The following is a 71445-nucleotide window of genomic DNA, read 5'->3' on the forward strand; positions in this document are numbered from 1 at the left end:
CCACAACCTATACGGAATATCTTGTCCATTTCCCATAGCTGTGTAGCTTGAAGCATCAAGTAAAATGGGACAACCCAAGTCCCAGCAATAGTGAGAGGAGGCCAGCATGACTTCATATGCCAGCATAACCAGCATGGAGCTCTTGGTAGGGGAGAGAGAGCACCCACAGCTTTCCAGTGTAGCAACCCTCTCTGGCCCTGACTGCCCTCAACAGGGCTGCAAACACCATGGTTGATTTTGCTGCTGAGAGCTGCTTGCTTGGTATGGCCCCCTGGTGCACTAGAGGGACTGAGTAAGACTCTGTCTCTCTTGCCAAAGACAACCAACCAAGTAATCTAGTTCTTAAGGTCTTACTTCATTGTCCTAATGGCTGTACACTCCTGGGGTCAAACATGCATCTTCAGCCTCCGGCTCAGTGGATTACAGATGTGTTAACCACACGGTTTTACAAGCTAGTGGTACAGAGGGCTTTTACTTGATGAAGGTTAGGAATGGACCTGAAAAATAATTCAGATAGAATACACTCTAGTGTTCAAACTCAATCTTCCCTGGTCACTTATCCTGAATTGGGGACATCTCTGAAATGGTGAACCTGGTTTTAGTTTTTTCTTCTTTGAGTTGATGCTTCACAGAGATACCATTTCATGTAAGTAAAAGGACCCAAGCTCGAAGTCAACAGTGACCTTGGTATACAATTCTGTGTGTTTGGGCGTCCTACACAGGTTCACCAGAGAACACTGGGACTCAGGTTCAAACCAACAGAAAGTCTACTTACTCGCCAGCTTGTGACTACACTTTATTTGGGATCCCAGTATAGCCCTGAGGCTTTCTCAAGGTGACCCTTTAAGCGCAATAGCCATATCCTGGACTGACATACTTGAGTTAGTAAGAGCAGTTAGCCAGAAGCAGAACTGTAGAAGCCAAAAAGCAAGGTCTGTACATTTAGAGACTTTCCCAGAACTATGGATTTGATGGATTAAGTTTTTGTTTCCATTTTGACAGATGTGCTGTCTGTGTGCTACATTTTATGGCCTGAATAGCATCATGGAGTCTGTTGAACTAGGGTCTGGGAGCCTGTGGCAGTTTTCATGCATTCTTTAGTAACATTTCTTCTATTTCCCATCAGCACGTCAGGTGAAGTGGCAGTGTGCATGCTGCTAAGTAAAGACGATTCTGTTCGTCATAGAGTACCAAGCACCAACGTGATGATGTCACTATTAAGTTACACAGAGCGGAGGACAGGCCACGATGACACACTCCTTGCTACAGCCATCCCACGACTACTCAAACACAGTCTCCCTTGAGGGAAGAGGAGAGAGATGAAACAAGAATTTTCATCTGGAGCTTGCTGCTCCCTCTCCAGAGAACTGCATCATCCCTTAGACGTGCCCTCACAACTCATTTTCCCTCAACATTGCTTGGGCATTTGCCCTTTTTCTTTGGAATCTCAAGATGCATACACTTAATGTGGTGGTATACAAGGTCCCAGTGAGGTTGTTCCCTGCTGAGCCAGGCCAGCTTCAGAATGCAGAGCCCTGTGAGCTAGAGACTAAGCTTGCTGTCCTCTGGACCTGCCACTGGTAAATGCTTTTTCTTTTCTTTCCGTTTTTCTTATTTATTTGCATTCCTTTTGTTGCTCCCCGCCTCTTGGTCTCCTCCCACAGTTCCTCATCCCATTACTCCTCCACCTTGCCTCTGAGAGGGTGCTCTCCCCCACACCACCAGGCCTCCCCCCTTTCCTGGGGTCTCAAGTCTCTTGAGGATTAAGCACATCTTCTCCCACTAAGACCTGGCCAGGCAGACTTCTGCTATATTTGTGCCAGGGGCCTCAGACTGGCCCATGTATGCTCCTGGTTGTTGGCTCAGTCTCTGGGAGCTCCCTGGGGTCTGGGTAAGTTGAGACTGCTGGTCTTCCTATGGGGTAGCTCTCTCCTTCAGCTTCTTCAATCCTTCCCCTAATTGAACCATAGGGATCCCCGACTTCAGTTCAATGGTTGGGTATAAGTATCTGCTTCTGTCTCAGTCAGCTGCTGGTAGGGCCTCTCAAGGGGACAGCTATGCCAGGCTCCTGTCTGTAAGCACTTCATAGCATCTGTAATAGTGTCAGGCTTTGGTGCCCTCCCATGAGATGGATCCCAAGTTGGGCCTGTCATTGGACTGTCTTTCCTTCAGTCTCTTATCCGTTTTTGTCCCAGCAGTTCTTTTAGACAGGAACAGTTCTGGGTCAGAAAATGTGACTATGCGTTAGTAGCCCTGTCCCTCCACTTGAGGCCCTCTCTATCTACTGGAGGGACTCTTTGAGTTCCCTCTCCCTAATTGGGCATTTTGGCTAAGGTCACCCCCCTGATTGAGTCCTTAGAGTCTCTCACCTCCTGGGTCTCTGGTACATTCTAGAGGGTCCTCCCACCCCTGAGGCTGCTTATCCCCGTTCATTCTCTTGGTTTCTCTCCTGCCCCCCTCCATACCTGATCCTGTTCCCAATTTTCCCCTCCTCCCCTCTCCCACCCAGGTTCCTCTGTCCCTCTGCCTCCTGTGAATATTTCCTTCCCCCCTTCTAAGTGGAATTAAAACATCTTCACTTGGGCCTTTCTACTTATTGTACTTCTTATGGTCTGCAGGTTGTGTCCTAGGTCTTCTGTGCTTTTTGGCTAATAGCCACGTATCAGTGAGTACATACCATGCATGTCCTTTTGGGTCTGAATTACCTCACTCTGGGTGATATTTTCTAGTTTCATCCATTTTACCTGCAAAATTCATGATGTCCTCATTTTAAGTAGCTGAATAATATTCCATTGTATAAATGTACCACATTTTCTGTATCCATTCTTTGGTTGAGGGACATCTGGGTTGTTTCCAACTTCTGGCTATTACAAATAAGACTGCTATGAACATGGTGGAGGATGTGTCCTTGTGGTATGGTGGGGCATCTTTTGGGTATATGCCCAAGAGTGGTATAGCTGGGTCTTCAGGTAGAACTGTTTCCAATTTTCTGAGGAACCGCCAGATTCATTTCCAGAATGGTTGTATCAGCTTGCAATCCCACCAGCAATGGAGCAGTGTTCCTCTTTCTCTGTCCCGCGCTAATTTTCCCGCCAGCAAGAAACAACGCGGCACACAAACAGGATCCTTCTGTAGCAAGCTTTAATGCGTCTTGAGAGGGAGAGCATCAGCTTCTCAAGGCGGAGACCCCAAGCCCGAAAACCGCCTCCCTTAAATAGATTTCTCTCGCCTCGGACGTGGCGATTCCCTATAGGCCAAATTCTTGTCACCCGAGGTGACGTTGTCAGGCGGGCACCTGGCACCATGAACGGTTAATGCCAGCACATGCGCGGATCACTTGTTCATCTCCAGAGGCAGGCGATGTCGGCGCCATCTTATAATGGCGACGATGTGGGGTGGCGCCCCACATCTCCCCCTTTTCTATACAAAGGCAAGCCAGCCACCCATTCAAGGAGGGCGGAAGTAGAGGCCGAATCCCCAAAGATAATTTAAAAACAAAAGATATGTGCAGGGGTCTTGTCTAGGCTCTAGGTGGGACCCGACATACTCCTGACCGATCTCTCTGTCGTTTTTCTTGAGGAAGGGACACTAGGACAGGCAACCCTTTTCAAGACGGCATGCTTCCCAGAGAGAGCGGGGGTATCTCTCTGTGCGATGCTTAGCTCAACAACCCTCATGGGCTGCTCAAACCGGGCACTCATCCTCGTGCGACGCATAGAGATGCTGAGGGTGCAAGAGCTGCCTGGCCGGCGACCGGCTGCTAACATCTACTGCCGTTTTAGTGCCGCAAGCCAGACTTCCGCTGACCTTCCATGCTCTAAGGCCATGAGTGCCTGAGTTATCATAATTTTTTCTCTCTTGTTTTTACTATAAATTTTGCAAATTAGCCAAAGCATAAGCCCAGTCCGAGGCAGAAAAATGCTCCAAACATTCCCACCCCCACCCACTCTTTAAAATAAGAAAATGCTGAAGAAATCCAGGAGGCGAGGCCTTTGGTGAGGGACAGGTCTAGGCGGGTGGAGTTGATTTGTAATATCGCTGTTCGGAGTTCCCGCAGGGTCTGGTCAAATTCAACTGTCCAATTCTGTAACAAATGCTGGGATAAAGCTTTAGAAAGATTAGCAGCCCGTGTGAAATTGTCATACTGTACAGAGGTCACACAAAGACCTGGCAATCTTCTTTCGCACCCTAATTGGGCAACTTGCCACAAAACATCTAATTGCTCTTGGACTAAATCTATGCGTTGATTCACTAGCAATAACCTGCCTTGAATCTGGGTATAAGCTAGATGTCCAGCCTCCATGGCCGTGGTCACCGTAGAGGACAATTTATTTATGGTGGCAGCCGACTGCACCGTGCCCGAAAGGGTCAGGGCCGAAGCAGTAACCGATGCTGTTACAGCGGTGGCTGCGATGATGCCCACAATTACGGCAGAAATTCCAAAATCTCTCCTTTCTCTGAATAATGCCATTGAACTTGGGGCCTCCACAGGAACAGGCACAAATCGGGGCAGGCGTGCTACCAGGGCCAAGGGGAACTCAGAAGCATTCCAGCACAGAACATAATAACATGGTTGCATCATACAATCAAGCTTATCGGAATTACTTGGCAAGGAAGCATTACTAACAATCTAAAGAAAAGGGGGCCATACGCATATTGGATTTATTTAAGGGGAAGCTCAGACTTCCCTTCTCTACCTTCCCTCCCAGAAGCATGGATACAGGAGACAAGTCTGTGCAACTACCATTAATGCCACACAAGATCCAAAGGTCAAAAGGGCTCCCCGAAGAACCCAAGTTTTCTTCTTCATTGATGCTTACAACATTTCCTGTGTTATCTAATAAGGGTGGGGAAATGGAAAAATAATCTCTAATTTTTCCCACCATACGAGATTGGCATCCTGACCAAGGCAAAGGGGAATGCGAGTCCTCCTTTGCATGGCAGAACGGGGCCAACTTTGGTTGTCTGAGACCTTCAGAATAATTAGCCCGGGGCCAGGTTCCAAATAATTCTGTAAAATTCCCGCCCCAATGTGTAGCATTTGTCCATCCATTAATAATATTTGACATAGATTGAGTATGTAACCCAGTATAACTGGGCACCGTCCCATTGATGCTAAAGCATAGGCTACCCAGAAGGTAGTGAGTTCTATTATCCACTACTCGTTCTATTTGAGAATCCCAGGGCAAAAACGGAAGGCCTAATTCTTTATCAGTAGTAAACAAGCGAGGGAAAACTTGGGCGTTATACATCACCGGCATTGGAAGTGGGAAGGTTGACATGATTCCCCATCGAAGCTCATGTGTCCTTATCGTTGGCGCTAGGGTTATCCACAGAAAGGTCAGGAGAATGATCATCTTCTTGGTTTATACTTCGTGTTAGCCGCTCCGGGATCCAAAAAGGATTTTGTTCACTCTGTGGAAAGACACAAACAGCTCCCCTGGATCTTATTAAGATAGGATCCGGGCCTTTCCATTGATTTGTCAACACATCCTTCCATTTTACCAATTCTTTTGGTCTCTTTGGTTCCGAGCAGTGGCGCTCTGCAGCGCTCCTTCCTGCATCGTCCAGGTTTAAGAAATTTAGAGTAAAGAGTGCCATGGATAGTGCCACTCTTGGGCCAGGGGGCAACTCTGTTATCGCTCCCCCTTTCTGTTTAAATAAATAGGATTTGAGCGTTCGATGAGCTCTTTCAATGATGCCTTGTCCTTGAGGGTTATAAGGAAGTCCAGTGATATGGGTCACCTGCATTTGTGCACAGAATTGTTTGAATTTATTTGAGGTATAAGCAGGTCCATTGTCTGTCTTAAGACATTTTGGTCTACCCCAGGCACTCCAGGCCTCGAGGCAATGTTGAATTACATGAGATGTCCTTTCTCCTGAAAGTGGAGTTGCAAATAACACACCAGAACAAGTGTCAATAGACACATGAACGTATTGCGTCTTACCAAAAGATGCAATATGAGTGACATCCATCTGCCAAACTTGTAGGGGGGAGAGTCCCCTCGGATTGACACCATAATGAGGTGTGGGCAGAAACTGACAACAGTTTTGGCACTGTGTGACTATCTCGCGGGCTTCTTTCCTTGTTAAAGAGAAGCGCCGGCGAAGTGTTTCAGAGGTAACATGAAACTTACTATGAAAATTTTTGGCGGCCTCTAGTGGTGAGGATAGTGCTGTGGCCACAAGTCGCGTAGCCTGATCTGCCAGCTCATTTCCCTCTGTCATGGGGCCAGGGAGTCCAGAATGGGCTCTCATATGTACGATATAAAAGGGATGTTTTCTTTGTAATAGAAGGTTTCTAATCTGTTCAAAGGTTTGTGCTACCCTACTAGAAGGTTTTATTAGGCCCGCAGTTTCTAGCAGGCGAACTGCATTAACCACATACAAGGAATCAGAAATAATATTGAGCGGGCAATCAAATTGCTGTAAAACTTCTAATACTATCAAACACTCAACAATTTGAGGGGAAACCTCCGAATATTGTCTGATATGGGTAATGTTATTAACTACATAGGCCCCTTGCCCGGTTTTGGAGCCATCTGTATAAATTACAAGACCATTTTTAAGTGGGGAATGACTTGTTACTTTGGGAAAAACTAATGGATGGGTCAGGGCAAAGTGTAACAATGGGTGCTTTGGATAATGATTATCAAATTTTCCACTAAATGTGACACATAGAATGGACCAATCATTAGAAGCAGCAGCTAACACCTGTATTTGATTAGGGGTATAGGGAATGACAATGATATTAGGTTCAAGGCCGAAGTATTTGATTGTCATTTTTAATCCCTTTAATGCTAATTGTGCTACTGCGGCCGGATACCAATCGATAATCTTTGCAGGGGAGGCTTGTGGATGAACCCAGCATAGGGGCCCCTCTTGCCAAATGACAGCAGTTGGTAAGCCTCGAGTGTCCAAGATACATAACAAAACCGGCTTGGAATAATCTATTCTAACAAGCTGCGCTTGACTTATTGCTTTTTCTACTTTATTAAGTGCCTCCACTGCCAAAGGATTCAATTTTCTAGGAGAGGTGATATGAGAATCCCCTTCCAAGATATCAAACAGGGGTTTCAATTCTGTTGAAGGGATTTTTAAAAAAGGTCTAAGCCAATTGATATCTCCCAACAATTTTTGAAAGTCATTTAAAGTATGTAAATTATCCATCCTGATTTCTATTTTTTGTGGCTTAATAATGTTGGGCTGTATAAAAGAACCTAGAAACTGTCCAGAGTCTGCCAATTGCACCTTTTCAGTGGCTATATGTAGCCCCCATTGCTCTAATGTTTTCTGTAACACAGGAAAAACCTGTTGCAGTACAGATGGATTCTTATGGCAAAGCAGGACGTCATCCATGTAATGGATAGACACTATTTGTGGAAATTGTCTCTTTATCGGGGCGAGTGCTTGGTCTACATACAGTTGGCAGATAGTAGGGCTATTGGCCATCCCTTGGGGCAAGACTCTCCATTGATACCTCTTATCTGGCTCTGTATGATTGATAGAGGGGACACTAAAGGCAAAGCGAGGTCTATCCGCAGGGTGTAACGGTATGGAAAAAAAGCAATCTCTGATGTCTATAATGAGGATGTTCCAGCCCTTAGGAAGGGCGGACAGCATAGGTAATCCTCTCTGTACAGGCCCTAACAGGGACATCTGTCCATTTATAGCTCTTAAATCATGTAACAGACGCCATTTGCCAGACTTTTTCTTTATTACAAATATGGGGGTGTTCCAGGGGGAAGTAGAGGGTTCAATATGGCCGAGTTTTAGTTGTTCTGCAATAATTTGTGTTACAACGCTCAATTTCTCGGAGGTTAGCGGCCACTGAGGAACCCACACAGGATCCTCCGTTTTCCATGGTACAGGTCATACTGCCTCAGTGGCGCCTAGGAAAAACCCAGGCCTGCTCTGTCCTTATTGGCCTTGTGTGAGATTGGGCGCGGTTCGCCTTGTTCATGGCGTCCCAAACCCTGGCCTTCTTGATAACCCATTTTCTCCATCATTTCTCTAAGACGTAATGAATAATCATTGGTCAGAGTCAGTCCTAAATCTGTCATGACATCTCTCCCCCAGAGATTTACAGGTAGGGGTAGAACGTAGGGGGAAAAGCATCCTTTTAAACCCTCTGGTGACGTCCAGACCAGCCGGTTGGTACTAATGTCTGGACTGGATTGATACCCCAGGCCTTGTAAAGAATGAGAAGATTTTGTCACTGGCCAAGCTTTAGGCCACCAATGTGTGGAAATAATACTCTTATCAGCTCCGGTGTCAAGAATGCCCTCAAAATTTTTACCATTTATGTTAAGGATTAATTTCGGGCGCGAATCAAGTGACAATGTCAAATAGGCCGAATCCATTTCTGAAGATCCCATAAGTTTTTTATCTTGATTGGGTAATTCTCCCAGCAGCGGGAGGAGGAGGAGCTGAGCAATCCTGTCCCCTTTTTTAATAGAAAATACACCATGAGGGCTGGAGCATAGAATCTGCATATTTGGGATGTGTTGATTATCTGTTATGCCTGGATGGACTATTAGTCCGCATGCGGTAAGGGCACCACGGCCAATGATAAGTCCCACCGCGTTGTCCGGTATGGGAGGCCCTAAGGGCATGGCAGGGACAGGTTGAACCCCCATCTGAGGTGTTAATAAGATTGAGGTGGTGGCGCACAAGTCCATTCTTGTGCCTTGGCTTGATCTGCCTCCTCGCTCAGGGGACTGGTCCCAGCGAATTGGGTCCCGTATTTTTGAGGGCCCCGGGGCCGGGGGCCCGCAGGCCCGTTTTTTGGCTCCTGTCTAACAGGGATAGCAGGCGGGAGGAGGTTGCCTTTAATGTCTCTAGTTGATCTGCATTGACTGACTGGATGGTAACCCTTTCCACATCGGGAACATAGGGTAAGAGTTCTCTGGTTTTGCTTAGGTGCCCGGCAATCTTTTGCGAGATGCCCTGATTTCCCACAGTTGAAGCAGGTGCGACTGCTGCCACCCGTAGGGGGAGGTCGCCTTTGTGCCTGTAAAATGGCTGCGGCGAGCCCAGAGTTACTCAACGGTCCACCAATCTCTCTACATATTCTAAGCCATTCTGACAATCCCTTGTTTTTCCTCGGCGCTATTGCACTTTTGCACTCCTGAGTGGCTTGTTCAAAGATTAATTGCTCTATAAAGGGTCCGGCACAATCAGGATCCCCGAAAATCTTTCCTGCTACCTCCATCATCCTGGCCACATAGTCTGAGAATGGTTCCTGAGGTCCCTGTATAATCTTGGTGAGCTGATTACTAGTTTCTCCTTTACGGTTGAGTGATTTCCATGCTCGTATAGCAGTACTGGATATTTGGGCATAAGCTCCCCAATGATAATTGACCTGATCTGCTGCATAAGGACCCTGTCCTGTAAGGAGTTCAAAGGTCCAGTCTCTTTGCTCTGGGGTCAGGGCTGCGGCATTAGTCCTAGCCTGGGCCTGTGCCGCCTCATGCCATAGGGCCTTCCATTCCATGTATTGTCCCATGCTTGGTAGCACAGCTTTCGCCACTGTTTGCCAGTCACTGGGCGTCAGGGCGGTTAATGCCAGTCGATCTAACTGCATTAGAGTAAAACTGGCATTTGCTCCAAACTTTCTAACTGATTCTGCAAGCTCCTTTATTTGGTTATAATCAACAGGAGCATATACTCTCCCACCATCTTGCTCATAGACAGGGTAAGCGAGCCTGAGCTTGCGATGCACCTTTTCAGGTAACAATGAGAAAGCTTTAGGGCGTATCTCATAAGGTGGTGGGGCAGAGGGAACTGTCTGTACGGGATTCCTGGGTAAAGCATTAGGTTTTGTTGAAATGGCAGGTTTAGAGGTCCGTTTATTTAACGGCCTCTCATCAGGATAATACCTCTCTCTCTCATATCTGGTTGCTTCCTCATCAAGTTCTTCCTCTTCCTCTGTATCTAGTCTCCCACTCTCTGCTCCGGATGACTCTTCAGAGCTTTGAATATTGAGTGCTTCAAGCTCTTGGGTTGGGTACAACCCAGGCTTAGATATAGGTTGAAAAATCGGTACTCCCTCGGAGTCCGATTCCTCATGTGGGGAGGCAGGTATACTGCTTGTTCCCCTCTCTCCCGCCCTCTTAGGCTTCCTGGGAGGTCCTTTTTCACTTTTATTCTTTGGGATCCTCTTCCTAGTTTGTGCACGTGCACCCATCCTCTCACTACGCTCAGATTCTGACATGCCATCCTGAACGGTCTCCAACGCTATTTGTCCCTTTTTTCTGACTTCCTCACATGTTTCATCCTCAAGGCAGTTTTTGATCATCTTCCAAACTGCTTTGGTGCCCATACGTAAGTCGGGGCACAAATCAAGATCCTTCCCCAATTTTTTCCATGAGGCCAAGGTCAAGGAGCCAGAAACGGCATACCAAGGGGCAACTCTATCTACCTCCTCAACAAAGTGCTTAAGAACCTTGTCCCCTAGCTTTAGGTCTCTTTTCTTAAGGAGATTTTCAAGTGATGTTTGGATTGACTGTGACGACCCCATAACGGGTCAAAAGTAACCGCAGCTTATCTACGTCCGCCTTAAGTCACTTTTAGAATCAAAAAGATGTCTTGGCGCGGCCCACGGCTTATCTACGTCCGACTTACGGCAACAGCGAGAAACCGAAAGTACGGCTTGCCTTTCTGCTCTTTTATTTACAAGAGACTAATTTGGCGCCACGATGGAGTGCAACGCCGCTTATCTACAACGGACTGATATGCTGTTGGAAACTTGTTAACACCACCGCCTATGTTCACAGATATAACTGGCCAGGAGGAAGAGTAGAAGAGCTAAAATAACGATGATAATGGCCTCTGGAAATCCAAACCACAATCCGGACAAACCCAATGCCTGGGAAAGAGTTAAAGAAAAGAGTTCATGTTCAGGCATACCTTTCCGATGCGTAGTCTAGCCACAGTTCTGAACCCTCCCCGTCGCTGAGGGGTCTCCGAAGGTGCTGACGATGGTCTGGTCACAATTCCCGGGTTTTTCGGCACCAAATGTCCCGCGCTAATTTTCCCGCCAGCAAGAAACAACGCGGCACACAAACAGGATCCTTCTGTAGCAAGCTTTAATGCGTCTTGAGAGGGAGAGCATCAGCTTCTCAAGGCGGAGACCCCAAGCCCGAAAACCGCCTCCCTTAAATAGGAGATTTCTCTCGCCTCGGACGTGGCGATTCCCTATAGGCCAAATTCTTGTCACCCGAGGTGACGTTGTCAGGCGGGCACCTGGCACCATGAACGGTTAATGCCAGCACATGCGCGGATCACTTGTTCATCTCCAGAGGCAGGCGATGTCGGCGCCATCTTATAATGGCGACGATGTGGGGTGGCGCCCCACATTTCTCCACATCCTTGCCAGCATCTGCTGTCACTTGAGTTTTTGATCTTAGCCATTCTGACTGGTGTGAAGTGGAATCTCAGGGTCCTTTTGAGTTGTATTTCCCTGATGATTAAGGATGTTGAACATTTCTTTAAGTGCTTCTCAGCCATTAGAGATTCCTCTGTTGAGAATTCTCTGTTTAGTTCTGTACCCCATTTTTAATTGGGTTATTTGGGGTTTTTTTGTTTTTGTTTTTTTTTTGTTGTTGTTTTTGTTTTTGTTTTTTTTGGAGTCTAACTTCTTGAGTTCTTCGTACATATTGGATATAAGCCCTCTATCATATGTACAGTTGATAAGGATCTTTTCCCAGTCTGTAGGTTGCTGTTTTGCCCTATTGACAGTGTCCTATTGACAGTGTCCTTTGCTTTACAGAAGCTTTTCAGCTTCATGGGGTCCCATTTTTTGATTGTTAGTCTTAAAGCCTGAGCCATTGGAGTTCTGTTTAGAAAATTACCCCCTGTGCCAATGAGTTCAAGGCTCTTTCCCACTGTCTCTTCTGTTAGTTTCAGTGTATCTGGTTTTATGTTGAGGTCCTTGATCCACTTAGACTTGAGCTTTGTGCAAGGAGATAAATGTGGATCTATTTTCATTTTCCTAGCCAGTTATACCAGCGCCATTTATTAAAGATGCTTTCTTTTTCCCACTGTATGTTTTTGGCTTGTTAAAGATCAAGTGTCCATAGGTGTGTGGGTTTACTTCTGGTTCTTTGATTCTAGTCCATTGATCAACTTGTCTGTTTCTCTACCAATACCATGCAGTTGTTTGTTTGTTTGTTTATTTGTTTGTTTGAATCACTAGTACAGCTTGAGTCAGGGATGATGATTCCCCTGGAAGTTCTTTTATTGTTGAGTCCACAGAAGTGGCAAGAAACTGCAGCACACCACCAGAAGTTTTCTGGCATGTTCCTCTCTAAGGAGTCCTGACAAATGCAGCTCAACTGCACAATGTAAGGCTGATCAATGCACACATGCCATTAGCAAAGAATCTTTCATTACGTGTCTTTTCACATGCTTGTTTTAGCAGAACATCCTCTCTCTTGTGTCTGCTTCAGTGAAAAGTTCCTTCATGAGTCTGCCTTAGCCTTTCACCTGTGTTGACTTCAGCTAAAAGTTCTTTCATGTGCTTGCCCCAGCCAAACACTATCCAACTGGCATTCCAAAGAACCCATAAGTTTCCACTTCAAATAGGATATGGGGGATGTGGACCTGTTTAGAAGTAGTTCTTTGGGGTGATTCCATTCTTCATTGTCAGCAGTCCAGTCCACTAGCCAAACACATGAATCAGCAGTGGCAGCTCAAAACCAATCAATCAATCAAACAAACAAACAAACAAACAAAAAACTCTTGAGGCTTGTACTGGCTAGTTTTGTGTCAACTTGACACAGCTGGAGTTATCACAGAGAAAGGAGCTTCAGTTGAGGAAATGCCTCCATGAGATCCAACTGTAAGGCATTTTCTCAATTAGTGATCAAGGGGGAAAGGCCACTTGTGGGTGGTGCCATCTCTGGGCTGGTAGTCTTAGGTTCTATAAGAGAGCAGGCTGAGCAAGCCAGGGGAGGCAAGCCAATAAAGAACATCCCTCCATGGCCTCTGCATCAGCTCCTGCTTTCTGACCTGCTTGAGTTCCAGTCCTGACTTCTTTGGTGATGAACAGCAGTATGGAAGTGTAAGACAAATAAACCCTTTCCTCCCCAACTTGCTTCTTGGTCATGATGTTTGTGCAGGAATAGAAACCCTGACTAAGACAAGGCTCTTCTGTCCTTGAAAGCAGCAAAAACCAACTGGAATACCACCAGAAGTTCTTTGGTACATTTGTCTCTATGAAATCAAGACAAGAGAAGATCAGTGAAGAAAGCAAGGTGAACTAATGCAATCTCATTTTTGTCATTAGCAAAGACTAGCATCAGTGAAGCCCAATGAAGCCCAGCAAAAAGTTGCAAGATGAACCAATGCAAGAGTGACATCAGTGAAGACCAGCCTCAGCGAAATCTAACAAAGACCAGCAAAGAATTGCCAGGCGAACCAATGCAAGAGCATTGCCCACTGTCTGTTGAGTTATACTTACTCTCTTTCCAAGTATCACATGTTCTCTCAAGGATCTGCTCCAGCAAAACATCACATGGCCTTTCACCAGGCAACTTCCAGAAAACACTGTGTATCTGCTTCAGCAAAACATCCTCTCATGTGTCTTCATGAACATAAGATCCTCTCATAAGACAGTTTCCAGAAGAATATCATGTCACACAACTGAGACTCCAGTGAAACCAGAAATTTCCACTTAATAATATCTTATTAAACAAGCATTGTTTTGAAATCTTATCTTTCATAAAACTTGTTCTCTGGACAGCAATTATCATACAAAAATCCTTCCTAGTCCAAAATATGTTGGAAACATGTTGTTGTCTCCTTGGTTGGTTTATACCATGTGGTCACCTTTAATCAAGATGGTAGTGGGGCTGGTGAGATGGCTCAGTGGGTAAGAGTACCCAACTGCTCGTCCGAAGGTCCAGAGTTCAAATCCCAGCAACCACATGGTGGCTCACAACCATCCGTAACGAGATCTGGCGCCCTCTTCTGGAGTGTCTGAAGACAGCTACAGTGTACTTAAATCTTAAAAAAAAAAAAAAAAAATCAAGATGGTAGTGAAGTCACATGACAGTCACCATCTCCATCCTTAGCAAAGATGGCTGCCAGCCACATTGCTGCCTCCATTCTGAAGGGGAACAGAAGATGGCAGCAAGCCACATCTTACTTAACCCCAAGATAGCATCACATCACATGGTTCCTTTGAGATTAGCTAAGCATAGATTTTTAATTATCAACCCCTGTGCTACAAGATTTAACTTTGTCAGGAGCCATCATAGGACAAGCAGGTATCTTCCTAGCAGGAATAAATAGCAGGTGATTTTCCTTAGATGGTCCACCTTGGATTACAAAAGAAAATCCATGATGATTTACTCTGATAGGCAAGACCCAAGAGAAAATCATTTTAGGAAAGATTCCTGCTACTAATACACTATCATTATTATTAAATATATAACAATCACGAGGCATTAGCCCATGCTTTTGAGCAGACCTGATAGCACACCCTAAGCATTTGAAGATGACTGGAAGAAGAAACAGAAGCAGAATAATTAATCCTATAATAATTCCCAAACTTATAAGAAAATTCCTCATTATATATAGATTTTTGTTTGTTTTCAAGACAGGGTTTCTCTGTAGCCCTGGCTATCCTGGAACTCACTCTGTAGACCAGGCTGGCCTTGGACTCAGAAATCTGCCTGCCTCTGCCTCCCAAGTGCTGGGATTAAAGGCGTGTGCAACCACTGCCTGGCTCCTCATTATCTTTAACAAAATTTATGGTTGAATTTGAAAAATAATCAGCCAGTTCTGCTGCTGAAGAACTCTTCAGTCTGGAGTGACTGATGGCACTGATCTGGGAATGTAATGGATCCAAATCAATGGTGAGTTGTGAATTGTTCCACACACCATACAGATGTGCTTCTATTTGTTTCCAGGACATTTCTGACCCATTGTAGGGCAGAGGGTGATACAAATCCATTTATAATTGGCATGACATGAGATAGTTAAACATGTTTTAATATTTTGAAATTTAGTTCCTATGGCTTCCTCTAAAGCATCAATCCTATCCTGAGTAATTGGTGCTAAGGAAATATTTTTTGTCAAGGAATTTAAATGGTTAGAAGTTGGACTAGGCTGCAGAAGCTGCAACTGACCCTAAGATAGCAATTAAGGCTGTAATGCCTAAGATGAGTTCCGCTATAAATCCTTTAGGCCACAACAGAGAATTAACAGTCTGTGTCAATGCAAACAGCAGGAGCAGTACACCAAAGCTGTGAGAAAGTAATTGGTAACAAAATATAAGGTAGCTAGTAGACAATGAGAAAAGGCAGTATGACAGCTGGTGAGAATATACAATTAGTCAAAAAGTATCCTGGTAGGAAATTATACATATAGATTTATATCTAACAATTTTATATCCCCTGAATTCCCTGGATATAGGATTAAAAGTCCAGTCAGATGCAGTCAGAAACCACATCTTCACTATCTTCTTTTGCTGGGGTCTCTGGGATGGGTGGAGAGTCTGTAGACGACGATGGCTGAAGTGAGCTTGAAGGAAGTGGCAGGTATGGAAGTCTCTGTCCATGGAGAAGGCCTCGCACAATCACCTGGTCTGGCATCTACAGGGTCCTGTAAATATATAAACAGAGCTTCTCCTGGAGAAAATCCAGTCCTTTTCTTTTATCCGGTTAGTAGGTCTTTGTTTTATTAGAGGCTTGAGATGTTTAATTGTATGATAAGGAGATGAATAATTGTGATCTTATTTTGTAATTTAGATGTCTATGTCTTTTAAGGTCTGATGAGCTCATACCACAATAACATGTCCCTGTGAACCATAGGGAATGTCAGTGGAGTTTGAACAATTAAGAGTCAAACACCAATTTTAAAAGGCTTTTTAATTTTAAACAAGGGCATTGTCTGATTTTAAGCACTTGGTATTATAAAATAATGAAAAAAAATACTGTATCATATCTTTGAAAGTTTTCCCAGATTAGGCAGAGGCATAAATAACAATGAGAATTAAGTGTCCACACATACAGGAACTTTTCAAAGGACAGGACATATGTAACATTTGTCTGTTTTAAGTCACAAGGACACAGGCTCATCAGGGTTAATTCCCAAGCTGAGCTGACAGCTTTGCAGGAATGCAGGAGCAGTTTCTCTGAGTGCAGGGGTGATTTCATGATGATGTAAGATTTCGCTAAGTTGCCTTCGTAGGAAAAGCAACACATTTTTGTAAGGAATTAAATTAATCTTTACCTTATGAACTTAAACATCTCCAAAAGAGAAAAGGCAATTTCTAAATTGAAGCAAGATTCGTAATTCTGAAAGTTGGAGCTAAAATTGTGAAATAGCTGTAAAACAGTGAAGCAGGTTTTTTAAAAGGTCTTGTCCTTTGTTTTTAAAAGACAACCACTAATGCCATTAGCTCCATTTGTCAAAGGTTTCTTTTTTATTGGTTATTTTATTTCTTTTCAATTCAAATGTTATCCCCCTTCCCAGTTTCCCCTCCACAAACTCCCTATTCCCTCCCCTTCCCCGCCTCTATGAAGGTGCTCCCCCACCCACCTACCCACCCACCCACTCACTCCAGCCTCAGTACCCTAGCATTCCCCTACCCTGAATCACAGAGCCTCCACAGGACCAAGGGGCTCCCCTCCCAGTGATGCAAAGGTTTCTTGTGTGAGGAAAATTTCTATAAGATCTTTAGTAGTTGAGGTAACCTGTTTGAGGAGATGTCATGAGTAAATATCTTTTGTGGCGGCTCAGTCCTGAGTTGCCTGGGGTTGCCTGCTACAGCTCTTGGACAGTCCTTCTCTGACAAATGGATTGGTTGCCTGAGGCTGTTGAATCACCTTTATTTGAGGGGCTGAGATAGGTCCCTCACGAAGCTTCCCCGGTTTGATAAGATTCCTGTATCCCTAGGGGTTACAGTAGCACCAGAGAAGGCAGTGCCATTTTTATGAAAGGTAGTTTGGCACTCCTTATTCCAGCGGTGCCCTTTCGGACAAGGAAGATACCTGGTTAGATTTCTGCTCTAAGTGAGGCCAGGAGCATTAGCATTTATGGTGCCTCCTGCCTTCTGTACATCGCTTGCTGATATGTCCAGGCTTGTTACTTAAATAACGTTTGTGAGCCACGCCTGCTTCATTAAATTTTTTTCTTTCCTTGCTTAGTAAGATTTTGGATAGTGTTCTGGCTTTGTGAGGTTGTTGTAACGGGTACACCGTGAAGATATGAAGAAGCAATGTCAGCGCACGCTTTATGTATTTCCAGATTTTTGAATTGTCTTTCGGGGAGATTGGCAAGCAAGTGCAGCATTCTCACAGGCCAGTTGTTTTAAAACAGCATCTTCTGCCTCAGAGCTAAGAGCCATTCTGTCAATGGCCTCTGTCAGCTGAGCAAAAGATTCCTCAAAACGGTTTTCTGGTTTCTGTATTATATTAGTGAGCCTTTTGGTGTTTGCATCTCTTATTAGACAAGCACCTCCATGTTTTTAGGGCTGTAGCTGAGAAATCTGCCTGCCTCTGCCTCCCAAATGCTGGGATTAAAGGCGTGCGCCACCACTGCCCGGCCATGACAGAGACTTCTTTACAGATGCTATTAAGCATTAAGCTTACTCTGAAAGAAAAAGGCACGAAGGTTAGCACTAGCCAGCTGACTGACTTTCTTCAGTTTATACAGTCAGTCCTTGGTTTCCAGGAAGGAGGACTTTAGATGTGGATATGTGTAAGAAAGTAGGGCCAGATATTAAAAACTGGTTACAGGGAATGGAGGAAAAGGCATGCCCCTTACAGCATCTGCTATTTGACATGTGCTTCAGCAAACATTGGCAGATGACAAAAAAAGCTCAGAGACAGCTCCACAGGTTCATGGAGAGTTGAAAAAACCATAACTAACTTGTTAGTGAAGTTTTGTACAGATAAACCCAGTCAATATTTTATCTTTTGCCTTAACACCTATAATAAATCACAGTTCCCTTTTAATGACCTTTGGTTAATGGTTTTACAACATTTTGGAATGTGCTCTGAATAGTAGAATGTCTCCTTACTATCAGAAGCAATTAACTGGTGACACTTGGATACTGGCAGAGTACTCATTGTAGTTTTGATCATCAGAGAAAACCCAATAGCAGTTCCACTATAAAAGAGCTTAATAAATACTGATATAATTTTGGGAATTCTAATAGGATCATCATTAAGAATTGAGAAGTCATCTATTTGTCTATATAGCATCACTACAAGACAGTACATCTTTGTTGTTCTGCAGAGGTCTGTCTGCTCAAAAGGGTGGGCTAGTGTCTAGTGATTGTCATATATGTTTAATAATAACAGGAAAAGCATATTAATAGCAGGAATCTTTCCTAAAATGAATTTCTCCTGGGCCTTGCCTATAGGAGCAAATCTAGCATGGATTATTAATCTAAGGCAGTCTCATTACAAGGAGATCACCTGTCCTATGATGGCTCCTGACATAACTTAGATTTATGTTACAGATATAACATTTTTAACCATACCCAAGAAACTTATAAATCTTGAGGTATAGAAAGTTCATGTAATAGTCTTACAAATCTAGATATAAGGTTTATAGCTTTACAAAAGTCTTTGGCAATTAAATGTAACCAATAATTTTATAGCTGTTTTACTTTGGTCTTTTTGCCTTGCCACAGTTAGGTGGCTTACCTGACACAGGACACAGAGGAAACTTAACTAAACATGCGGAGTCTAGAGGAGGGAGAGCTATAACTCAACTCTATAGCCTCTCCTCAATAAAGTAGAACACTACAAAACAACCCGAATGCTATCCATACACAAGGACATTAGGATTCTTCTGAAACTGAATCCAGTACCCAGAAAGCTCGGAGGGAAATTCTGAGCCCTGGCCATCCAAGTAGCAACGGCAAGTAGCATTAGCAGTGGTGGATCATAACTGGCAGCAACTGAGAAAGCAAAAGCAAAACCAAAGAACACAGAACACAGAAAGCTCACATGCTCCAAGGAGATCAGTCAGGAACAAAACATGCAGAAGCCATGATCATTCATAGTCATACATTCAACCGAGCCTGCTCCATACCAGTCTGGGCTCCCATGCTTGCAACAAAACTTCTGTAAGTTTTAGACACAACAGAAAACACAAATCTACCCCCCCACACACAAAGCAGGCAAAAATTTTAAACAACTTGACAAATGATGTCTTGCTTCTTGCTCTGGATAGAAGAATATTTTGAGTCCCCATTGAGCCCCCTCCACATGCCAGATCAGGAGTACATAGACCAGAACCAAATGGCCGCTCACCAGGAGGCCTCTGTGGATGCTTGCTGCTTTTCTCAGCACAGCAGTACTCTTAGATGGTCTGTGAAACTATAGGCCTGCTCAGAGCCTTGGAAAGTCTCAAGGCACATGCCTCCTGAGGTGGCCTCTCAGCCCTGGAGCTGGAGTGGAGGTTCAGCTTTAGGCTCTGGATGAGTCTGAATCTCACTGGGGGTCTCCAGAAAAATGTTAAATATAAAAATTGTGAGGAGAAAGATTGAACGCATGAATGCCTGATTGAAGCAAGCTTTATTAAATACTGGTGTAGTCTTAGATTTTTTTTTAAAGATTTATTTATTTATTATATGTAAGTACACTGTAGCTGTCCTCAGATACTCCAGAAGAGGGCATCAGATTTCGTTACGAATGGTTGTGAGCCACCATGTGGTTGCTGGGATTTGAATTTGGGACCTTCGGAAGAGCAGTCGGCGCTCTTAACCACTTAGCCATCTCGCCAGCCCTAGTTTTAAATTTTTAAAAACCTACTTTAATAAAGATTCTCAAATGCTTCAACTGCCCCCCTTCTAGCCCACCATCCAAAGGTAAAGGGGGAAAGATGGTAAATAGGACAAGGGGATGTGGACCTGTTTAGAAGTAGTTCTCTGGGGGTGGGGGGTGACTTTAATCTCTATTTGTCAGGATACCAGCAGTCCAGTTCAGTAGTGTCAGTATACCAACAGTCCATTTTAAAGGTGTAACCGAATTTGCATTGGTGGCACAATCCAGCAGAAACCCCCAGGCCTCTGCCAAACTGGCATGAGTCAGTGGGAGCAAGTCAGCTGGAATGCCAGGAGTGACTCTCTGCTGTGCCTCTCTCAACAAAGTGAAGATGTGAGACCAAAGAAACTTTGCAAGGCTAGCTATGCAAGTGCCCCATCACTGTCTATTGAGTCCCATGTATACTCTCTCCAGACACATGCCACAACCATAAACTTACACTTCCCAATGGCCAGGAGATGGATTTCGGCCAGGTCCATACCCAGGATTCCCAGAGAAATGGTGTGGAATTAGGTCTGTCAGGGTTCTATAAAGGCCAGGTTCACAAGGCTATGTATTTTCTGCCTTCAACCAATCTAGGACAAGCATACATCCTGACATACTTCCTACCTACGTATCCACCACCTACTTGTGATCATCCTAGGCAGCCAAGGCAACCAACCTTATTTATTAAAGTGAAAACACATAACCTGTTGACATGAAAAATAGCCTCATTGAGATGCCAAATCTTTAAATTCAGACTCCATTTTAGAGAACCTGACTTAAGTTTGAATTCAGATAAACTAACAGGCTGCTACTTAGCACTAGTTTCCAAGTTGCCCCCCAACAAGACCCGAGCCTAGCTCCAGTCTCTAGGCTAATCCCCATCAAGACCAGCATCTCCAGGTCATTCCCTCAACAAACCTGCACCCCAGGTCACAAGCCCAACCCCTTCCCAATGACCACCAATGCAGAGGGAAGCAGAAGTTAAGTTTATGATATGAGTCACAGCACCAGCCAATTATGTTAAAGGCCACATTAGCTTTCCAATTAGATGCTTGCACACTTAGCCTCTGCTTGCTGCTTACTATAAAGCCTTGCCCCAATAGAAATTCAGGGCTCCCCCACCACCAAAACTGTCCTGCATGACAGTGGTACATTGGAGGGGCCCAAGGTAGCTCAAATAGAATAAAGACCCTGCTGTGAGTTGCATCGGATCTATTCCTGTCTGTTTTTGGGGATCACTAACATTTCCCTGGTACCACATCATCAGTCCAGGAAGTTCTCTGACCTTGGGCAGGTAGGGCTTACAGGTTAACTTCAGCCCTTACAAGTGATTCCCCTTATAATATGCTCATGTTCTTCTCCTCCAACTAACTTGTACAGAGGATGGAACCCAAAGCCTTGTTCATTCCACACCTCCAGCTCCACCTTAGGAAAGGTGCTCTAGCACTGAGCCATATCCCGTCTTCCCCTGTGGAATTCTAGGCAGTTATACCATCACAGAGCCACACTGCCGGAAACGGAGAGCACACCTGTGGGCTATCTCAGGGCAGGAAGAGTCCATGCCTTTGATCCGGATCTTTAGGCTGGAAGACACATGCTTTTGATCCAGATCAACACATGCCTTTAACTAGATCTTGAGGTATAACGGCCATGCATATTTATGTAATGAAAAGGAGAAAGAAAGACTAAGGTCCAGGGGTGGTGGTACATGCCTTTAATCCCAGCACTTAGGAGACAGAGGCATGCAGATCTCCGAGTTCAAGGTCAGCTTGGTCTACAAAGCACATTCCAGAACAGCCAAACTGAGGCAGTGAAGGAAGTCATTGAAAAGAGAAAGCTGGTAAAGAGGTAATTGAACAAGGGAGCCATGTTCCAACCCCAGCAAGCAGCAGAACTTGGCAGCTTTGGCCACGTGGTTCTGTCTTGAGAATCAGGGATGGAATTTCCCTTTGTGACTAAGGAAACCCTCTGACCCCATGAATGAGTTGGGTGTCCTTGCATGGAGGCCCAGAAAGGCAGCTTGTGATGCAGCCAAGGTTGCCTCTTGTGCTGGCGGCTGGATTTGGGAATGTGTAGGACTCACCCAGGTGGTACTGATTTTGAAGACATGATGAAAAGGTCATGAAGAATAGCTGAGGCTTGGCACTATGAGAGGATAGGAGAGGTCATAGGCGCAGTCTCAGTGGCATTTGAAGGTCTAGGATGAAGGGGTCATGCAAAGAAGTTGAAGGTTGGCATCATTAAGAAAGCCTATGGGATACCCAAGGAGCTAAAAGGGTCTGCAATCCTATAGATGAAACAACAATATGAACTAACCAGTACCCCCCAGAGCTCGTGTCTCTAGCTGCATATGTAGAAGAGGATGGCCTAGTTGGCCATCAATGGGAGGAGAGGCCCTTGGTCTTGTGAAGATCATATGCCCCAGTACAGGGGAGTGGGTGGGTTGGGGAGCAGGGTGGGGGGAGGATATAGGGGACTTTTGAGATAGCATTTGAAATGTAAATGAAGAAAATATCTAATAAAAAAAAAGAAAAGAAGATGCCCCACTAACATGGCCACAGCTACTCTGTTGGAGATAATCCTCCAATTGTGACATCTCTCAAGTAACTCTGGACCATAATATGTTGACAACTGATCTTTGCCACTCTGAATGAGGTAATGTAAAATCGCAAAATTGTTTTAATTGGACCATCTTATAGGGATAATAAAGACTTTCTGACATTAAAAAAATTAAAAAAAGAAAGCCTATGAGAAGCTATTGGTGAAAGTGGAGCTGAATTGCAGGAGAAGATCCCATTAATTTGGAGCTTCCAGTACCATGGGATGACCACTAAGTACAGCAGCAACAGAAGCTGTGCTCTGGTGAGATGGCTCAGTGGGTAAGAGCAGTGACTGCTCTTCCGAAGGTCCTGAGTTCAAATCCCAGCAACCACACGGTGGCTCACAACCACCCGTAATGAGATCTGATGCCCTCTTCTGGTATGTCTGAAGACAGCTACAGTGTACTTAAGCATAATAATAAATAAATCTTTGGGCCTGAGCAAGCAGGGCTGACTGGAGCAAGCAGAGGTCCTAAAAATTCAGTTCCCAGCAACCACATGAAGGCTCACAACTATCTGTACAGCTACAGTGTACTCACATACATAAAATAAATAAATAAATCTCTAAAAAATTAAAGAAGCTGTGCTCTAGAAGCTGTGAAGGTGAGGCCTGGATTGCCTTGAAGACCCCAAGGGTTTAGAGATGCCAGAGCTATGGGGTAGATGCTGAGGAAAGCTAGTAACAGTGTGTTGCAGCCAACAAAAATGAAAGGAGTTGGAGATCTGATGTCAAAGAGGATTTTGGGGGTGGGCGCTGGTGAGATGGCTCAGCAGTTAAGACTGCTCTTCCAAAGGTCCTGAGTTCAAATCCCAGCAACCACATGGTGGCTCACAACCATCTGTAACAAAATCTGATGCCCTCTTCTGGAGTGTCTGAAGACAGCTACAGTGTACTTACATATAATAAATAAATAAATATTAAAAAAAATAATGATTAAAAAAAAGAGGACTTGGACATCAGACATGGAGATGCAGAGTTTGGAGTCTGCTGAGCTCGTTTTCAGTCCTGTTTTGGTCAAGTATTTCCTCACTGTGCTCCCGTTCTTTCCTGTGCCATAATATGTTAGGAATATTTGATCTACATTTTGATTTTATAGGGGATTACAGTTAAGAGATTGCATGAATCTCAGAATAGGTTTTAAACTTTAAAACATTGTTGAAACTGTGATAGACTGTGGGGACTCTTGAAGTTGGACTAAATGCATTTTTCATTATGATATTACTACAAGTCTATCTATCAAACTCAGAGATCTGCTTGCTTCTTCCTTGAGTGCTGGGATTAAAATTGTGTGCCACTGGAGAGGTGGTGGTGGCTCATGTCTCTAATCCTATCACTGTGGGAGGCAGATCTCTGAGTTCTGTGTCAGCCTGGTCTACAGAGTGAGTTTCAGAACAGCTTTTAGGGCTACACAGTAAAAAACATATGTCTAAGAAGAAAAAAGAAAAAAAGTTGCATTGTAACACCCTGAACTGTGAACGAGTGTTCTTTCTTATACCTGTTACAGGGAGATGTTCTGTACCGTGTGACTGACAGGTAGTCTACAACCTGTGCTTGCAGTCAGGCTGTCCAATTCCTGGACACCAGGTGAGAGGGAAGGACTCTGTTAACTGGGAGCCCATATGGAGAGTGAGCTAGGAGTTTTATGGAAGGAGTCTAGGAAAAGAAGCTACTGGAGGAGGGTCACATGGAATGAGAGACTCCATTTGGATTTGGTCTGGTGAGCCTTCTGCACTGCTCATCTCAAGCTCAGCAGCTCCTGTGGGTTTAATGGGACGAAGGCCCTGAACAGACTCCTCCAAGATGCTTACTTAATGCAGCATCCGGTGCAACGGCGGCACAGCACTGTCTGTGTAGTGGTTGTGGGTGCATGGTCTCCCCAGAGACGGGGCTCTGTAGCTGCCCTGCTGATCCAGCCAAGGCTGTGAAATCCGAGTGCTACACAGAGGGTCCTTCATCCATTGTTAGAGCAGACCAGGGAACACCCACAATGCCGCTGTTGTAACCAGATACTTGGGAGGCAGAGGCAGGCAGATCTCTGTGTTCAAGTCCAGCTTGGTCTACAGAGAGAGTTCTGGGACAACCAAGGAGAAACAGAGAAATCTTGTCTCAAAAAAAACCTGAACCCAACCAACCGAAACCTAAACCAGGCAACCACAGCCACAAAACAAACAAACAAACAAACAAACAAACAAACCAACCAACCAAACAAAAAACATGTAAGAACATGGCAGAAGTATGGAAACCAATGTTCATTGTGGGGAGGGGAGGCTCACTCACAGGATAGATGTGGAAGAGGATGGGTGTGAAGTGAGGATCCATCGGGAAGGGGGAAGGGATGCAGGGATTTCTCAACACATGCCTATGGTCACCTTTAAGGAATACCTTAAAATAGATGGAGTCTTTCATTTTTAAAAGTGCAGTATAAAATATTCAAGATATTGGCTTCCCCCTCCCTCTGCAAAAAGCATAAAAAGGGAAGCTTTAAACAGAAGCATCTCCAGGTAACGGGCATTTCTGCCAGGAGTGTGTATACAACAACACCCTCCCTTCAAGGCCCCCTGATTCCATTAAAGTTTAATTGTCTTGATTTTTATTCTGTCCGCATTCATAGCTGATGATGCTGTCTAAATCATCTATGCCCTGTTGCTTTGCTGGATTTCTTCTATCAGTTATTGAGACTGAAAACTTTTGTATGCAATGCTGGATTTGGCTGTTACTCCTTATTTCTCTATTGGACGTTTCCCCTCATGTTTTGAAGGTGTGGTATTACACGCATACTGTTTATTTTAGTTTTTTAGACAGGTCTTCATTAAATAGTCCTTGGTGGCCTCATCTCATAGACATTCACTGGCTGTGTCTCCCCATTGCTGGGGTCACATGCATGTGCTACCACGCCCAGCCAAGGATATTTTCACTTGATGACTTGCTGTCTCTGTTATCGATGTTAGTACTGGCGATGCTCTTTGTCCCCCAGAACTGCCTCCATTTTAAAGTTGACTTAAGTCTTTTTTTTTTTTTTTTTTTTTTTTTTTTACTATTGTGAGGATGGTCATTTTGAATCGGCTAGAATATTTAACACATTTTCTGTAGTTAACACTTATCTGCAAATCTAATGTGACACCTATACTTTAGCATTTACATAATTTACAGTACATTTAATGCAATTAGTTTTATTACTAGGATTGTTTAGTCTTTTCACAATTTCTTTCTATCATGTTTGGAAAAAGTTCTCTGTATAACAAGAGAAAAAACAAAAGTGGTTTCGAAAGTATCATAGTGTCATGTTACAATAAATGTGTCTATCCTATAAAAAAGAGGCATATGTTTTGGGTTTGTGTTTTGTTTTGTTTTTTAGTTTTTTGTTTTTTTAGGATACTTACGCGTGCTAGTCATTCATCCTCCAACAGGAGGTAAATGACTGCCTATTGAACACAGTTCTGGTGATACATACAGATGTAGTCGTCACTCAAATTTTTCTATCTAGTCAACAGGGACACCGAACCCTGGAAGGGTCCAGAATATCTGGCTCTTCGAAATCGTTAATGTAAACTACCCAACGTTAAAAACCAACCAATTCTTTAGTTCAGTCTTTTCAAATTTGCCATAGTCCCTAGCAGAGCACAGCGTGGTGGAATCCCACTCAGTGGGACTCAGGCAAAGCGTCCGTCCCGATCTGATCTTACTTCCTATTCTAAATTTTAAAATTTCCGCTCGTCCGTCCACGCCACAGGAGAGAAAATCAGCTAAACACAGAACAACACGGGATTCCGTTTTGATCCCAGGAGGCCGCCTCCCCTCGAAGCACGGGGAGCCCCCTGCCCCCCACCGTGGGAACTCCCACAAGCCTCTGGGCCCAGTTCCCGGATGGGCTGGGCTAAGTTGCATGCTGGGACCTTTTGGAAACGCCGGGCTTCTTGAAGGCTCCTCTTAGCTCCGGACGCCGCGAAGGGTCTTTGGCATCCCGGTGCCACCAATACGGAAGGTCTGATCTTTCTGGTCCGAAGAAACTGCTGGTTGGCTTCGGTCTCCACAGAGTAAGGCGGGCTGGGTGTCGGTGTGGGCGCTGGTGTAGGGTGAATGGAGCTGTTGACGCGTACGGGCGTGTGTGAGCGTGTGTGAGCGTGTGTTTGTGTGGGTGGGTGGGCGCGCGCTCGCGTGCGTCTCTCTGTGCATGCACACCTTGAGCTCTCTGCGTCATCTGTGCCACTGTGCTTATCATTTTCTTTCAAGGCCACAGGGGTTGGAGCAGAGGGCTAAGCATCACTAAGGAGAAGTCAGGTGCGGTGTCTGAAGGGAAGCTTTCCCTGAGGTACGCACGAGTTTGGGAGGTGCTTTTAAGGCCGGAAGTGCCTCCGAGGGTCGCCTAGGAGGGCAGCTCTCTGTTGAATTCCCTAAGTTTCTCAGAGCTGTATCCATGAGAGTGTTGAGGGACGTGAAGAAAAATGCTCGGTGAGGATGCTCCCGGATATAGTCTGAGATCTGGTGGAATTATCAGTAAATGAAGGAGGAACGTGAAAATTGATACCTTCACCTCTGGGGCCCATACGTTGTCCCTTCCCTTTCCACTTAGTACTCACCTTATCATTTCAATGAACCCCGCCTTTTCTTCTCTACAATCACCCCTTTCCTAAGATGTTCAAGGTAGGAACCTCCAGAGGTTAACGTTAGGTCTCTCAAACTCTGATTTTATAAATCGATTTCTATTTGGATGGCATCGCATATCAGATGCGCTCCTTTGATCCTTACAGGCCTTGTTTTCAAAGCAGGCCAGGAATGTCCGGAATAGATGATGTGTTCACTGTGAGGATTATGGCAGTGGGAAAGTGATAGCACTGAATTTGGCATCTTTGAAAGCTAGTGATTTTCTGAGTGTGTGTGTGTGTGTGTGTGTGTGTGTGTGTGTGTGTGCATGTGTGTAATGGGTAACGTTGGCCAGATCCAGATGAGCAATGCCATGATTGATCGCGGGGTGTGGATCTGTGGTATCGGGTTGGAGTCTTGGTTCTGTCCCCTCAGGCTCTCCAGGCCTGTCATGAACCTTAGGATGCCTGTGGTGAAGCCTGTTAGTGCAGTGCTACCATATCCTAAGGGCCTGGTGTGCTTTAGTTCTCTGTGAGGCCATCTTGGGTTCATTCCCCTCAGGGTTCTGCAGGACAAGGGAGTGTGAGAAACAATGCGATTGCTGGTGGATGTTTAAGAAAGCGACTCAAAAGAAAAGCTAGGCTTTGTGGGGTACATTTAATCTCAGAGGTAGAAGCAGGAGGATCACTGTGAGTTCAGGGTCAGCTTGGTCCACATAGCAAGGCTAGCTGGGCCATACAGTGAGATGCTGTTTTACAAACAAGGACAGGAAAATGAATGTGCTAATGCAGAACATATTTTTTTTTACTTTTCAGATAAAAATGTTCATATTGTGCATAGCATAATATTTTGAAGTTTTTCTATACTTTGGGATGACTAAATCTGTCACTTTAGTAGAGAATATGCTTAGTGTCTACTCAAACCCATTAATTGTCACCGTTTTACATGATATATCAGGTAAACTTTTGTTATGTAGGTGAGATTTTGTAATGTTTAATCAACATCTTCTGAACTCGCTTAGGACCTACGCCTCCCACTGTCAACCACGATGCTGCACATCTGGCCTCAGCCACTCAAACCCCGGTACCCAGCATCCTACTTGGTTCTATGAGAAAACAGCTTCAGATTCTACACAAGTAAGATTGTAGGTGTTTTGTCTCAAGATTAATTATTTCAATTTTAAATTATGGGTGTGCGGTTATGTGTGCATGAGCACAGCTCAGAGACCAGAGGTATAGGACCTAATGGTGCGCATACAGATGGAAAATACTCAGAAGTATAAAATAAATAATTTTTTTAAAAAAAGTTTTCATTCACAGAAAGAAAAAAAATTAAAAGTGGAGAATGTAGAGAGAGCACACAATGTGGAGGGAGTGTAAACTAACGCTATCATTGTAGAAAACAATATGGCGGATTCTCGATTACAACTAGAACTGCTATGTGATACAGGAATCCCACTACAGAGTAGTCACACAACGGAAATAAAACCGGTACCCTCCAGAGACATTTACACTCCTGCTTTCAATTCAGCATCATTTATGTAGCTGTGATATGCAGCCCCACCAAGAAATGAGCAGACACATCTGGATTGAGGTTCATGGACACAGTGGAGTGATACCCAGCCATTTGTTCCTCTCCTTGTGATTTCAATGGCTATCACTGAGATGCTAATTTCTCATGTCCTATTTTCTTAAAAAGATTTATTTATGTATTTATTTTACATATATGAGTATACTGTAGTTGGACTGATGGTTGTGAGCTATCCTGTGGTTGCTGGGAATTTGACTTCAGGATCTCTGCTCGCTCTGGCCTAAAGATTTATTTATTATTATATCAAGTACACTGTAGCTGTCTTAAGTTGCACCAGAAGAGGGTGTCAGATCTCATTACAGATGGTTGTGAGCCACCACGTGGTTGCTGGTATTTGAACTCAGGACCTTCGAAGAACAGTCAGTGCTTTTAAGCACTGAGCCATCTCTCTATCCCTCATGTCCTATTAATAGGCCATATTGATGTTCCATTTGGGGAAATAGCTTTTTCTGGTTTTCCTTTTTTTAAATAGGAAGTTTCCTTGCCACTGACTTGTCTGCATTCCTTATAAAGTCGCTGTGCAGTTTAGATGTTAACACCTTGTCGGATGTACAGTTTGCAATTATTCTCTCTTATAGTCTAGACTATTTGCTGTGTGTAGTATTTTTTATGTAATTGGCCTCCATAAACCCACAGGGAATGGCACTATTATGAGTTGTGTGACCTTGTTGGAATAGGTGTCACCTTTCTGGAGGAAATGTGTCACTATGGGGGTGGACTTTGAGGTCTCCTATGCTCAAGTTATGCCTTCTCCAGCACCAGGTCTGCCTGCACGCTGCCATGCTTTTTGCATGATGATAATGGACTGAACTTCTGAAACTGGAAGCCAGCTCTGATTAAATGCTTTCCTTTATAAGAGTTGCTGTAGTCATGGTGTCTCTTCACAGCACTAGAAACCCTAACTAACACAGTGTAAAAGTTTTTAGTTTGGTGTAATTCCCATTTGCCCATTTGGTTTTGTTACTTATGTTTTTAGAGTAATACCAAAAATATCCAGTGTCATGGAGACTATATTTTTCTAGTAGCTTCAGTTTGTAAATTGTAATCTGTTTTGAGTGGTGCCTCTGAAGGTCCAATGTCATTGTACTGAATGTTAAAACTGAGTCTGACTAGCACCAGTGATTGCAGCACCACATAGGCCAGGCTGGTCCGAGACTCTGAGCAAGCCTCCTACATCAACCTCCCAGGGCTGGAATTATAGACCCATGCTGCCACATCCAGCAGACCCTCCTGGGCTTTTATCTCTGGCCAACTTTGTCAGTCATCAACTTTAGGAAGCATAAACAGTTATAAATGTCATGACACTAAAACTATTAGAGAAATATAAAGATAGGGGCTGTGGCGATGGCTCAGTGGGTACAGTGCATGCAAGCATGGAACTGTGCAGTGCAGGATGCAGCAGTGCATGTCTGCAGTGCCAGCCCTCCTATGGCAAGACGTGGGGTGGAGACAAGAGAATCCCTGGCAGACTGGCTAGCTTGGTGTACGCAGAGGGAAGGATGGATAAGGAAAGAAGGAAAAATTGTTTATGAATCTTGTAGGGCGACAAAAAGTATGATTTCATAAGATTATCAGATGTTGTCTTAGGGTTTTACTGCTGTGAACAGACACCATGACCAAGGCAACTCTTATAAAGAACAACATTTAGTAGGGGCTGGCTTACAGGTTCAGCGATTCAGTCGAGTATGATTAAGATGGGAGTATGACCGAGTCCAGGCAGGCATGGTGCAGGAGGAGCTGAGAGTTCTGCATCTTCATCTGAAGGCTGCTAGGAGAAGACTGACTTCCAGACAGCTAGGATGAGGGTCTTAAAGCCCACACTCACAGTGATATACCTTCTCCTACAAGACTACACTTCCTAATAGTGCCACTCCTCGGGCTGAGCATATACTAACCATCACAGATGTTTTACTTGAAAGTTGGGTGTGGAGATCCATGGCTGTAATCGCAGCATGGGACATGGAGGAAGGAGCTTTAGGAGTTCAGGGCCAGCCTAAGATATAGAAGAGGCCGTCTCAAAAACAAACGATAACAAAGTGTACTAAGGTTTAGACCTGTTGGCCAGAGCACTAGGTCCCCATTTGGTGATGGCTGCTCCCTAGGGCAAAGATAGGGAGATCTGAGGGTTGTGTGTGACGAGTTATTTCTCTGCCAGTGAAATGAGCCAATTCAAGCCAGATTTTTATCTATATCTACATCTACATCTACACCTGTGTCTGTATATGTATGTATATATGTACACACACACATATGCAGGTTTATTGGGAAGCTGCCCTCCAGTGAATTCACTGCCCAGAGAAATTGCCACGCTAAGGGAGAGGGGATGGAGAAGAGAGGAAGGGAGAGAGAGTGGAGCAGAAAGGGGAGAGGGCGAGAAGGAAAGGGAGCCGGAGAGACCCAAAATATCTGTATTACATAAGGGAAGACCCTGTGGGGGAAGGTCAGCCCAGCCCCTGGCCTGGAAAGTTCAGGGTTGGGGCAGGACCTGCCAGGTAGAGACTGAGGGATACTGCGAGAACCTGGAGACCTAATCTGTTTTGGTGTGTAAAATACGCACCTCAGCCCCTTGTCCCTGGGTCTGAAAACTAACTGTGTGCTGCTCAGAGCTTGAGAGTAGAGGGTCAGTGCTGCTGAGTGTAGTACAGAGGACAAGGTGGTCCTCACACAGCCCAAGACAGTAGTCGATGACATCACAGTGACAGAAGTCAGCCTGGGAACATCAAGTCACAATGCAGTGATGGCTTTCTTTTTGTCCCCCAGGGGAGGAAGCCTGAAGAAGAATGGCCAGCTCTAATTCTCAAGACATGGTTTGTGTAAGTTGACATTTTTCTCTTTGACATAGGGCGACTTTCAGGCTAGGTGACACCTGCCCTCTTTCCCTCTTGAAGCTTCCCAAGGATCCGGAATCCCCCAGCCCAGTCTGCCCCTTTCCAGTGAGGGCTGGCAGGTCTGAGCACTTCCTGTCTGTGCCTCTTCCCAGCTGGCACTGGGGTTGTCTTTGAATGCATTCCTCCACACGTGCTCTCTGCTTGGTCTGTGCTCAGGGAGGACTGTCCCTGCAGTGGAGGTGTCAGTCCCACAGGGAAACAGGGGCCTTGGGGGCTTCAGAGCTTTGAGGGGATGGTCTCATTGAGTGCCCTGGGAAACCTGAATGACATCTGAGGTGTTGTCAGGCTGATGACCCAGAGTGTAAGAGTGAGTGTCCCCTGTGCATGTGTGTGACAAGGTGACCTGCTTGAGGAGGCTTTAGGAGGGAGAGAGTTCAGGTAACAGAGGGGAAAAGTCATCCAGGCTGTGATAGGGAGGTGATTGCGGTCTCCAGAGGGGAAGACCTGAGACACATTGTCACCTGGAAAGGTTTTTGATTTTTTTTTTTAATGGTACAATAGGTTAAACATAATATGCACATAATGTGGACTCTTACATAGTGTATAAAATCATTATCATGACAAAAAGTCTTAATGACATCATGTGATAGCATAATAAACTCAAGGACTCACAGCAGTCCTTATGTAATTTACCCTGATCCCAGGTGACATTTCCCTTCTGTGGGTATAACCTGAGGGATGTGGGTGGAGTGGAGAGGCACAGGTATTGGCTATGTAGGTGGGCACAGTCGTCGTTTATGGGGGGCTCGTGCAGTCAGGTGCCTTGAGCATTCCCTTATGGCTCCCTTCCCACGCTTGAGTCCTTTCCCTCTGGTTTCCATCTTGAAAGCTTCCCCAGTTTCACTCTCCTTGTGTTTGCTCTTTCAGGGGTCAGTGACATTTAAGGATGTGGCTGTTGACTTCTCTCAGGAGGAGTGGGCCTGCCTGGATGCTACTCAGAAGGTCTTATACAGGGACATGATGTTGGAGACCTACAGCAACCTGGTCGCAGTGGGTAAGGCTGTGCCCCATGAATGGGGGATGTGTCCTCTACACTGTGGGCTTTCCTCACTCTGAATTAAAGGACAGTGACATCTTTCCAGTGGTAGCTGAAGCTGGGATGGAGGCCAATTCCTGTCATTGCTTCTCTGAGAAGGCTGAGACAGGAAGATTGCTGTGAGTGCAACGTCACCCTCAGATATGTCCTGAGTTCCAGGCTAGCCTAGTCTGCAGGGTGAGGCCTTGTTTCAAACAAAACAAGGCACACAAATAAATAAAATAAATAAAGAGATAAATTCATAGATAGAATCTTGGGCTAGAGAGGTAGCTTAGTGGTTAAGAGAACCAGAAGTTCTTGCACACGATCCAGGTTCAATTCTCAGCACCGCAGATGGGGCTCACAACTACGGTAACTCCAGTTCCTGGGGATCTAATTAATGCCCTCTTCTGACCTTCATGGTCATACACACATTTGGTGCTCATACATACACATACATACATACATACATACATACATACACTCATATACACATAAAATAAAATTTAGTTAATTGAATCCAAAAGAGATAGCTGAGTTCCTCCTTCTTCCCAAAGCAATAGTTTGAGATTTCTTTGGTCCCGAATAGGAGCTTCATGAAGCCCCTGCTTTCCCACTCCTTGTTGGTCCTCCCAGTGAGCTCTAGGTTCAGGGAGAGACCCTGCCTCAGACACTAAAGTGGACACCAATCAACAAAGACACCTGACATTCGCCTCTGCCCTATCCAGACATGCATGCACGCATACATTCACACACACACCTGTCATGCACAACTAAATGCAAGAGCCGTTATGATTTACTTTGTAATGAATCAGTAGAGTTGACTCAAAGCAGAAGTGGACACATTCTGTTTCCTCCAATGAAGCTACTTTGTAGTGGAAGCTTTGGGGTGTGAAGTTTGTCTCTCCCAGTGAGCAAGTCTGTAAGGATGAGGTGTGGATGTGAAGGAAGGCAGTGTCATGACAACGATGATAGCAGTTCCCAAGGCTGGGGATGGAACTCAACAGAGGCACACTTCCCCAGGATGCTCACGGCAGCATCACGAAGGAAATACATGGAAATTGAAAGAAACGGTGATTTTGTTTTCATAGAGATCAGACACTTTTCAAGTATTTGAAGTAGTATTTAATCTTAATATTGGCCCTACTCATAAACTACTCCTAAATACTACTACTACTTATTATTGTTAATTATTATTAATTGCTTTTGTTGAGACCATGTCTCACATAGTGCAGGCTTGCTTTGGACTTGCTAAGAAAGTAAACCCAGCCTTGAGCTTCTCCTCTGCCTGCTTACACTCTTCAAGTATTGTGACCTCTGTGTTCGCACCACCATGCCCAGTTTTTAGATGGAAAATTGAGCATAGAACCCTATGGGACTCGCCTAAATGAATGCCATTACTAGTGAGCTGCAGAGATGGGGTCTACACTAGGCAATATAGCCTGCGAGTTCATGTTCTCACCACTCAGTTCTGCTTTCCTCTTAAGTGACAAGCCTGAAGTCTTTCCTCAGCATTATTTTGACTTTTAGAATGTTGTATTTGTTTTTTTTTTTTTTTTGAGACAAGAATCTTGCATTGCAGCCTAGAGGGCCTGGCTCATTCCCCCACCTACTGTATAGACTTTTATAATAAGTCTGTATTTTAAAAATCTGGACAGGCAGAGAATGGTGGCACACAGTTTTTGTCTCAGCATTTGGGAGGCAGATGCAGGCAGATCAAGTAAGTTCAGGCCAGCCTTGTTTTCCTATCAGGTTCCAGGACATCCTGGGATAATTAGACTGAATCTCCAAATAATAATGATAATGATAATAATAATAATAATAATAATAATAAAAAGGTCTATACTATGTGTCATCTCTTTCTTTCTTTTAAGTGGGACGTTGCATTTCTAAGCCAGATCTGATCGTCTTACTAGAGCAGGAGAAAGAGCCCTGGATGGCTGTGAAGGAAGAAACAGACAGGCCGAGCCCAGGTGAGTAAGAGTGAGGTGAGCCTGCAGCCCTGCCAGGCACAGATGTGGTCAGAGAGGCTCCATGTGAGATCATCTCAAAGTATAGCAGGACTGGAGCAACGGTTTAGTGGTTAGGAGTACTTCCTGCTCTTACAGAGTACCCAGGCTTGGCTCCCGATACCCACTCAGTTTCCAACACCCACATGCAGTTTTGCAAGCTGCTACACTCCAATTGCAAAGGGTCTGATGCTGGTTTTTTGGCTTCCTTGGAGACCAGGCCTAGAAATGGTGTGTTTACATACATACACTCACAGAAACATATAAAATGAAGATAACTGGATCATTAAAAACAAACAAAACCCGACGAAATAACAGTAACAAGAAGCATTGTTCCCATATTAAACAGCAGACGAAAAAGAAAATGTTCTCTAAATGAACTTTGACAGCATTTGCCTTATGTGCTGTGTTTATGTCTACAACTCCATGTTTAGACAGTTCTTGAACTTTGATGGTAAGTTAGTAATGTACACTTGATACGAAGTATTCAGTGCATCCCTTTGTAGGATATAATCTAGGCTTCCATCAGTCGTAGTTAATGTAAACAAGCTTGTTACTCTCATACTAATAAAATGATCATCTCAAATGATCGTCAGAAGGAGTTCTCTCTCTCTTTTGATTTTTTTTGTTTGTTTGGTTTTTTTGGTTTTTTGTTGTTGTTGTTGTTTTGAGACAGGGTTTCTCTGTATAGCCCTGGCTGTCCTGGAACTCTCTCTGCAGACCAGGCTGGCCTCGAACTCAGAAATCTGCCTGCCTCTGCCTCCCAAGTGCTGGGATCAAAGGCGTGCGCCACCACCACCCAGCCAGAAGGAGTTTTCTTTATGAGGTTTTCCCTGTTGAATGACTTTTGAGATTGATTTTAGCTTTCCGAACATTTCATTGTCAAACCTCTGGAATGTATTTATTAGATTTTCGTAGTCTTTTCCCCCAGCTTTTATTGAAAATAGATGTGTTTTCTCACATAATATATGCTGATTATGGCTTCCCTTCCCTCTGCTCACTGTAGAACTCCCAGTTCCTTCTCATCTCTCCTCCCCTCTGCATCCACTCCCTTTCTGTCTCTCCTTCGAAAACAGACTACTAAGGGATAGTAATAATATAATAAAATAAAATAAGCTAAAACAAAACTAACACATTGGAATTGGACAAAACAAACAAAAAGGAAATAGCCCAGGAAAAGGCAAAAGATACTGACCCACTTCTCTGCATCCTCACGAATCCCATAAAAACACTAACTTGGAAGCCATAATAAATTCACATGCAAAGGTCCTGGCGCAGACTGGGGGGTGCAGGCCCTGTGATACCGTATTTCAGTCTCTGTGATGTCACGTGGGCTTTGGTCATGTTTATTTAGAGGACCTTGTTTTCTTGGTGTCCCTGAGTGCTATGGGGAGGGGGTTGAAGGATACATCCCTTTTATGGCTGAGTGTCCCAAGGTCTCTAATTGTCTACATAGTGTCTGGCTGGGACCTCTGTATTCATTCCCAGCAGCTGCAGAAGGAAGTGTCTCTGATAATTCAGGCTGAACATGAAAATGGCTGATCTATAAGTACAGCAGAATGTCTTTAGGAGTCATTTTATTGCTGCATTTTTGGTTTTGGTTTCGTGTTAGAACAGTTTTAGAGCAGAATCTGTGGTTTTACCCTAGGAGCCTGTCTACTTTCAGCTTCTTGGTGACTGAGTTTTATCTGTCAGGAATGGGTGGCATCTTAGGGAGTGGACCTTAAATAAAATCTTACATTAACCAGCTACTCCCGCCGGCTTTGCCGTCAGCTGTGGCGGCAGCCTGGGTTGTTTGTCGTTTTGCATGGAGTCCCTTTGGTCCACAACTCAGTTAGATTATGTAACCTAGCCCTGGGACTGTAAGCTTTATTAGGGGACAAGAGATGATCATTTGGGACTCTTGTCTCCTCCAGTATTTTTGGCCATTTCATCTAGACAGCCCTCATATATGCGTATACTTTTGGAAGTTTCTCCCGTGTTAGATATCCATACTACTTCTCAAATGCTCCTTACCTTTATCTACTTCTCCTCATGTTTCTCTCCCTCTCCAACTCATCCTCCCATTCTAGCCCCACCCCCATCCATGCATAACTGTATATTCTATTTGCCTTTTCAAATAAAATCTCTGTTTCCCCAGTTTTTTACTCTATATCTAACCTCTGTAGTTCTATGGACTATAGCTTGGTTATCATTAATTTAACAGCTAGTATTATCATATAAGTGAATACATATCATTTTTGTCTTTTCTGAATCTATGATTTTTTTTAGTTCCATCCAGTACTTACCTGAGCATTTCATAATTTCATTTTTTTCAACAGTTGAGGAATACTTCATTTTGTATTTTCATTATCCATACTTCTATTGATAGACACCTAGGTTGTTTCCAGTTTCTGAGTGTTGTGCATAAAGCAGCAGCAAACATGACTGAGCAAGTGTCAGTGTGTTAGGATGACAAATCTGTTGGACATATGCCCAAGAGTGATAGAGCTGGATCTTGAGGTAGAGCAATTCTCACCTCTCTGAGGAATCACCACATAGATTTTCATAGTAGCTGTACAAGTTCACACACACAGCATCAGTGGACGAGTGTTCCCTTTATTCCACATGCTTGTCAGCATGAGCGGTCGGTCACTTGTTTAATGATCTTAGCCTTTCTGATGGGAACAGGATGAAAGCTCAAAGTCGTTTTGATTTGCATTTTTCCCTGTTGGCTAAAGATGTTGAACATTTCCTTAAGTGTGCCTCAGCCATTTGAGTTTCCTCTTTTGAGAATTCTCTGTTTAGGTCGGTATCCCATTTTTTAGTTGGTTTGTTTTCTTGATACCTAGTTTTTTAAGTTCTTTATACAGTTTGGATATAAGCCCTATATGGGATGTGTAGTTGGTGAAATCTTTTCCTAATCTGTAGGTTGCCACCGTGTCTGAATGACAGTGTCTTTTCCTGTGCAGAAGTTCTTCAGTTTTATAAAGCCATGCTTATTAATTACTGATCTCTGTAGCTGTGCTAATGGTATTCTATTCATTCGTTTCCTGTGCTGATGAGTTCAAGTCTACTTTACATTTTTCTTCTTCATGTATCTGGTTTCATGTTGAGATCTTTGGTCCATTTGGAGTCAAGCTCTGTGCAGGGTGATAAGCGTGGATCTTTTTGCATTCTTGTACACGCACCTGGACTTTTTGACTGGCCCCATTTTTTGAAGATGCTTTTTGAAGGGCTTATGTGTGGGTCTTCAATTAATTTCCGTTGACCGACATGTCTGTTTTTGTGACAATTCCATGCTTGTGATTATTTGTCAGACATAATTGTCGCCTAGGAGGCTTACTGCTGAATATACTTACCCTTTTTAACTCTTTCTGAACTCTGGCCGGCTGGTTCAACTCAGCTGTTGTGGCTCAAACTCCTCCCTAAACTGACTGAATCTATCGTCTCTTGGCTTCTCACTGAATTGCTCTGCTTGGCCTCATACTAACTTTTGCAATCTGTTCTAATCTTCTGGCTCCTTCTCATTCTCTGCCTCATTCTGTCTTCACCTGTATCTACTTGTTCTCTCTCTGGACGCTGTCTCTGTACAAATGTCTGAGTAAAAACTACCCTTTGAACTCGATGAATGGAACTGCCACCAAATTAACTGCTACTAACTCAGCTCTACTGTACTACATAGATGTTCTATGTTTATCAGGAAATTGGTCTGTAGTTCTCTTTGTTGAGTCTTTATGTGGTTTGTTTATCAGGGTGCCTATGGCCTCATCAAAGGAATTGGGCAGTATGGTGTTTTGAATAGGTTTGGCCCCCATAGATTCAAGTGTTTCAGTGCTTGGCCATAGACAGTGACCTATATTAGGAGGTATGGCCTTATTGGGTGAGGTTTCAGCCTTGTTGGAAGAAGTGTATCACAGTGTAAGTGGGTTTTGAGTTCTCCTGTAGTGAAGCTCCACCCAGTGAGTTCTCCTGTAGTGAAGCTCCACCCAGTGTAGAATCAGAGACTTTCTGGCTGCCTTCCAAACAAATTGTAGAACTCTTGGCTCCTTCAGCACCATGTCTGCCTGCATGCTGCCATGTTTCCTGCCATGATGATAATTGGCCAAACCTTGGAAACTGTAAGTCCGCCCCAGTTAAATGCTTGCCTGTATAACTATTGCCTTGTTCATGGTGTCTCTTCACAGCAATAAAACCCTAAGACAGGTAATGTTCCTTCTGTTTCTGCTTTGAACAGTAATTTGAGTAGGATTGTCATGAACTCTGCTTTGAAAGTCTAGTATCATTCTGTGCTAAAACCATTTGGCCTTGGACTTTTTATTGTTGGAAGATTTTAAATTACGGATTCTATTTCACTAGTAGGAGTTATAGGTTTGTTTACATGGCTTATTTGGTCTTGTTTTTAACTTCGGTAAGTAGTTTGTATTTAAAAAATCACCCACTTCTTTTAGATTTTCTAATTTGGTGGAGTGCATGTTTTTCCTTATGTCCTAATGATTCTCTGGATTTCCTTGGTGTCTGTGGTTATGTCCTCCTTTTACCTTTAATTTTGCTTTTTTGGATCTTTTCTCTCTGCCTTTGAGGTAATTTGGTTAATGGCTTGGCAGTCTTACTGATTTTCTCAATGAACCAACTCTGTTTATTGATTCTCTGAGTTGTTTTATTGTTGTTTCTGTTTTACTGATTTCATTCCCAAGTTTAGTTATTTTATTTATTTTTCCATCTACTCCTTTTGGGTGTAACTTTATCTTTTTTGTTCTAGAACTTTCAGGTGTAGTGTTAACTAGCTAGTATAAGATCCTTACCAATTATTTTAAGTTGGTACATAATTATATGAACTTTCCTCTTAAAACCATTGTCATCTTGTCCTCTAAGTTTGGGTTTGTTGTGTCTTCATTTTCATTCAATTCTAGAAAGACTTTTAATTTCTTTTTTTTTTTTTTTGGTATTTCGAGACAGGCTTTCTTGTTTCTCTGTATAGTCCTGGCTGTCCTGGAACTCACTCTGTAGACCAGGCTGGCCTCGAACTCAGAAATCCACCTGCCTCTGCCTCCTGAGTGCTGGGATTAAAGGCGTGCGCCACCACGCCTGGCTAGACTTTTAATTTCTTAATTTCTTTCCTGACCCATGTTTTCTTCAGTAATAAGTTGTTCAGTTTCCACGAGTTTGTAAGCTTTCTGTTATTGTTTAATCAGTAGTGGTAGATAGAATTCAAGGTGTTATTTGAATTTTCTGTGTCTTTTGAGACTTGCTTTTTGTCGAAGTATGTGGTTAATTTTGCAGAAAGGATGATGGGGTGCTGAGAAGATCTAGTCTCTTGTGTTTGGGTGATATCTTCTATAAATACCTGTTGAGTCATTTGGTTTATAATTTCAGTTAATGCCAGCATTTCTCTGTTTAGTTTGTCTGGCTGACCTGTCTGTTAGTGAGAGTGCGGTATTGTAGTCTCCCATTATTATTAATGCTAGACTACATTAGCATATGTGATTTAAGCAGAAATATTCTTTTACAAACTTGAGTGCTTTCTGTTCAGTGCATGTATGTTGGTGTTTTGATTGTTGTTTTTTGTTTTGTTTTGTTTTTGATAATCATGTGTTGTCCTTCTTAATCATTTGTAATTAGTTTTGGTTTGTACTCTATATTTTGTCAGATATTTAAATGGCTATACAAGCTTGCTCAAGCAATTCCATTTGTTTAGAAATGGAATATTTTTTCTATCCTTTTGCTCTGAGATGATGTTATTCTTGGTGTTAATGTTTGTTTCTTGGATGCAGCAGGTTTTCTGAATCCATTCTGTTGGCCTGTGTCCTTTTACTGGGCAATAGAGACCATTGATGTTGAGAGATGTCAGGGAGCAGTGTTTTTTGATTTCTCTTACTTTGTTGTGCTGGTGTATCTTTCTCATCTTTTCATTTGCTAATCTGGGATTATTTATTACTTGTGTTTTCTTGGGTATGGTTAGCCTTTTTAGGCTGTAGTTGTCCTTGTGCAGTGGTTCTCAACTTGTGACCCTTTCATAGGGGGTGGCCTAAGACAATTACAAATATCAGATGTCTACATTATGATTCATAACAGTAACAAAATTATTGTTATGAAGTAATAAAATTTTGTGGTGGGAGTCATCACAACATGGGAAACTGTATGAAAGGGTCACCGCATTAGGAAGGATGAGAACCACTGTTCTAGTAGATTTGGTAGCTATAGGGTAGATCTGTATATAGATATAGCTTAAATTTGATTTTATCATGAAATGTCTCTTTTCCATCTATGGTATTAGAAATTTTTCTTGGATATACTAGTCTAGGCTGGATCCGTGGTCTCTTAGAGTCTGTGGTACATCTGTGCAGTCTATTCTGGTTCCTAAAGTCTCAATTGAGAAGCCACGTGTTATTCTAGTAAGTCTACCTTTTTATGTTTCTTGGTCTTTTTCTCTTAACACCTTTTAATATTCTATTTTTGTCCTGTATGTTTAATGTTTTGATTATTATGTGCTGAGGGAACTTTCTTTTTTAGTCCAGTGTAATTGGTGTTCTGATTGCTTCCTGTACCTTGATAGGCATCTCATTCTTTAGATTGGGGAAATTTTCTTTTATCATTTTGTTGAAAATATTTCCTTGCCTTTGACTTAGGTTTCTTCTCCTTCCTCTGTTCCTGTTCCTAGATATGGTCTTTTGTCGGTGTCCCTGGTTTCCAAGATGATTCATATAGGAACATTTTTAGCTTTACCTTTTTCTTTGACAGAGGTATTCGTTTGTACTATCATATCTTCAGTGTCTGCTATTCTGTCTTCCCTCTCTTGTATTCTGTTTGTTAAACTTTCCTCCAAGTTTTCTTTTCTAGTCCCTAATCTTTTAACTTCCAGATGTCCCTCAGTTTGGGTTTTCTTTATTGAGTCTATTTGTACTCTGAGGTCTTGAATTGTTTAATTATTTGGTTTCCATTTATGAATTGTGTTTTCATAGATTTATTTAAAAGGATTTCTTCATTTCCTCTATAATGGCTCCTATCATAGTAATAAAGGCTATTGTAATGGCTTTTTCTTGTGCTTCACCTATGTTGCAGTACTCAGGTTCTGCTATAGTGGGTTTCTAGGCTTTAGTGCACACATACTGTCCTGACTGGTATTGTGTTTTTATATAATATGGCAGATAGACATTGGGTTTGAGAAAATTATAATTCTAGGTGCTGATATGTAGTCTTGTCTTTGTTGGGCGTGCTTTGCTTTTTCTTGCTTTCTTTGGTACTTAGGAAAGTGTGGTGGTTGTGTGTTACCTGGTAGGAAGTTCTTCAGGGGTCCTGATAGATGTTGCCACTAGGGGTTCTAGGTTAAATGTGTTTCTAGGTATTGGGACCTGACACTTAGGAGTGTTGAAGGATCCCACAAGAGGGAGGAAAGCAGGTGTTCCACTAGATCTGCTTAGTCCCCTGGGAATGGGGTCTAAGAGTGAGGAGAGGCTATAGCAGGTGATCTGCTGCAAGCTAAGGATGAGCCTAGGGATTGAAGTTGGAGGAATCCAGGAGAGGTAAAGAGCTTGTTAGTCTACCTGTTTCACTGGCCAGAGTGACCTTCAAACTTCCAGGGCATACCTGTTGGAATTGTGCATTGGGATCAAGCAGTGAGTGGATAAAGGTAAGTTTGGAGATACACAGCTGCATGATGGAGACAGGGAGGCTACAGCAGGTGGTCTGGTACAGATCTAGGGGTGAGATTAGATGAGTGGACTTGGAAGAGAGGAAAGATAGGTAAGGATCTGAAGTTAGTCTACCTGTTTCCCTGGCCAGAGAGACTTATTACTCTTTTTAAAAATTACAATGAATTCTCTCCTGCTTGCTTTCTGTTTTCTTTTTAGCTTGTTCCTTTTTTTTTTTTTTTTTATCAGACAGAGTTTCAGTATATAGTTCAAGCTGGCCTGGAACTCATGACCCTGGTAACTCTGATTCCTTGTTGCTGGTATTACTGCCATTTGAATTACCACCACCACAAATGATTTTTACACACGCACACACAAACATAAACAAACACTTTATGAGATTTTCAGCTTCCTGACAGTTTTCTTAATGTATGACATATATTTTGTATTAGTGTGCTATGTTATTTTCTCATTAGTTGCTTCAAAAAAACTTCACCCCAAAGTGTGTATTATGCAAAAATAAAAACAATCACATAAGATTATTTCAGTATACTTAGTTATAGTCTTGATAAGCAGACATACTTCCATTTCCAAGTGATCTACTATAAGGAGTATTTTCTTAAGGAAAAGTTCATTATTGTTGTTCTCCTTGCTACAGTTTAGCTTCTCAGAAAATGCTTTAGAGTCAGGCCATTTTGTATACAGAAAAATAAAATGCTCTTGTTTTATTCTTTTTTTTTTTTCAGATTTGGAATCAGATTATAAAGCTCAAAAAATATCTCCAGACAACCACATATATACTCTAAATTTACCCGAACAGACCATAAAGCATATAAGTGAAACTTTTGAACTCAAGGGCTCCAGTTTTAGTAATGGCCACAGCTATAGTCCATTCACAGGACTACAGGGTTGTCAAGGAGATGTTGATCAAAAGATTAGTAACAAGGAAAAAATGCTCACTTATACCTGCCACACTCTAACTCACAATATAGAAAATGCATATGAGTGTAAAGAGTATGGGAAGTACTTTGGTTGTAGGTCAACTCTTATACAGCATCAGAGTGTTCACACTGGAGAGAAGCCCTATGAATGTGAGGAGTGTGGGAAGGCCTTCAGACTACAACAGCATCTTACAAGACATCAGAAAGCTCACAGTGGTGAAAGACCTTTTGAATGTAATGAATGTGGTAAATTTTTCAAGCATGGCTCCAGCCTTGTTCAACATAAGATTATTCATGCTGGTGTGAAACCATATGAATGTAATGAATGTGGGAAAGCCTTTAATCGGCGCTCAAACTTCATGCGACATCAGAAAGTTCATTATGACAAGAAACCCTTTCAGAGTAAAGAATGTGGCAGTGCCTTCACTGTTCTAGCACAGCTCATCACTCAGCCTCAGAACATTCATAATGGAAAGAAATCATTTGAGTGTAAACAGTGTGGAAAGATATTCAGTAGTGGTTCCTACCATATCCAACACCAGAGTATTCATTCCAGTGAGAAAGCCTTTGGGTGTCACGTATGTGGGAAGGCTTTTCGGCTTCAGGTATACCTTTCTGAGCATCAGAAAACTCACACTGATGAGAAGCCTTTCAAGTGTAATCTCTGTGGGTCAGTCTTCAGACGTAAGTACCACCTTACTGAACATCAGAGAATCCATACTGATGTGAAACTATATCAGTGCAAGGAATGCGGGAAATTATTTCGTCGACGCTCAAATTTTATGGAACATCAGAGTATTCACACTAATGTGAAACCTTTCAAGTGTAAGCTGTGTGGGTCAGCCTTCAGACTTCAGTCCCTACTTAGTCAACATCAGAGAATTCATACTGATGAGAAACCATACCAGTGCAAGGAATGTGGGAAATTCTTTCGTCGAAGGTCAAATTTTACTGAACATCTGAGTATTCACACTAATGTGAAACCTTTCAAGTGTGAGCTGTGTGGGTCAGCCTTCAGACTTCAGTCCCTACTTAATCAACATCAGAGAATTCATACTGGTGAAAAACCATACCAATGCAAGGAATGTGGAAAATTCTTTCGTAGAAGTTCAAATTTTACTGAACATCGGAGTATTCACACTAATGTGAAACCTTTCAAGTGTGAGCTGTGTGGGTCAGCCTTCAGACTTCAGTCCTTACTTAATCAACATCAGAGAATTCATACTGGTGAAAAACCATACCAATGCAATGAATGTGGGAAATTCTTTCGTCGAAGATCAAATTTTACTGAGCATCTGAGTATTCACACTAATGTAAAACCTTTCAAGTGTAAGCTGTGTGGGACAGACTTCAGACTTCAGTCCCTACTTAATCAACATCAGAGAATTCATACTGGTGAAAAACCGTATCAATGCAAGGAATGTGGGAAATTCTTTCGTAGAAGTTCAAATTTTACTGAGCACCTGAGTATTCACACTGGAAAGAAACCCTTCGATTGTAAGAAATGTGGAAAAGTCTTTAGACTTAATATACATCTTATTCGCCACCAGAGATTTCATAATGGTGAGAAGGTAAAGAGTGTGGAGAGGCCTTTTATCTTAAGAGCCATAAAATAATTTATTCATGTCAGAAATGTTTGAATGCAAGGAATGTGGGAAGTCCTTCAAACTTGTTTTCACTGTTGTTTGGCATAGGGTTATTCATGCTGCTGTGAAACAATATGAATGTAATGAGTGTGGGAAAACCTTTAATTGTTCAAACCTCATGCAACATCAGAAAGTTGATTCTGATGAGAGACTCACTTAGTGTAAGGAATGTGAAAAGGCCTTCACTGTTCTGGCTCAGCTTACTAGGCACCAGAACATTCATGCTGGAAAGAAATCCGCTGAATGTGAGTAGTGCTGGTCAGCCTTCAGACTTAGTGCCAACTTATTCAACCTCAAAGAATTCATACTGATGTGCATCCCTATCATTGCAAGGAATGTGGAAAGGCTTTGTTAGTGGTCCAAGTCTTAGAATTCATGAGAGAACTCACAGTTGTGATTCACACTCATGAGAGGCCTTACCAGTATTAAGAATGTATAAAGGCCTTTAGTCAAAAATTAAGCTGGTTGGGCTCTAGAGTTCATATTACTAGAAGCCTTATGAATATAAAGAATGTGAAAAGGCCTTTAGCAATAATTCTAAGCTACCTGTATATTAGAAAATTTATACTGATGAGAAACCCTATGAATATAAGAAGTATGGGAAAACATTTAGAATTAGTTCATCCTTCCATGCACATTGGAGAATTCATACCAGTGTAAAACCTTGTCACTGTAAAGAATGTGGAAATAACTTCAATTGGAGATCAAGTCTTCTTCAACATAAAAGAATCCATGCTGGTATGAAACCTTTTGAATACAAGGAATGTAGAAACATAACAGAAATAGCAAAGCTCTTAAAGCTCTTGAGAGAGGACAGGTACATCTGAAACCCTATAGATGCAAAGGCTGTGAAAGCCCTTATTGTCAATGATAAGCTTACACAATATCAGAAAGTCCATGATCATCAGGAGTCCTGTGCATGTAAGGAATGTGGACAAGCCTTTGTATGAAAATTTCACTGAAGATCAGAGCACTCATATTCTTAAGTCTATGACTGAGAAGATTATGGGAAGAACTTTAGGATGCCTTTTGGTTTGGTCAACGTCATAGTATTCATATATTCCTAGTGGGACAAACCCTTTGAAAATGTGAATGTGGGAAGTCTGTTCAGAGGAAGTACTCTGTTGAGAATGTCTTTAAATGTCATAAATACAGGGGAGCCAGCATTATTTTGATTTACTCTCTTGTTAGTTGTATAATCTTAATTTATCAATCATTAGTCACCCAGGACAGTCAACTTATGGAGAGCAGTTATTGGAACTAGGTTTACCTGCGATGACTTCATTGTCACCATTCACATCCCACTGCTTCTGTGATATTAGACTGGATGTTTACTTTGTTTTTGTATAATTTGTTAATGGCTAGCACAGCACCAGCCAAAGTTGTAACAACAGAGTTATAATAGATAATAAAATCCTTGTGAGTATTTGGTCAGTACTCATGTTCTGTAAAGTGGCTTCTACAGTGTTCTTGCTTTCATCAACATTACTGCAACTCTTATGAAAAGATAATTGTACTTTAGATGGTTTAGGAAAGCCACGTGCATTCATTCACTGTTAAATTTTAAATAACTTCATTCTGGGTACATCTAATAAAGGAACATGAAAAGATTTGAATTGTGAGTCCATTCATTAAATATTTGTATAGAGATTTTAAAAATATAGTCTTGATGAATAAGTACTTACTAAAGGGGTTAAACCATTTTTAAAAATTAAAACTGATTATTTTTGCCCTCTACCCACATCTGAAGATAAACTACACATTTGTGATAAGACAAGGAAGTCTACAGGATCCCCCATTTCTTAGTCTTGCTGAGGTCATTTCAGGTTTGACTAGAATTGCCTTGATGGAGAATCTCATGGAATATTACCCAACTCTGTTCTAGGATCTGGAGGTCAAAATGTCTCTGATAATTTATCCTGGTATATGTTAAATGGCCTGTGTCCAGCCTACCTGCTTATCTTGGCTTCTTTTAAACTTCCTGCTTGGGCAAAAGCTCCCCCTGCAGCTGTTGAGCAAGGTAATAGAATGTGGGTTTTGCTCTCAATGCTTGGAGGTATACTTGGGTCCCAAATACCTGAATGTACTCAGAGCTGTCTGGAGTTATTTTTCAGTTGGCCATATACTGTCTGAGTGGTGTTCTCATAACAACCAAAATAGCCAAATTGAAACTACTTAGAAAAATACCTGTATGAAGTTTTTTATGCTTATGGGAAACTTGAAATAGTCAAGAACTCACTTCTGGATCATTACTTAGATTTAAAGTTGTTAACAATTTCTATGCTGATTGTATTTCTCTTTATTATATGGGTATTTGGGGTTAGTCTTAGGGTTTCATTGCTGTGAAGAAATGCCATGACCAAGGCAACTCTTACACAGAAAACTTGGAGCTGGCTTACAGTTTCAGAGATTCAGTCTATTATCATCATAGTGCAAACATGGCAGTCTCCAGACAAACATGGTACTGAAAGGAGGGTTCTACATCATGATCTGAAGGCAGCCAGGAGGAGGATCTCCTTTGCCCTGGGCAGAGCTTAAGCATAGGACCTCATAGACCACAGTCACTCGCTTTGTCCAACAAGACCACACCTAATAGTGCCAATTCCCATGGGCCAAGCATATTCTAACCACAGGGCTGTACATTCAGAAAGTTTTAAGAGTTTGTATAGTAGTGCACACCTTGATTACAGTAATTGGAAAATTGAGGCAGGAGAATCAAGAGTTGTATATAGTATAGGTATACAGTAACTTCATGTCCAGCTTTTGTTTGCTAGAGACCCTTTCTTAAAAAAAAAAAATAGACATAGCATTTTGTTCTTTCCTGCATCAGCCAAGTTGGAACGCCCTCTATATCACAGAGTCATAATTTTCCTTGAGGAAATGATGCAAAATTTTACAACATTCAGAAATTTGTTATTGGCCTCCAAACTGTCCTGTGTTCAAATGTATATATCCTAAGGAGAATCCAATATAGATAAATGGCCTTTCTCTGACCATTCTTTAATGGTCAGTGTTTTATCTGAGAGACTTGTGCATTGTAGGAGTGCTCTCAGTCACACAGCTACATTCCCAGTCCCTGGCCATTGTATCCTCTATCCAAAGGAAATTAGGTTCAGATGAAACATTTTTAATAAGACATTGTAGGTTGTATGTCACTCCAGAGACCCAAGAACCAAAGCCTGGCAGAAGACAGCACAATCTTTCACAGGAAGAGGCTTTTCCTTGCGAGGTGTACCACTTACACGTTGGGCAGCAGGACACTTGGCTTCAAGTCAACTCCCCAATGGAGCCAGAATCCATAGAAATTTGTCCTTATAACCCTCACCACCAAATCCCACCCAGCAGATTCCAGTACCACCTGGTGTCATGCAGGAAGAAGAACCCCAAGAAAGCCAAAAAGATGGCCAGCTGTAAATACAACGCCTGCCACGTGGTTCCCATCAGCTGGATGAACATGAAGCTACCTGTGTCAACAGGAACTCCGTGGAGGAAGAGGACACATTAGGTCCTCTGCAAGTCAGCCTCCCGCAGAACGAGGACATGCTACAGGTCCATTGGCTTTCCAACCCTGACATTTGTAATGTTGACAGCGCCAACTGCCACCCAATGTTCTTAAGAGTTTTGTTCCCCCAAAACTTGTTTGCGAAAGTGACACCCAAGAGTCACGGGGAGGAGACCAATGCCCAGAAGATCCTCAGACTAGGACCAGGAAGGCAAACTTCTAGCAGGAGGAAGAGGGCTCTCAAATGCGTGGATGGATCGTGCATCTCATCTGAATAAAAACCTGCAAAGTTAAAAAAAAAAAAAAAAGTATGGTTTCATAGGAACCAATTGCAAACTCTTAATTGTTGCATCCAACTCGACCAGCAAGAAAAACGCAACCACCGGTTCTTCTTAAAGCAGTTTACTCAGGCAGCTTCTCTCTTCAAATCCCCCAGCCTCTCTGGTTACAAGTGTTTTTTTCCACTCCAGCCACAACCACGCCCCCACCAATCACCACAGGTCACATCACCTCACCAGGCAGGCTTGCTCAGCCAATCAGGGATTAAGGGTGAGTCATCCACCAAATATGGGCTTGTTTACTGCCTGGAATAGATTTCTGTCCGGCTGGCCAGGGAGTCCGGAATGGCTTCCCACAATTCCCCCTTTTATATTCTTTTGAAGCAAGCTCCGTGGGTGAAGATAGAGGTCTGATCCCCAGTGTGCGGAAATAGGGGCCATGTACAGGATTGACTCTTAGGCTCACAGGTTTTTACCCAGAGTAACCCTGACCTGCTCCCGTGCCGTTTTTCCTGGGGGAAGGACACTAGGACACTCAACCTTCATGCAATCAGACATACCTCCCAGAGATTGTCAAACAGCTTCCAGACTAACCTCTGTGCAGTGCTTAGCCTTACAACCCTACAGAGCGATGGCTTCATTGTTCATTCTTCATGGCAGCAAGCCAAATCTGAGGTGACTGCCCTGCTTCCACTGTGGCAAAAGCTTGCACCACCATGGTGGCAGTGTGGACCTGGGCATTCCGCAACTGACACATACACCATACACCCAACATGCATGCCAAAACAAGGGCCACGGCGAGGGCACCTATCCCAGTCCATTCTTTCCCAATGCCAAGCCTGGATCCACTCGGGTAGAATTCACAGTGACAATTGCCAAGTGAAGCTCATTCATCTTGCCATCAAAATTTGCAGTCTAATTTAAACACCGACAGTATCCCCCATCTGGGTTCTGCACCCATCAGGGGCAGACACATGCTCATCACCAGCAAGATCAGCTTCTTCATTTTGACAGCGTCGCACTAGCCGCTCCGGAACCCACACTGGCTCTGCGCGATTCTGTGGAAACATGCAAAGAGACCCTCTCGCCCAGGCCAACACGGGATCTGGACCATTCCATGATCCTGTAAGCACATCCTTCCATTTAGCATACCCCAGTTTACTGGGGCTGGTATTAGCATGTCGTTCAGCAGCAGAGCGACCTTCCTTATCCAATTGCAAAAAATTTAAGGTAAAAAGAGCTAAGGAGAGTCTTATCTTTGGGGTATGGCCATAGCCTATTCCCCCCTTTTGTTTTATTAATAATTCTTTTAAGGTTCTATGTGCTCGTTCAATGATTCCCTGGCCTTGAGGATTATATGGCAGGCCGTGTTTAACGTGTACTTCCATCTGTTGACAAAAAGACACTAGGGTTTTGGCAGTATATGCAGGGCTATTATCTGTTTTAAGTTGTTGGGGTTTACCCCAAGCAGCCCAGGCCTCCAAACAATGCTGTATAACGTGGGAGGCCTTTTCCCCTGCCATGGGAGATGCATAAACTATTCCTGAACATGTGTCAATGGATACATGAACGTATTTCAATTTGCCAAATTCTGAAAAATGTGTCACATCCATCTGCCACACCTGTAGAGGGAGCAATCCTCTAGGATTCACTCCATAAGAAGGTGGATGTTGAAACTCAAGGCAACGTCCACAGGTAGTAACTACATCCCGAGCTTGTGCTCTAGAGATTCCAAATTTTCTCTGCAGAGTTTTAGCATTAACATGAAATTTAGAATGAAATTGTGAGGCTAACTCCATAGGGGATGCTAAAAATATGAACTCCATACGAGTACAATTATCCACAATATCATTTCCCCTACTTAAGGGTCCTGGAAGCCCACTATGGGCACTGAAATGTCCAATATATAATGGTTGGCATCTTTCCCACAGCAACTTCTGTAATTGTAAGGCCAAGGCTTGGATGGTACTACGAGCTTTTATTTGGCCTGCCCCTTCTAGGGATAAATCTAAATTAACTACATATTGTGAATCTGAAATTAGATTAAAAGGAAAATCACAATCCTTAATGACCTCAATAACTGTAATTCCACCATCTGCGGAGTACAGGGATAATACTGCCTGACCACAGGATCTTTCCCCTCTACCATATATACTCCACATCCGGTTTTTGATCCGTCAGTAAACACGTTAACTGCATCCTTAATGGGTGTTTTCCTCACCACTTGAGGAAAAATGACTGGATGTACCTTAAAAAAGGTCATTAACAGATGTTTGGGATAATGATTATCAAATGGGCCCTCATTAATACAGGCTAAAATAGCCCACTCATCAATATTTGCTGTTAGGACCTTTTGCTGATACCCATCATAAGGGATTACAATAGAGCTGGGTTTTATACCAAAAAATTGTAAACAATGCTGAATTCCCAACAAGGCTAAAGAAGCCACTGTTGTAGGGTAATGATCTAATGTCCTCCCAGCGGATATTTTGGAATGGATCCATAACAATGGGCCATCTTGCCACAATAATCCTGTGGGTTGCATCTCAGTAGGTAATATTATCAAAATGATGGGTAACCCTTCTCTACAATGCTGAAGCTGGGCTTTAATCAATTCTTCTTCCACTAGGGTAAGGGCCTTTCTAGCCTCAGATGTTAATTACCTTTTGGAACTTAACTCTGAGTCTCCTAAAATTTGAAACAGAGGTTTTAATTTAACATTTGGGATCTTCAAATAAGGCCGAATCCAATTGATATCGACTAACAATTTCTGAAAATCATTTAAAATATGCAAGGAATCAACCCTCAACTGTATCTTTTGAGGCCAAACGGCCATAGGGGCGATCCTTGCTCCTAAATAGGACACTATTTTCAACAAATCCCTACCCCATAAGGTAATGGGCAGTTCAAGCACATATGGTTGAAACATCCCATCATGCCCTTCCTTATCTTTCCAAGGGAGCATCCTGGCACTTATATCTGGGCTCTTTGCATAGGCCAGGCCTTGTAATATTTGTTTTGACTCCTGAATCGGCCATCCTTTTGGTCAGTCCTTAAACCAAAAGGCAGTAAGAAAATTTACCCAAATGGCTAGAAAAAGAAAGTAATCCATAGACTGTCCCTATACCCTCTTACTTTCACTACCCTCTTACTTTCACTTTCTCATCTACAGAGCCGGAGAGCCTTATTGTCTCTTACCAGAGCCTAACTGTCTCTTTACCGAGAGCCTAACTGTCTCTTTACCGAGAGCCTAATTGTCTCTTTACCGAGAGCCTAATTGTCTCTTTACCGAGAGCCTAATTGTCTCTTACCGAGAGCCTAATTGTCTCTTACCGAGAGCCTTATTGTCTCTTTACCGAGAGCCTAATTGTCTCTTTACCGAGAGCCTAACTGTCTCTTTACCGAGAGCCTAATTGTCTCTTTACCAAGAGTCTTATTGTCTCTTACCGAGAGCCTAATTGTCTCTTTACAGAGAGCCTAACTGTCTCTTTTTACCAAGAGCCTAATCCCACCCCCGGGATGGTGAGTTACTTACTGTACTCATTCTGTCAACAGACCCTGACTGCAGAAAGTTCTGAACCTCTTCGGTGGGGGAATCGGGTCCCAGGTTTCTTCGGCACCACTTGTTGCGTCCAACTCGACCAGCAAGAAAAACGCAACCACCGGTTCTTCTTAAAGCAGTTTACTCAGGCAGCTTCTCTCTTCAAATCCCCCATCCTCTCTGGTTACAAGTGTTTTTTTCCACTCCAGCCACAACCACACCCCCACCAATCACCACAGGTCACATCACCTCACCAGGCAGGCTTGCTCAGCCAATCAGGGATTAAGGGTGAGTCATCCACCAAATGTGGGCTTGTTTACTGCCTGGAATAGATTTCTGTCCGGCTGGCCAGGGAGTCCAGAATGGCTTCCCACACTTAATGATTTTCAAAAATTAATGGAAGATATTAACTGGCCGAGGTCTACAATTGGGTTAAGTGCTTATGAGTTAAGTAATTTGTTTCAAACGATACAAGGAAATTCAAATTTAAACAGTCTAAAATGTCTGTCAGCTAAAGTATAAAGAGGTGACTCTTCTAGAACAAAGACTACAAGAGGCATATGTGGATCATGTTGATTCTAAACTTGATTGTATTCTGTTCATTTTACCTTCAACTCGTTCCCCTACTGTACTCATTGTGCAAAGGGAAGATAGTATTATGGAATGGATTTTCTTAGATCATGAGCAAAGTGAAAAATCGAAGTCATATATAGAAAAGATTTTTGAATTAATTGAACTTACAAAGGAATTTCACAGCAGAGTTGTCTTGTTCTTAGAAAAACAAAAATCACCAAAGTGGTGATCATCCCCTTGCTGGGGGTAAGGGGACCCTTGATCACCTCCTCCTTTTCCTCCTCCAGCGGCCTTCATTTTGTTCCTCCATTCTTTCTCCTTGCTGATACGGGTACAGGGATGGAGATGAGTCTGTGGACAACTGAGGGGCAATGAAGCCCTTTGTGTTTGCTTTTATCCTTACACTCCTGTTGCCACCTGGTGACCATTATATGCAACAGAAGATTTCCAGGTTTCTAGTAGAAAAATCTCATGTGTTGATCTGTTACCCTGAGGTCCATATGGAGAGTGAACTAGGAGTTTCTGGGGAAGGAGTCTGGGAAAATAAGCTAGTGGAGGAGCTCTGCAAAATGGCTTTGTCACGTGGAACTTCAGCCTGAGGGACTCCAATTTGACTTGATCTATTGAGCCTTCTTGCACTGTTCATCTCAGCAGCTCCTGTGGGTTTAATGGGACAAAGGCCCTGAACAGACTCATCCAAGATGCTTACTGCAGCATCCAGTGCAACTGTGGCACAGCACTGTCTGCAGTGGTTTTTAAGTGCATGGTTTCCCCAGAGTCATGGCTCTGTAGTCACCCTGTGTAAAATCTGAGTCCAGTCAAGTGTGTAAAATCTGAGTGCTACAAAGTGGGTTTTTGATCCATTGTCATGAGCAGACTAGGGAACACCTACAATGCTGCTGTAGTAACCAGATATCTTCTACAGCTTCCTCAGCAGGATAAGCACATACTGACTTGGTGTGCCATCTTAGGCAAAAGGGGCTGAAGGCTGGGAGACAAGACATTAGGGTCACACCATCTCATAAACTGTGACTTCTGGTTGCTGTAACGAAAAACAAAAGTTTCAAAAGCAAATGAGACAGAAAAATAATTAGACAAAGGAGTTCCCAAGTGTCAGGCTAGATCTCATGACTCTGGTCTCTGGAGCCATCTGGAGAGACGGCTTAGTGCTATGAAGCTACCAGACTTGCAGTTTGTGCCTGTGGAGGATATATAATATGATAAATGCACTAACCACTTCATGATTCCTAGACAAATCATACCAGGAGAGGTGACAATGAGAAGGAAGAATGAGTCTCTGCCTGCACCAGTGAGTAGACAAGAGTGGCATCTAAGACTTGAAGTTGCAGATGTATTCATGCTAGACATTGGGCCTGTCAGTGTCATGGGGGACAATGAATTTTCTAGTAGGGGAGACAACCAGATCAGGACCCGGGTAGCCTTTTTCTTATGAAGTCTGTGGGGTTGAGACGTAAGGCATGGTAGCCACCTGAAACACAGGTGGTGCTGAGGAAATTTCTGGGAGAAAGTAGAAGATAAGCTTGCATCTAACATTTGGCTATGAAATCCTGAATTCCAAATGTCTCCATGCTCTGTGGGATTCCTGCCCAAGGAATCTAAAGGATATTGGCCAACACAAAATGGTTGGTTATTTTCTCTGATGGCCTCAATTCACATCTTCTAAAAAGAGGGTCCAAGAGAAGGAGGCCAATACAAGGATTTCCAGGATCCCCACTCCAGTCTAAGTGTGGATGGCCACACACACCACCACATCCTCAGACTCCACTTTTGGCTTCCAAAGCAGACATGAGACATAAACTCACATACACACAAAACACAAATATGGGTTTTTGACACACACTCCACACAGGATGGAATCTGTCTCTACTGTGGAGAGGCATGGCTCACTCACATGACATAGATTTAGAAGAGTGAATGTGAAGCCAGGAAGGTGGAAGGAAAAGGAGGGATTACAAGTTCCATCTAGCCAGAGTCTGATACAAATGACTTCAAATTGGTCTGACAACTTTCACACCTGTTTTTATTTTATTTTATTATTTTTTCCAGAGCTGGGGACCAAACCCAGGGCCTTGGACTTGCAAGCTAAATCCCCAACCCCTCACAACTGTTATTTTTATTCCAAGGCAAATGTGATTTGAATATGCTTGCCCCAGGGAGTGGCACTCTTTGGAGGTGTGGCCTTGTTAAAATAGGAGTGTCACCATGGGTGTGGGCTTGTCCTAGCTGCCTGGAATCCAGTCTTCTCCTGTTTGACTTTGAATGAAGATGTAGAACTCTCAGCTCCTCCATCACGCCTGCCTTGATGATCCTGGACTAAACTTCAGAATCTGCAAGCCAGCCCCAATTAAATCTCATCTTTTAGAAGAGTTGCTTTGCACATGGTGTCTGTTCATAGCAGTAACACTCTAAGACATCAAGTAACAGAAAATTATATTCCTTAAAGGGATAACTCAAACATACAATTTCAGTTATTTTATTACTCATACACTTTCAAGTTTCCAGTATCTGAGTAAATGTGTTTATGATATTGTCAGCATGGCAGGATCTGGAATCCCCTGGGAGAGGAGCCCCTAGCCATGACTCTGAGGCTCTCTTAGACGAGTCAGCCTCTGGATGTGTCAGGAAGGGATGATCTATGTGAGGTTAAGTGAGGTGAGAAGACACACCTTGAAAGCGATATCCTAGACTACATAAAAGGAGAAAGCTAGCTGAAAATGAGCATGTCACTTTCTCTTTGCTTCTGCAGACAGGGTGGCCATCAGCCCCAAGCTCCTCCCACCATGACCTCTTCTTGCTGTGAAGGACTGAATACTAGAACCAAGAGCAACAACAAACATTTCCTTCCTTCTGCTGCTTTCTCGGCTATTTTTCCTAGGAACAGGGAAATTAATATATTGTCATAGTTATCTGTCCTTGATTTTTACTTTAATTCCATTTTTTAAACATCATGTGCATAACTTAGATTCATTTACATTCATTGAGACTTGTCTTGTTTTGTTTGGTTTGGTTTGGTTTTTTGGTTTTTTTGAGACAGGGTTTCTCTGTGTAGTCCTGGCTGTTCTGGAACTCACTCTGTAGCCTAGCCTGGCCTCCAACTCAGAAATCTGCCTGCCTCTGCCTCCCAAGTACTGTGATTAAAGGCGTGCGCCACCACTGCCCGGCTTGTTTTGTTTTGTTTTGTTTTGGAGACTTGTCTTATAGCCCAGAATATATAACTTATGTCAATAAACGTTTCCTTCTCTTGTCATTGGGAGGAGTGTTGCATAAACCTAAGACCAAGTGAAAGGAAATAAAACTTGAGACCTGTGATTCATGTAATGTATGTCAAATAGCCCAAAGAAGAGTTTGTGAGTTTTAAAACCTGGGGCTGAGAACATAGCAGAACAGGCCAGGACATGCCCGGGCAGGCCCGTCGTTACATGTCCTGACTGGCCTAGTGCCTCCCTATCTCCTGCCCTTCTGACAGTCTGTTGATGTTTAAATGGACCAATCATGTGAAACCGTGCCAATTCCTCCTCCAGCCCCACCCCTTTTCTATAAAAGTCCCTAGCTTCCAAGCCTCGGGGTCGAAACCACTGTCTCCTGCGTGAGATACGTTTCAACCCGGAGCTCTGCCATTATGACTCTACCATGTGGTCAACACCTCTGTCTCCTGCGGGAGATATGTGTTGGCCCGGAGCTCCGTCATTAAACTACCTCGTGTTCTTACATCAAGTTGGCCGTCTGTTCGTGATTCTTGGGTGCACGCCGAATCGAGAATTGAGTGGGGGTTTCCCCACTAGGTTCTTTCACAAGTAGGTAGTGCCAACATTAATAAAAACAGAGAGTAAATGTCTCAAAGACAACCCAGGAACAAGCAGAAGACTGCATTTTGGAAACTTTACAAACAACAGAACATAGGTTAATTTAGGGAGGTCAAGAAAGGCAAGGTTTGTAAACGTAAAATGGAGGTCAAAGAAGTTGTTTTGAAACATCATTGCCTCCAAGAATGAATAACAAAATGACATCAGTCTATACTTAAAGAGAAACTTAACCAACAGATGTACTCACAGAAGTCATTTTTTTGTGTGTAGAGTAAAAAATTGGCCTTGTACACAAGTATGGTCTTCGAAGGAGAATAGGGACCATTTCTGCTACACGTGTGTAAATGAAAGCAGTAACCTCAACGCGTCTGGATTTCATTACATTTTAACTGTCTCCATTTTGAAATGTTCTCTAATTCAACTATGCACTATTGCTTTTCTCTGTCTGTTCTGTTCATTATTGAGGTGATGGTGGGTTTGGCTGTCATTCTTTTCTTTTTCTTTTCTTTTCTTTCTTTCTTTCTTTCTTTTTTCTTTCTCTCTCTCTCTTTCTTTCTTTCTTTCTTTTAAAGATTTATTTATTATTGTATGTAACTACATTGTAGCTGTCTTCAGACACACCATAAGAGGGCGTCAGATCTCATTAGGGATGGTTGTGAGCTACGATGTGGTTGCTGGGATTTGAACTCAGGACCTTCGGAAGAGCAGTCTGTGCTCTTAACCACTGAGCCATCTCTCCAGTCCTCACAGCTTGATCTTTCCTCCCCCCCTTCTTTTTTTATTTATTAGATATTTTCTTTATTTACATTTCAAATGCTATCCCGAAAGTTCCCTATACCCTCCCCCCGCCCTCCTCCCCTACCCACCCACACCTACTTCTTGGCCCTGGCGTTCCCCTGTACTGGGGCATATAAAGCCTCTCTTCCCAATGATGGCCGACTAGGCCATTTTCTGGCTGTCATTCTTATTACTACCTTATTACTTACCAGGCTTTTCCCCTGCTTCGTGCCTGAAGCTGCGCTATTAGTACTTTTAGTTTACTTTAGTCTTTAGGGAGGGTTTCACTCTATACTTGTAGCTGGCTTCAGTCTCACGGATGCAGCGAGCTGTGCCTCCCCTTTGCTGGGATAAAAGGCATGTCTTACCACGCGCAGACATGTTTATTATACTTGAGGCCTTGGCCTCTTTATTTACACTGGCAATGTTGTGTCCCCAGTCTGTCTCGATTATCAAATCAACTTGAGTCTTCATTATTGTGAAGACGGCCACTCTTAATCTTCTAGAGTCCTGAACTTCAACATATTTTCTGTAGTTAATACTCGGTTGAGTCTGACTTGTTTTCAAATCCTCCTTGTTTTCATCCTCCAACGTGAGGTAAATTACTGTCTAACTGACACGGCTCAGTTGACACCTTCTGATGTGGTCCTCACTCGCCGTTTTCTATCTAGGTAACAGGGACCCTGAACTCAGGGAGGGTCCAGAACACCTGGCTGTCGGAAATCGCTGATGTAAACTATCCACGTTTAACATCAACAATTCTTTAGCTCAGTCTTTCCAAATTTACTATAGTCCCTAGCAAGTCACAGCGAGGTAGAATCCCACTCAGTGGGACTCAAGTCATTTATATCCCATTCTGATCTTATTTCCTGTTCTGCTTGTCAGTCCGCTCCAGGGGAGAGAAAAATCAGTGGCGCGCAGAAGCGGAAGTACCTTTTGAGCACCACAAGGGAGCTTTTAAGGCTGTGCCTTTTTGGAAAAATCCCTGACTCCACCCGGCGCAGCTCCAAGGTGGGCTGGTCCCAGTAGCATGCTCCGTTCGTCCTGAACCTGTGAGCTCTGGGCTTCCGGGAGTTCCGCCGCAAGGACTGCATTTCCCAGGGTCCACCGCGCCGGAAGTAACGGATCGAATTCCGGTGTCGTGCATTGCTCCCGTGAAAAGTCAGGTTTTTCTCGTAGGTGGAAGAAATCGCTCTATGGCCTACGTCCTTACAGAGTAAGATCGGAACCAGCAGGCTGGGTGTGGGTGTGGGGTGGATGTTGATATTTGTGTGAGTGTGTAGGGACGGTGATGTGTGTGTCTGTTTGTATGTATACGCACCTTGAGCTCTCTGCATCACCTGTGTCACTATGCTTGTAGCTTTCTGCTCCTGCTTTCTCTTGCAGGCACAGGGGCTGAAGCAAGGAATGGTCAGGTGCAGAGTCTGAAGGGAAGCTTCCTTTGAGGTAAGTGAGCATCTGAGGCCGGAAGTGCCTCCGAGGGTTCCCTGGGGGCGGAGGCGGGGACAGCTACTTGATAAGTTCCCTAGGTTTCCCTGAGCTGTAGCAATGCGAGTGTTGTGGGAAGGGAGGGAAAGTGCTCAATAAGGATGCTCTCAGATCTAGTTTGGGATCTCAGGCTTCCTTGGGCTCCCCACAGGCTCCCCATTTCGGCCATTATTCCAAAGGAGGGCTGGAGAAGCATGAGATCTTTATTGCTACTCAGCTAAGACTAAAGGGCGAAGTTTGTGCCTTCTCTCCGTGTGAGAAATGAGGCTTTAGGTTTAGACTATAGAATTGTCAGTAAATGAAGGAGTAACAGACCAACTGATAGCTCCAACTTTGTGGCCCTTACGTTGTTCGTTCTCCTCCCAATTAGTATCCTCACTATTGTTTCAGTAATCCTTGCCATCTCTCAATAGTCAGACTTTTTCCCTAGACTTTATAGATAAGAATCTCCAGAGGTTAACGTTAGGAATCTCAAACACAAACCAATTCCTACCCATGGCATCACATAGCAGATGGACTTTGATCTTTATAGACCTTCCGTTCAAAGCAGGGGGACTTCAGGGCTGCTGGTGCTGCTTGTATTTAATGCTAAATACTGGCTCCCAAGATCTGGTTGCTCCCCCCACCCCTCGCCATGAGCAGATCCTCACATATTCCAAGTGATGCTATGTGAACTTTGCTCCCCAGTTTAAAACCTGAGTTGAAATAAAACTAGCTACAGCCAGTTCCTGAGAGGACTAGAGAGAGGTAGAGTTTGAGTAACTGGGCTGTGGGTCTCAAGTAGGCACCACCAGGGGAGGAGAGAGAACAGAGGCGGAGCACAGGGGAGGAAAAGACTAGAGAACAGGCAGTCTCCAAGAGCTGGACCAACAGTTCCTGCCAGAGTGATATGCCTCCTGGGGACACCAGACAGCTGGAGCAGAAGTAGCCCTGGAAGTTTGAAACAGCAAGGATTTGGGAAGTGCAGTTGAACCAGTAGCCAGACTGTCATTTAGAGATATAGATTAGGGTCATCCCGCAGTAATTGCACAGAACCTAATAAATAAATATCGTAGTTTGAGTCTCATTCACTTAAGGTTAGATGGGGATGTGTTTAATAGGTATTCTCTGCAGGGGAAAATGTAGGTCGTAGACGATTTCTGTTCACTCTTGAGAACTTTGGGAGTGGAAAAGTGATAGCACTGAATTTGGCATCTTTGAGAGCTAGTGATTTTCTGACTGTGTGAGTGTGTGTGTGTGTGTGTGTGTGTGTGTGTGTGTGTGTGGAATGGGTAATGGCCCGATCCAGATGAGCAATGCTGTGGTTGATCGTGGGGTGTGGATCTGTGGTATCGGGTTAGAGTCTTGGTTCTGTCCCCTCAGGCTCTCCAGGCCTGTCGTGAACCTTAGGATGCCTGTGGTGAAGCCTGTTAGTGCAGTGCCACCATATCCTAAGGGCCTGGTGTGCTTTAGTTGTTCTCTGTGAGGCCATCTTGGGTTCATTCCCCTCAGGGTTCTGCAGGACAAGGGAGTGTGAGAAACAATGCGATAGCTGGTGGATGTTCAAGAAAGCGACCCAAAAAGAAAAGCTAGGCTTTAATCTCGGAATTTGGGGGGCAGAAGCAGGAGATCTCTGTGACTTCCATAGCAGTGTGATCCACAATGACGAGCTCTGGGCTGGCTGGACTACATGGTGACACCTTGTCTCAAGACAACGAGAACACAAACTGTGTATTAATGTAACGCAGAACTTTCTAAATTTTCAGGTGAGTTGTGTGTATTGTGTACAGGGTGATAATTTGGAGACTGTGTGTGCATCAGAATGACTAAAGTACCATTTGTGTAATGAGTGTACTTCCTGTCTATGCTCCTGAGTCTTTACAAACTGTTAATCACAGTCACCATGTCTCATGGTGCATCTCTGGACTTGTGCTGCGTAGCTAAAGTGTTGTCAGTCTATATATGATCAGCATCTTCCCAACTCTTCCTTATGGAAGAGTTGTCTTTGTCGTCTCTCCCACAACCACAGTGCGGCACATCCAGCCTCTGCCATTCAAACCCCATGGTCCAGCGTTTCATGGTTCCAATGACGCCAGGGTCTGATCCCACGTGAGTGAGGTTGTGGGTATTTGTCTTTTTCTCTAAAGATTAACTCTTTATGTTCTTCCTGAAACGCATGTACATGTGTGGAGTTGTGTGTCCATGAGCACAGGTGGTCTAGGGGCCTGAGGTACAGGATCCCCTGCAGCTTGAGTTCCAGGCATTGTAGCTGTCAGGAGGCTGAACTCCTCTGGAAAAGCCTTAGCGGCTTAGCGCTCAGCCCCTGAGCCATCCCCTGCCCCCGCGCTTGCCTTTCTCTTTAGCGTATTGCACGTGTTATTCTCCATGTGCATCCATCCACATTGTAGTAAATGGTTCACTGTGTGTGAGCCCCATCCTCCATGTGCTTGGTCCATTTGTCTGTTGGTGGGGTCGCGTATCACTGCTATGGAAATGATGCTGGAATGAAAGTGAGGGTGTGACTATCTCTTGGAAGTGTATAAAATGTACAAAAGTTATAAATAGCATAGAATGTAGTCTGCCAACCTGGCTCAGTGGATGCAGTGCCTGCAAGCATGGAACTGTGCAGTGCCAGATGCATGTCTGCAGTGCCAGCCCTCCTATGGCAAGAAGTGGGGTAGAGACAAGAGAATCCCTGGCAGGCTGGCTAGCCTGGTGTATGCAGAGGGAGAAGGGAAGGAAGGATAAAGATAGAAGGAAAATTTGTCTGTAGACTTTCTGGGGATATGAAAATGTAAAATTTTATAAGATGATCAGATGTGTACTTGAGAGGAGAAGGAGGAAGGAACATTAGGTGTTCAAGGCCAGCATGGTATACAGGAGACTGTCTCAAAAACAGATGGACAGTCCAGAGTGGATTGAACCAAGGCTTAGGCCTGGAGCACTGGGTCCCCATTTGGTGATGGCTGCTCCCTGGTGCAGCATCTTAGGGAGGTCTGAGGGTTGTGTGTGCTGCTCAGAGCTTGTGAGTAGAGGGTCAGTGCTGCTGAGTGTAGCACAGAGCACAAGATGGTCCTCACACAGCCCAAGAAAGAACAGTTGTGTCAGCCGTGCGGAGGTTGAGAAACTCAGTTCTAGGATCAAAACACTTATGATGCCCACACCAAATTTAGTATTATTTTCTTCAAAATATCTCATATTATGGAAAGAGGGAAACATATACTCACCTCCTGTGACAGGATGTTTTATAGCTAATTATCTCCATAAAGGATCATGGCTTAATTGAGACGACATAAGTGTTATCATAGATGAGGGAAGGTTCTCAGGAGAGTGGTCCATGGTGCACAGTGCCATTCACTAACAGTGGGCACAGAATGCTGGACCCTGCCTGAGCACTGCAGCTGCAGCCCCTCCAGCCTCGCTGTGCTTCAGCCCTGAGTTTACACAGGAGGGGCCACCTGGATGCTGTGAGCCCCTGTGAGCCTTGATAGGTGGGGTTCCAGTAGGAAGATCTGAGATCTGCTCACAGTAGGAGGAGCGGACCAGGTGCAGGGCGAGCTGGATCTCAGGGTGGAAGATGGGATCCCTTCTGCTGGCCTCTTCTGGAGGAAGTTCAAGGCAGACATGTTTGTGCCCTGCACTCCCACACTGCCCCCTTGGCAGTGGGTTGTCTGGGTTAGGAGGGGATCAGCTTTGTGTAGACTCCTGTGTGCTTCCAATTTGTGTGTGGGAGGCTGTGAGCAGTGTGTGGGGGAGAGAGTGAGTGGGGAGGCTTGAGAAATAAGTGTAGTCGATGACATCACAGTGACAGAAGTCAGCCTGGGAACATCAAGTCACAATGCAGTGATGGCTTTCTTTTTGTCCCCCAGGACAGGAAGCCTGAAGAAGAATGGCCAGCTCTAATAGTCAGGACATGGTCTGTGTAAGTTGTTTTTCTCTTTTTGACCTAGGGTGACTTCAGGTTAGGTGACTCCTTCTTGTCTTTCCCTCTTGAAGCTTCCCAAGGATCCGGAATCCCCCAGCCCAGTCTGCCCCTTTCCAGTGAGGGCTGGCAGGTCTGAGCACTTCCTGTCTGTGCCTCTTCCCAGCTGGCACTGGGGTTGTCTTTGAATGCATTCCTCCACACGTGCTCTCTGCTTGGTCTGTGCTCAGGGAGGACTGTCCCTGCAGTGGAGGTGCCAGTCCCACAGGGAACAGGCTTTAGGGGCTTCAAAACTTTAAGGTGATGGTCTCATTTGACTGCACCAAGAAACCTGACTGACATCTGAGGTGTTGTCAGACTGATGACCCAGAGTGTGAGAATGAGTATTCCCTGTGCATGTGTGTGACAAGGTGACCTCCCTGAGGAGGCTTTAGAAGAGAGTTGAGGTATCAGAGAGAAAGATCATTTAGGCTGTGATAGGGAGCTGATTGTAGTCTCCAGAGTTGGGGAAGACCTGAGATACACTGATCCCTGGAAAGATTAAACATAATATGCACATAATGTGGACTCTTACATAGTGTATAAAATCATTCTCATGACAAAAAGTCTTAATGACATCATGTGATAGCATAATAAACTCAAGGACTCACAGCATTTCTTGTGTGTTTTACCCTGATCCCAGGTGACATTTCCCTTCTGTGGGTATAACCTGAGGGATGTGGGTGGAGTGGAGAGGCACAGCTATTGGCTATGTAGGTGGGCACAGTCGTCGTTTATGGAGGGTTCCTGCAGTCAGGTGCCTTGAGCATTTCCTTATGGCTCCCTTCCCACACTTGAGTCCGTTCCCTTCTGGTTTCCATCTTGAAAGCTTCCCCAGTTTCACTCTCCTTGTGTTTGCTCTTTCAGGGGTCAGTGACATTTAAGGATGTGGCTGTTGACTTCTCTCAGGAGGAGTGGGCCTGCCTGGATGCTACTCAGAAGGTCTTATACAGGGACATGATGTTGGAGACCTACAGCAACCTGGTCGCAGTGGGTAAGCCTGTGCCCCATGAATGGGGGATGTGTCCTCTACACTGTGGGCTTTCCTCACTCTGAATTAAAGGACAGTGCCATCTTTCCAGTGGTAGCTGAAGCTGGGATGGAGACCAATTCCTGTCATTGCTTCTCTGAGAAGGCTGAGGCAGGAAGAATGTTGTGAGTGCAACATCACCATCAGATACATCCTGAGTTCGAGGCTAGCCTAGTCTGCAGGGTGAGGCCTTGTTTCAAAAAAAACCAAACCAAAATAAATAAATAAATAAAATAAATAAAGAGATAAATTCATAAAGAGAATCTTGGGCTAGAGAGATAGCTTGGCAGTTAAGAGAACCAGCTATTCTTGTAGATGATCCAGGTTCAATTCCCAGCACCACAGAGGGCTCACAACCAGGTGTAGCTCCAGGACTTTGATGCCCTCGTGCCCCCATGGGTACCATGCTTGTACATGGCGCTCAGCAATACATACACATAAAGTAATTTTTTTATCCCATAGAAAGCATGTGAGATTTATTGGATTGAAAATAGGAGCCTCATGAATTGCCTGCTTGCCCACCCCTTGTTGGTCCTCTCAGTGAGCTCTAGGTTCAGTGAGAGACCCTGCCTCAGATACAGAAGTGAAAAGCAGTCAATGAACACACCTAATACACTGGTCTCTGGCCTGGATATGCATGTACATGTGTGCACAGACCCTCATGAGCACATACATCCCCCTTACATGCATAACTAAATGAAAGAGTCAATCTTACTCATTAGTGAATCTATAGAGTTTACTCAAAAACAGAAGTGGACACATTCTGTTTCCTTCAGCGAACACTTCCTTTACCTGCTTTGTAGTGGAAATTCTCGGATTTGAAGTTTGCTTTTCATTGACCAAATCTGAAGAATGAGGTGTAAATTTTAACAAAAGGCAATATAAATAACAATAACGAGAATAATTTTTATGGCTGTGAATGTAAGTCAGGTGTAGAACACTTCCCCAGGATGCTCAAGGCCCTAGTCCCATCCCCCGCGTTAACTAAATAAATACATGGAAGTGTAAAAAATAATGATTTTATATTAGCGTAGGTCAGACAATCTTTAAAGTACTTGTGATAGTATTTAATCTTAGTATCAACTCTATCAAATAGAAAACATTAATTCAATTATTATCATTACTACTACTACTAATTTCGTGTTTTTGAGGCCAGGTCTCCCGCAGGACAGACCATCTGTGGACTTGCTGTGTTGTGACCATTTGTGTGTGTGCCGCCATGCTTAGTTTTCAGGTGGAAAGTTGAGCATAGAATCTTGTGGGACTTGCCTAAATGAATGTCATTATTAGTGAGCTGCAGAGATGGGATTTGTACTAGACAGTATAGCTTAAGCGTTCCTGTTCTCACTACTCAATTATATTTTTGTTTTTAAGTGACAAGCCCCTGTCTGCATTTAAAGGAGATTAAAACTAATCTTAAGCAGCTGAATTCTTACCCAGGTTGCTTTTTCTTCTCTCAATTCTTTTCCTCAGCATTATTTTGGCTTTTAGAAGCTTTTGATCTGTTTTTCCAAGATAAGAATCTTGCTATACAGGGTAAATGGCTTGGCTCATTTCCCCCATGCAGGCCTCACAAAGCATGATCCACTGTGCCCAGCTGTATAGGCCTTTATAATAAATGTGTATTCTTAAAATCTACACAAACAGGGCATAGTGGCACACACCTTCAGTCCCAGCATTTGGGAGGCAGAGGCAAGCAGATCAAGTAAATTCAAGGCCAGGCTGATGTAATATGTTCTCTACATCCTGGGATTATTAAAAGAGACCCAGTCCCAATGAATGAATGAATGAATGAATGAATGAAAATCTACACACTGAGCCATCTCTTTCTTTCTTTTAAGTGGGAAGTTGCATTTCTAAGCCAGATCTGATCGTCTTACTAGAGCAGGAGAAAGAGCCCTGGATGGCTGTGAAGGAAGAAACAGACAGGCCGAGCCCAGGTGAGTAAGAGTGAAGTGTTTCATTATTGGTTGTGTGTGCACACACGTGTGCAGGTATCCTAAGAGGCCCTAGAGAGGGTCAGCTCCCTGGGGCTGGAGTTATAGGGGCTGCTGGGTCTCTAACCCAGGGCGTCGGGCAGAGCTCTTAGAGTTCTTGACCACTGAACCAAAGCCAAGACAGTTTCAGCACCAGTGAAAGCTGTAACGCAGGGAGGGGCACCAAATGTGTTTGAATTCTGTGTCTTCATGGTCACTGTAGTCACGGTGTGATGGTGGCTCCTCCCTGCAGCACTGGGGAGGTGGCAAAGGCAGATCCCTTGGGCTTGCTGGCAAGTCAGCTCCAGGCAGATGAGAGACCCTGACTCACAAAGCACAGAATGACAAGTAGAGAAACATCTGAGTGCATACATCACACAGCCTTCTACCTAGGTTGGCAGGGAGCTGTGATGGTTTTCTTGGTTGACAAATTGACTAGGAACTAACTAAAATCCAAGCATCTCAGTACACCTATGAGAGATTTTTGTTAAGTAAGTATCTAAAGTAGGAAGACCCACCTTTAACCCACATCTTTTGAGATGGGAAGACCCATCTTACATCTGGGCCACACCTTCTGGTGCAGCCTGGGAAAAGGATGTGAAGGAAGCTCTGCTCTTTGTCTGCTTCCCTTACTCTGGTGTCAAGTCCAGTCTATTTGGGAGTCTGCATGGTTCTTGTACCTTAGTAGGCATCTTATTCATTAGAGTAGGGAGATTTTCTTCTATGATTTTGTTGAAAATATTTCTTTTATCCTTGAACTGGGCTGCTGCTCCTCCTCCTTCGATTTGCACAGGAGTTTTTTTAGATTTACCATTTTATTTGTGACAGGTATTTATTTCTTTTATTGTGTCTTCAATGTGTAGCTTTAGATTTTTTTCAAAACCTATTTTAATTCTAGTTCTTTAATGCTTTCAACCTCCCTTATAGCCCACCACCCACCAGAGGTAGTAGAAAAGAAAGGTTAATAGAAAACAGGAGTTGTGGATCTGTTTAGAAATAATTCTTTGGGGTGATTCCCATCTTTATTGTTAGTAGTCCAGTTCACTAGCAAAACACCAAACATGAATCTGTAGCAGCAGCTCAGGCCAGAAGAAACTCTAAGGCTGTGGCACAAGCCCACAGAAGCAGCAAGAAGCAGCTTGGATTCCAGAAGGACTTTGGTGCATTTCTCTCTGCAAAATCATGACAAGCAAAGATCAGCAAAGAAAGCAAGGCGAATCAATGCAAGAGCATCATCAGCGAAGACCAGTGTCAGGAAAGACCAACAAAGACTAGTGAGGAGTTGCAAGGCGAACCAATGCAAAGGCGTTGTCCACTGTCTGTTGGGTTATTCTTATACCCTTCCAAACATCACAAGCATCTGCCCCTGCAAAACATCACATGCCCTTTCACCAGAGAGTTTCCAGAAAACCACCATATGCCTATTCTCAGCAAAACATCTTCTCATAAGACAGCTTCCAGAAAAACATTACATGACACAACTAAGTCTCCAGCAATTTCCACTTCATTAGTGTCTGAGATTTTTCTTCTACCTCTCATATTCCGTTGGTTACTCTTGCTTCTGAGGGTCCTGTTTGAGTTTGTAAGCTTTTTGTTTCCAGATGTTTCTCAGTTTTAGCTTTCTTTATTGATTCTATTTGTGCTTTCAGGTCTTGAACTATTTCATTCATTTCCTTCCACTGTTTGTGTTTTAATAGATTGCTTTAAAGGATATTGTCCTCTTTAATGACTTGTATCATATTTTAAAAGGCTATTTAAATATTTTTCTTGCACTTTAGCAATGTTGTAATAATACTCAGGGACTGCTGTGGTACAGTTGCTGGGCTCTGGTGCACACATATTATCCTAGCTTTTATTATGGTTTTGTACTGAATTTTAGGCATCTGTATTTGTGAAGTGCTTATATCTGATCTTGTCTTTGTTGGCTGGTTTTTTTGTTATTTGGTTTCTATTGCCCTTTCTGGTTCTTAGGAGAGTGTGGTAGCTATGTATTACTTGGAAGGAAATTCTTGTGGAATCCTGATGGGTATAGACACTGAGAATTCCAGGTAAAATGTGTTCCTAGGTAATGGGAGCTGACACTTAGGAATGGGGATGGGCTAGGAGGGGTGTGTCCAGGGATTGTGGTGATTTGAATATGTTTGGCCCAGTGAATGGTACTATTAGGAGGTGTAGCCTTGTTGGAGGAAGTGTGACACTTTGGGGGTGGGCAATGAGACCCTCTTCCTAACCACTTGGGAGCCAGTCTTCTCCTAGCAGCCTTCAGAAAAAGAAATAGAACCCTCAGCTCCTCTTGCACCATGCCTGTTTGGATGCTGCCATCCTTCCATCTTGATGATACTGGCTTGAACCTGTAAGTCAGCCCCAATTAAATATCCTAGAAGAGTTGTCTTGGTTATGGTGTCTCTTCACAGCAGTAAAACTTTACAAAGACAGAAGTTGGTACCAGAGACTAGCATATTGCTGTGATAGCCTGCCCATGCTTTTGTTTGGAATAATGTAGATCTTAAGACTTTGGACTGGGAAAGCAGTGGAGTCCTCTCAATGGGGCTTAGTAGGCTATCCTAGTAGGAACATGGAAGACTTTGTTGCTGAGAATGATTTTGAACTGTGCAGATCTGGCCCAAAAGGTTTCAGTGGAGAAGAATTTCAGCGTGTGGCCTAGAGACTGTTTTTGTGGTATTTTGGTGAAGAAGGTGGCTGCTTTTTGCCATTGTCCAAAGAGTTTGCCTGAGGCTAAGCTGAAGAGATTTTGATTAATTGCTTTGAAAAAGGAAGTCTCAAAACAGCGTGGTATAAATATTGTTTTGTGGTTACTACAGTTCAGTCTTATGAAGAGTGTTTTAATGAAAAAGAACAAACTGGGAAAGGAAAAATGGAAAATATATGGTTCAAATATTAAAGGGGCACTAGGAAGTAGAATGGAGCTGAATCCTATGTTCTAGGAAATAACAGATTAAGGCAGTGGGACTTTAGGGCAAGATCCCACCCAGCTAAATTTAGGTCAAGGCATGGTGGTACACACCTTTAATCCCAGGAGCCAGAACCATGCAGATCTCTGAGCTCAAGGCCAATCTACAGAGCAAGTTCCAGGACAGCCAAGCTTAGGCAAGTGAGGGATTTGAAAATCAGAAAACTGGTAAAAGAATAAGGGGCCATGTTCCACCTCTGGAAGCAACAGAACTCAGCAGCTTTGGCCTTGTGGCTCTGGCTTTAGAGTCCAGAATAGAAGGAAGTACTGGGACAATTTATCTTAGTTAGCTGGAGCTAAGAAATTATCAGTGATTAAGAAGAAACCAGTAGCACTGAGGTGAAAATGGCTGGAAGTGTTTTCTGAGAGCACAAAGAAGCTGTGTTCCAGGGATAACCAAGGTTGTACCTCATACTGCAGCTGGACTTGGTAATGTATAAGAATCAGGTTTTGAAGGCATGAAAGGGTCATGGAGAACAGCTGAGACTTGGCACTGTGAGAGGCCAGGGAAGGCCATTGGTGAAGGGGCAGCTTCAGATGCAGGTGATGACCAGGACTGAAGAGGTTATGCAAAGAAGTTGAGACTTGACACCATGACGGGAGCTTATGAGAGGCTATTGGTGAAGCCTCATTACAGTTGAAGACCCCAATATATTGGAGATGTCAGTACCTCGGCATGATCGCTAAGAACAGCAGCAGCAGTGGAGTGGTGTCAACCAGAACCTAGATAGAATGCTACAGAGGAAAGAGGTAGAGACATGACCCAAGCCCTTTGGAGGAGCCCAGAAGATCATTTGTTGATCCCAGACATCGGAACAAAAAGCTGCAAAGTTGAAGTTGCCTTGGAGACCCCAGGATGTTTAAGATGCCAAGACTGTGGGCTATCTGCTGAGGAAAGCTTCTAACAGGGAATGGAACCAGCCCAGGAGGAAGAACTTTGTTGCAGTCAACAAAGATGAAAAAGGAGTTGGAGATCTGAAGATTGCTTTTGATATCAGATATGGAGATGTAGAGTTTGGAGTTTTCCCAGCTGTTTTTTTGTCTTGATTTGGGGATTATGGTTAAGTGATTGGATGAATCTCAGAAGAGACTTTGAACTTTGGACGTTTAACACTGTTGAGACTGCTATAGACTATGGGGACTTTGGAATTGGACTAAATGAATTTATTATGCTATGTCTAGGTATGCTCCCCATAGACTCAGATGTTTGAACAAATCTATAGGGGACAGGGAGTGGAATGTGGTGGTTTGAATATGCTTGGCCCAGGGAATGCCACTATTAGGTGGTGTAGCCTTGTTGGAGGAAGTGGGTCACTGTGGGGGTTGGCAGTGAGACCTTACTGCTAACCACGTGGGAGCCACTCTTCTAGAGGCCTTCAGATGAAGATGTAGAACTCTCAGCTACTCCTGCACCATGCTTGTCTGAACTTTGCCATGCTCCCACCTTGGTGATAATGGACTGAACCTCTGAACCTGTAAGGCAGCTCCAATTAAATGTTATCCTATAAGAGTTGCCTTGGTCATGGTATTTGTTCACAGCAGTAAAACCCTAACAAAGCAGGGATCCATAAGAAGGAGGAAAGCAGGTCTTCCACTAGAATCTGCTTATTCCCTGGAAATGGGAACAGAGTGAGAAGAGGCCAAAGTAGGTGGTCTCCTACAGAACTGGAGATGAGCCCGGGGATTGGACTTGGAGGAATGGAGGGAGAGGTGAAGATGTGCAGTTAGTCTGTCTGTTTCCCTGACCAGAGTAGTCTTTGAGTTTCCAGGGAAGGCCTGATGGAGTTGGGGGCTGGGATAAAGCAGTTAATATAGAGAAGGAAGTTAGTCGGTATACATCTGTGCTAAGAAAGTATACCACAGGAGCTGGAGAGATGGCTCAGTGGTTAAGAGCACTGACTATTCTTCCAGAGGTCCTGAGTTCAAATCCCAGCAACCACACAGTGCTTCACAACGATCTATAATGAGATTGGATGCCCTCTTCTGGTGTGTCTGAAAACAGCTACAGTGTACTTAAATATAATAAATACATCTTTAAAAAAAAGAAAGAAAGGAAGAAAGAAAGAAAGAAAGTATTGCACACAACTGATCTAGTGTAAGAGTTTCATTGGGGGTTGGGGGTATAGTGTGATTTCTCTTGTGTTCCTGGCCCTTTAAAAGGTCAACTGGACTTTTTTACGAATTCTTAACCATTAGTACTGCTTGACCTTCAGTGCAGGATATAAAAAGCCAGCAGAGGCTGAGAAAGGAGATTGAGCAGAGTGAGAGGAGAAAGCAATTGGGACAGAAGATATTGTTAGGAGACAGGTGAGTCAGGAGAAGCTGAGGTGAGCAGATGGGCTAGAACAGTTGTTATAGTTTGGAGCTGCTAGTATTGGAAAAACTGCTAGAAGGGACTGTGTTTAAAGCTCATTGTTGGGGGTCTGAGGGAGATACAGTTGGGAAAAACGTTTGAATGGGCTTGGCTGAAAACTTGGAACAATGGATGGGAAATAAATTAGATCCAAGGATCTCTCTCTCTTTTTCTCTCTCTTCCCACTCTATCCTCCTTTCTCTCCTATTTAGGGTTAAGGGATGGGACCTGGGGAATAAGGGGTCAGAAGAAAAAAAGAACCGCACAGAGTAGCAAAGACCAGCTCCAAGGGTGAAATTGAAAGGCTGTCTCGGTGGGAGCATGAGAGAGAGATAGAGACAGAGACTGAAGAGACAGACAGACAGACAGACAGAGAGAGAGAGATAGAGAGAGAGAGGCAGAAAGAAGAACAGAGAAAAGAAGTCAGAGATTGAGAGAGAAAGACAGACTAGGAGAGAGAGCTAGGGTTGCTGGGACCTGGATAGCTGTGGTAATGACATAAGCTGCTGCTGCTAGCATCCTGAGGGCAGGCTGGT

General features: G+C 43.6%; 2 protein-coding genes and 1 pseudogene across 3 annotated transcripts in view; all 3 read left to right on the top strand.

The window, feature by feature from the left end:
• The first annotated feature begins 26268 nt into the window (after positions 1 to 26268).
• Positions 26269 to 46250, top strand: LOC110299329 (uncharacterized). Of its 2 annotated transcripts, none has more exons than XM_021169006.3 (6): positions 26269 to 26410; positions 27979 to 28101; positions 31308 to 31360; positions 32303 to 32429; positions 34325 to 34423; positions 42816 to 46250. In XM_021169006.3, exons 3-6 carry the CDS (start codon positions 31328 to 31330, stop codon positions 44624 to 44626), a joined length of 2070 nt encoding a protein of 689 aa, XP_021024665.1. In that variant the 5' UTR covers positions 26269 to 26410; positions 27979 to 28101; positions 31308 to 31327; the 3' UTR covers positions 44627 to 46250. The 2 variants fall into 2 exon arrangements, with proteins under 2 accessions (XP_021024665.1, XP_021024664.1); XM_021169005.3 differs by having other exon boundaries at positions 27979 to 28093.
• Positions 46251 to 47893: 1643 nt separating this feature from the next.
• On the top strand, positions 47894 to 48396 carry LOC110297189 (gametocyte-specific factor 1-like; annotated as a pseudogene).
• Positions 48397 to 58268: 9872 nt separating this feature from the next.
• LOC110297820 (uncharacterized) overlaps positions 58269 to 71445 on the top strand; it is an 18004-nt gene continuing 4827 nt past the window's right edge. The window contains exons 1-6 of the mRNA XM_085841991.1: positions 58269 to 58367; positions 58538 to 58597; positions 60131 to 60384; positions 62488 to 62540; positions 63447 to 63573; positions 65451 to 65549. Coding sequence (XP_085698117.1) covers positions 62508 to 62540; positions 63447 to 63573; positions 65451 to 65549 — 259 coding nt within the window. The 5' untranslated portion in view covers positions 58269 to 58367; positions 58538 to 58597; positions 60131 to 60384; positions 62488 to 62507. The remainder of the gene's footprint in view (positions 58368 to 58537; positions 58598 to 60130; positions 60385 to 62487; positions 62541 to 63446; positions 63574 to 65450; positions 65550 to 71445) is intronic.

Source organism: Mus caroli, unplaced genomic scaffold (genome assembly GCF_978045245.1).
Source record: "Mus caroli unplaced genomic scaffold, Mus_caroli_1 scaffold_8, whole genome shotgun sequence".
In the NCBI taxonomy this organism is placed as follows: Eukaryota; Metazoa; Chordata; class Mammalia; order Rodentia; family Muridae; genus Mus; species Mus caroli.

Coding starts and splice junctions, on each gene's coding strand:
- LOC110299329 (XM_021169006.3), top strand. CDS start 31,328: ATGGCCAGCTCTAATTCTCAAGACATGGTTTGT. Junction 32,430..34,324: donor CAGCAACCTGGTCGCAGTGG/GTAAGGCTGTGC, acceptor CTTTCTTTTAAG/TGGGACGTTGCATTTCTAAG. Junction 34,424..42,815: donor AACAGACAGGCCGAGCCCAG/GTGAGTAAGAGT, acceptor TTTTTTTTTCAG/ATTTGGAATCAGATTATAAA.